We start from the raw sequence: 71,064 nt of genomic DNA, 5'->3' as shown, positions 1-71,064 counted from the left end.
TCCCCCTAGGTTGTAGCCACTCCGGGGCAGGGACAACATCTTTTTCACCCATCTCTGCAGTCACAGGGCTAGGGGCATAGTGGGAGCTCAGTGGAAGCTGAATGAAGGACATCGCCCCTCAGAGCCTGGCTGGAGGGATGCAAACATTGCTGACTGCTGGCAAACAGCTTCCTTTCCAGGGTGCACCACTGGCTCCGGGGAGCCTGGCCAAGAGCAGAGGTTACAGAGCCTGTACCCACTGAAGCATCAATTCACATCTGTGCTAGCCAACTTCTCAGTCACCACACTGGGACAGGATGACTCTGCCTCCCAGCAAAACACAGGTCCCACCAGGCCCCAGGTACGGTGCCCCTCCTCTGGGTCAGGTCTGCATCAGGCTCTGGCTCCCCAGGGCTCTCGGCTGTGACAGCCCACAGGCAGGGTCCCTGCCTGCCCATCGAAGGGTTAGTGATAGCAGCACAGCACGAGTAGCCCCTCTGGTCTTTCTGTTTGTGGTCCAGACCATGGCAAATCCGTGCTCATCTGCTTGGATGGGGTGGGGTGGGTTCTTGTTCCCCGTGCGGTGGAGGCAGAGCAATGGTTGGACTAGGGGTGGGCCTCTCATGTAGAGGCAGGGGACTGGATGGGATTTGGATTATTGTTGTTAGGTGCCGTCAAGTCGGCTCCGGCTCATAGTGACCTTATGTATAACAGGAGGAAACATTGCCCGGCCCTGCGCCATCCACACAATGGTTGCTATGTTTGAACCCGCTGTTGCAGCCGCTGTGTCAATCCATCTCATTGAGGGACTCCCTCTTTTTCGCTGACCCCTTACTTTACCAAGCATATTATCTTTCTCCAGCAATTTGTCTCTCCTGAAGACACATCCAAAGTCATCTCCAAAAAAAAAGATTACAGCCAAAGTAATCTCCAAAGACATATCCAAAGTAATGAGGAAGGTAGGGACATTTGGCAACCAGCTGGATCCAGGTGACCTTGGTTAGTTGAGGCAATGGGCCGTCTCCTAGACAACAACATGGGATCTTGAACTAGGATCAAGAAGCCAGAGTTCACATCCTGACTCTGCCATTTAATAGGGGTGTTGCAACCCTCAGAAGCCTCAGTTTCCTCATCACCTGTAAAATGGGATGGGAGAAGCAGCGTGAGAAATAAAGGAGAACACTTAGCACAAGGCCTGGCAAGTACAAAGCGTTCAGTTTAACATTAGCTGTTGTTGTTGTTGTTACGGATGTCCCGAGAACTAGATTGAGCAGGGGGCCTTCTGGGGATACTCACAGCTCTTCACAGCTCACACAGGCCTCAAGGCTTCTCCTCACTCTGCCTCACTGCATGCCCCCCACCTAGGCCACCTGGAAACAGCGCAGGCCTAGAAACAAGACGGGCCTGTGTTCAAATCCCACAGCAGTGACCTGGTTAGTCACCTCCCCTCTCCTGACTCAGTCCCTCTATCTGTAGAACGGGATGATAGGGAACTTAGCAATGGGACGGTGTGAGGCCTTCACTGGTGTAGTGTGTATTGAGTGAGCCCAGCACAGGGTTGGCTGAGGGATTGAGGGGGGCGGTGGGAAAGGCTATTTCCTTCCTCCTGATCCCCTAAGCTCTCTCGGCAGGGGTGACTGCAAATTCCTCTCTCTCCAGTCAGCAGAGATAAGGTTGGAATTCTTCAAAAGGAATTTTGCTAGGACATTAAGAGGCAACAAAGGCCTTTTTTTTTTTTTAAATCTGGAAAGTGTAGGGGGCACGGAATCGGGGCCCTGGGTTCCCTGGAGAGAAATCATAGCCCGCAGCCTCACACAATGAACCCCAGCCCTATAGGTACCTACCTGGGCCTGGGGGTTCTGAAGCCCCCACCTGTGGCCCTCAGGGGCCTGGGCCTGGTCTTAGATAAGCAAGGCCCTTCCCTCTCAGACCCGTGGGATTCTTCTCTGGCTCTTGAGCCTCCCTGCTGTCCCTGCTCCAGGGCCACAAGAAGCCCGTCCCTCACATGGCTCCCTGGAGGCTCTAGGTCAGCTGTTGGAGAAGCCAAGAGCCTTCCCTGTGAGTCCTCTCCAGAGAGGCCTCTGCCCTGGGCAGGTTCCCCTGCTGAGTTTCAGGCTAGCTACCTCTGTCCTTCCCCTATCCCAATCCCCAGGTCCACAGGCTGCCCAGCTCCCAGACCACTTGTCCACCTCCTCGTCTCCAGCTCCTGCTTCTTGTCCCGACTTGCCCACCCTCAACCCTGTCCTGCACCCCCTTCCCACCATTTCCAATCTGACATCTGGGTGAAGGGCAGAGAGCCCCAGATGGAGAGAGAGTCCCGCCCTCACCACGTCTCTGGCCAGTCTGACTCGCAGGGACGGCCCTGACCTAGGAAGCCCCTGATCATGTGCACTTGAGGGGCTTGGGGCCATCCTGTGGGCTCTCTAGGATCAGGAACTCACTGAGCACTGACTTGGTTCAGGTTCCTGGGCATGACTGTTCCCGGATTGCAGAGGAATAAACTGGGCTCAGAGTGGCCTTCCCAGCAATAATGCTGAGGTCAAGCTTTTACAGGAAAAGTGGTGAGGGGAGTAGGAGTCCTGATTCCACAATCTTTGACTCTACTACATCGCAGTCCCTGCAAGCACAGGCCATACAATGACAGGTGACAATAATAACAATGAGCGCCGATTGTTTGCCAGGGGTAGTGCTGGGTGCTTTTCATTCCTTATGTCATTTACAATCCTGAGAAGTAGGTGCTAGTATTACCTTCATACTACAGATGGGAAGTTAAGTAACCTGCCCAGGAACACACAGCTGCTAAGTGGCAGAGCTGGACACTCATGTCCTTTTGACTTTCCCCAAGATACCTGAACAGTCCTCTTGGGTCCTTGTGCCAGAGCCCATCAAGGTTCCAAGAGTTCACAGGGGCTGCAGCAGTTCTCCCCAAATTCTGACCTGGCTCCAAAAGGCCCCCGACCTAGGGCAGGCTGTTTCCTTGTCCATGGTATGGGTCCTACTGGCAGTGTCAGGCCCCTAGACGCACAAAGCAGGGCCCCCATCCTACTGACCATGGTCTTGATCATGAATGGCTCCTCTGATCTTTTATGGCTCACCTTCTGCCTTGCCATCTGAGGGGCCTCCTGGCCTCAGATTTGCTGCTGCTCCAGCTCCTGAGCCTGTCCTCACCCCCACCATTTGGACCTGATTTTTGACTGGCCCTCTTGGCTCCAGCCTTGTATGCCCCGCTTGACCATGATCCCAGCCCATCCTGGGCTATGCTGTGTTACCTGCTTCACAGTAAGAGCTGTCATATATTGAGCCCCCGCTCTGCCAGCTCAGGGCTCAGAGCCAAGCACACCATGAGGCATCAGGGAGCCATGGTCAAGAGCACCAGCTGGGGCCAGCAGACCTGGGTTTGTGCCCCTGCCCTGAAATGGACCAAAATATGCTTGGGCAAGTTAAATAACCTCTGAGCCTCAGGTATTTCATCTGTAAAATGGGGAAACAGCAGTGCCCACTTCATAAATTGATGATAGCATTATTTACCAAGCTTGCTCCTGAACACAGTAGCCCTTCTCCCTCTCTCCTACCCCTTTCCTGGCGTCTCAGCCTATGCAGAAAGACATATAGCAAGCCTCCCATCCTTCCCTGGACCAGTGAATACTCCCAGAGATAAAAAAGGAGGCCAAGAACATTAGACTAGGATACTAGGAGCAAGAACTCTATGTGGAGCTGCCAAGAGTCTGACATGGAAGAGGTCAACCAAAGCCAAGCCATACCAACAGCCAGATAGAAGCACCAGGTTGCTGAGTGGCTGTTTGGCTCCCTTCAACCAGCAAGTTACCTTTTCTTCTCTTGACCTCATCAGTAAAATAGGTATAATAACGCAGCCCTGTTCACTCATTAATTATTCATTGAACAAACATTAACATTTACCGTGTACAGATGACTCGGCTACCTGCTAGGGATAAAAAGTCAAACGAAATGGTCTCTGCCCATCTCAGAGGTTACAGAATAGGGGAGAGATAAACAAGTAAATAAGCAGCTAGAATGCTGTGTCACATGCACTCTTGGAGGTAAGAACAGGATGCCTGGTGTAAGAGGAGAAATGAGGGGCACCTTAACCAGACTATGAGTCTAGAAGTGCTTCTCAGTGATTTATCCATTTTGCAAATATTTATTGACTACCTGTTTGTGCCAGACACCCAGAAAAGATGTTCCTGGCACTCAGAAAAGATGACCTTGATATGAGCTTTGCAGGACTGGTAACATTACTAGAATAATGGTATCAGGACAAGTGCAAAACCAAAGAGGAACGAATAACATGAAGCTTTTGTAGAATCACCAAAAGCTGATGGTTCAAATCCATGAGAGGAAGACCTGGTGATCTGCTCCCGTAAAGATTACAGCCTAGAAAACTCTATGGGGCAGTTCTACTCTGTCACATGGGGTCACTATGAGTTGAAAATCAACTTGACGGAACCTAACAACATTTGTAGAATCACTAATGTAACCCGATTAAATCCTAGGGCCCTACATGGCCCAGTCTAGGCAAGAAATCACCATTAAAGAAACACAAATCAGACTCCTGACACCTTAAAGAATAATCTAGTCTTATGCTATAGGTTTTCTTAACAACCAAAGTATAGAGACCACGAGGTTTGTCCTTAATGTGTTTATCAGGAGGAGAGGAGAGGGGGCTTAGAAATTGGACTTTTTCTTGGGGGTTCTGCTAACTACACAGAAAGTATGCCAAAATTCTCTCTAAATGTCTTTCCCTCTTCCCAAAGTTTTAGGATGCCTTTAAAAATCTCTCCCATTCTCATTGCACCTGGTTCCTCATTGCCATGCTCTTCTCTGACTCCCAGTGTCCTTTACATCACCATCTATCAAGCTGACTGGTGCATCAAACATACCAGGATCACTAGATCTAGCCCCACTAACTTATGTTGATCTAAAGAACAGCCAGGGCCACACTTTTCTCATCAACTCTGTGAGCGTCATTAACCATGAAATCTCTGGAACAACTTAGAATGAATAGAAGTCCAACATTTTTTAAAATATTTAACCACAAACCACTTCTTCTTCTGAGCCTCAAAACTTCATTTTACCATCCTCCAGGAGCCCCAGTGGTAAAGTGGTTAAGAGCTCAAGTTACTAACCAAAAGGCTGACAGTTCGAATCCACCAGTCACTCCTTGGAAACCCTATGGGACAGCTCTACTCTGTCCTATAGGGTCTCTATGAGTTGGGATCGACTCGACAGCACACAACAACAACAGTAGACAATTTACCATAGAAGTGTTTCCAGAGCGATCATGAAAACAGAACAGTTCTCTCCATCTCACTGTTGTGTGGTTGTATATTCAAAATACATACTGCCTAGACACTGTCCATCCTGATACATACTTATTCAAGGGGGCAGGGCAATAGCCCACATAAGCATTTGGAGTGTGAACCCTATTATCTCTCATCTCTAACCTCTAAAGCTCTTCTGTTCTTTCTGTGGAATGTTGACTCATTGAATTCCACAGGCACTGTTCTAGGCACTGCAAGTACAGTAATGTACAAAACAGACTAAAAGCCTTACCCACATCAAGTTTACATTCTTGGCAGAGAAACATAAAATAAACAAAATAAATAGTATGTCTGATGGTATAATTGCTATAGAGAAAATAGAGTAGAGGGATAGAAACTACTGGGGGTAACAATTTTAAATAAAGTGGTCAAGAAGAACTCATTGAGAAGATAACATTGGAGCAAAGACGGGAAGGAGGTGAAGGAACAAGCTAAATGACTATCTAGGAGGAAGAACATTCCAGACACGGAGAATAGCACGTGCAAATACTCTGAGGTAGGAGCATGCCTGACATGTTTAAGGAACAGCAAAGAAACCGATGCAACTAGAGTGGAGTGTACAAGATAGAGAGTAACAGCAGAGGAGAGCAGAGAAGTAGTAGGGGTAATGATGGGTGCAGGACCCTGTAAACCAGTTATTGTAAGGGTTTTGGCTAGTTCTAAACTTGACTCAAAGTCCGTTTGAGGAATAATATTCCTGTAAATTGCTCAGTCTTCTAGTAGAAACTGGTTTGCGCTGCTTGTTTGAAACCCTACATAATTACAAACTTTCTTCAGCTCTGATAAGAAAACCTATAGCATGACTAGATTATTCTTCAGGGTGTCAAGTCATTTACTCTAAACATGACTCAAAAGCCGTTCCAGGAATGCCATTCCTGTAAATTACTCAATCTTCTGGCAGAAACTGTTTCGTGGCACTTATTCCAAAGCCTACATGATCCCATGGTATAAGCCAAGACCCAGTGGATCTAGTTTCAAATTGTGGAGCAGAGCATCAGCCTTAAACAATCCAACCGGGTCAGGCATTGACCCTGTCATGATCCAGACAGACTCTGGTTTCTTAAGGCACTAAGTATCTGTGGAGGTTGCGATAATAATCAAATTTCCGTTTGTAGCTTCTTGTGGGATGTATTAGGATAGGATAGGCTGACATAACAAAAGAGCCAACAATAATTCAGTGGCTTAAAGAATACAGAATATCTCATGTAACAGCTCCAAGGTGAGCATTTCAGGCTGGTGGTAGGCTCTGCTCTACAGGGTCATTTGGGGACCCAAGCTGACATCTGCCCCAAAGATCTGCCACCTTCAACACATGGCTTCCAGAGTTGCTCTAGCTGTCACCATTCCAGCCAACAGGAAGACAGAAAACATGTAGGTCCAGGCCAGGGATTCCCTCTTTAAAAAATGAGGTAGAAGTAGGGGAAGTACATCTCTTCCACCACTCGCATGGCATTGTCAGGAACCACATGGCCCCACCCAGCTACAGGGTCACCTGGGAAATGTGTTATTACTGTAGAAGAAAGGGGCAAATGAATTTAGGTGGACAAGGGGTCTTTACTTTAGATTTTCTTAAGGGGAACTTCATACTGCATACCACAAAGTACCAGAAGTCTCCTCCAGACATCCACTGGCATTCTCCTCTTCATCCCTCCCACCCCTCCTTTGCCCTGTTCTCTCCCCCTGTCCCCTACACACAGCATGCAGGCTCCCATTCCAGCCAGAAGGGGCCACCAGGCTTGTTGGCCATGCTGGACCACTCTGAAACCACTGAAGGACCTGGAGTTTTCATCCATCCCCATCCTCTCTCACGTCCAGCAGAGGAAAGTGGCAAGAGTTCCCAGGGATATGTGGTTCTTCCCCACTGTTTTTCTCCCAAACATTCTTGTGAGGCATTTCTAGTGAATCAAATTCTCCACTTCATTACACAAGTAATTCAGGGTGGTTGGAGCCAAGGGTGTTTGTTAAGGATTAGCAGGAGATTAGGCCAGACAGGTAGACAGGGGCCAGAGCATGCATTAACAGAGTTTTATCGTTATCCAAAGGACAAGAGGAAGCCAGTGAGGGCTTTAGAGAAGAAAGGAACTTGATTCAAGAGGTGTTTTAGGAAGCTATTTATGTTGTCATGAAAAAATGGACAGAAGAGGATGAGACTGAAGGCTGAGATACCAGTCAGAAGGTTGTTGCAGTGATCCTTTTGGGGCCACAGTTTCCTCATCTGTAAAATGAGGATGATAGCAGCACTTACATCATAGGGTTGCTGTGAAGATTAAAGAAGTTAAGGCATGGAAAGAGCTTAGAACAGTGCCTGGTACGTAGTAAAAATGGGGGAAAAATCTGTCACTATAGAGTCAATTCTGACTCATGGCAACCCCATGTGTTACGGAATAGAAATGCTCCATAGGATTTTCTTAACAGAAGCAGAAAACAGACTTTTCTTTCATAGCACCGCTGGGTGGGTTCAAACTGCCAACCTTTAGGTTAGTAGACAAACACAAACCGTTTGCACCACCCAGAGGCCTTGGTACATAGCAAGGCCTCAGTGAATATAGGCTGTTAGTGCTGATTCAAATGCAAAATGATGGGGCCTTCACTGGGGCAGTAGTAGCAGAAATAGAGACAAGAGCCCAGATTAAAGAGAAATATGAAAAAGTTAGAAATTGGAGGGTTAGGTGAACCTGGAGCGGGAGAAAGAGGGAGGAGTCGGAGAGAATTGCCAATCACAGAGACGGGACCTCGTGGGAAGTGGAGAGATAAGTCCCGTTAAGCCTGACATGCCATCTGATATCATCGAGGTGGAGTTTTCCAGAAGGCAGTTGAATATACTGGTCTTGAGGCCAAAAGAGAGGTTGGGCTGGAGATATGGATTTGAAATAGTCATCATAACATAGTAATTAAGCCACAGGAACAGGTGGAATTGCCTGGTTAGAGTGGATAAATAGTGGAGGATCTGGGAAGAGCCCTTCAGAAACTTGAGTGGATGGACAGAGAGAAACAGCCCATGGGGAAAAAGAGCAGTGGCCAAGAGTTGGGGGGAAACCAGGTGGAGGGAAAGGGCAGCTGCACCAATGGCTGCTGAGTGGTCAAGCCAGGTCGGGATATGAAGGTTCCATTGAATTCACTGGTGAGCAGAGTTCCAGTGGTGAAGTGGTGGGAGAAGCCAGAATGGGTGAATTGAGAAGCAAACGGGAGATGAGGACATGGTGATAGCAAGCATAGCTACTCTTTCAAGAGATTGGGTTTGGAAGGAAGAGAGAAATTGAGCAAAAGTGGAAGGGAAATCCAGATTTTAAGATAGATTTGATTACATGCCAATGCTGGGGCGTAGGGGGAGAGCAGGGGAAGGCAAGAGAGAGTGATAGACTGAAAATCATGGCAACCTCATGTGTTACACAGTAAAACTGCTCTGTAGGGTCTTCTTGGCTGTAATCTTAATGGAAGCAGATCCCCAGGGCTTTCTTCCACGGAGCTGCTGGGTGAACTCAAGTCACCAACATTTAGGTTAGTGTTGTGGTCAGGTGCCTTGGAGTCAGGTCTGACTCATAACGACCCAGTCCCGTGCTATCCTCACATCGTTGTTATGCTTGAGCTTATTGTTGCAGCCACTGTGTCAATCAATCTCGTTGAGGGTCTTCTTCTTTTTTACTAACCCCCTGCTTTACCAAGCATGATGTCCTTCTCCAGGGACTGACCCCTCCTGATAACGTGTCCAAAGTATGTGTGACATGTAGTCTCACCATCCTTGCTTCTAAGGAGCACTCTGGCTGTGCTTCCAAGACAGATGTGTTCATTCTTTTGGTAGTCGGTGGTGTATTAAATGTTCTTCGCCAATGCCATAATTCAAAGGTGTCAATTCTTCTTCGGTCTTCCTTATTCATTGTCCAGCTTTCACACGCTTATGAGGCAATTGAAAGCACCAAGGCTTGGGTCAGGGGCATCTTAGTCTTCAAGGTGACATCCTTGCTTCTTAACACTGTACAGAGGTCTTTTCCAGCAGATTTGCCCGATGCAATGTGTCATTTGATTTCTTTTTTTTTTCTTTTTTATTTATTGTTTTAAGTGAAAGTTTACGATTCAAGTCAGTCAGTCTCTCATACAAAAACTTATATACACCTTTCTATGTAACCCTAGCTGCTCTCCCCCTAATATGACAGCACACTCCTCCTCTCCACCCTGTATTCCCCGTGTCCATTCAACCAGCTCCTGTCCCCCTCTGCCTTCTCATCTCGCCTCCAAACAGGAGCTGCCCACATAGTCTCATGTTTCTACCTGAACCAAGAAGCTCACTTCTCACCAGCGTCATTTCCTGTCTTATAGTCTAGTCCAATCCCTGTCTGAAGAGTTGGCTTCGGGAATGGGCTAACAGAGGGTCTGGGGCCATTTGATTTCTTTTTTTTTTTTTTTGTCTTTAAAGAATAGAAATTTATTTTCTCACAGTTGTGAAGGCTGGAAGTCCAAATTCAGGACACTGGCAGAGCTACGTTCTCTGTCTGTGGGCTCTAGGGGTAGATCCTTCCTTGTCTCTGTCAGCTTCTGGTAGCCCCAGGCGTTTCTTGGTGTTCTTTGGCTTGTAGGTGGATCCTCACGTGCTGTCTTCCCCCTGTGTGTGATTTCCCTCCGTGTCTGTTCTTCCCTTTTATGAGACAGTGCTCAGAAAGGATAAGGGCTAGGATCCACCTGACTTCGGTATGGCTTAATGGATAATATCTTCAAAGACCGTAGTTCGCCAAACAAGGTCACATTCACAGGTACAGGGGTTAGGACTTCAACGTGTCTTTTTAGAGGACGCAATTTAATTCATAGCACTATACCACTTTGGTTTATCCTTTCATCAGTTGATGAATATTTGAATTGTTTCTACTTTGGGGCTATTGTGAATGATGCTGCTATTAACATGCACATGGAAGTTTTTATGTGAGCATATGTTTTCAATTCTCTTAGGTATATAACTAGGAGTGGAATTGCTGGGTCATAGGGAAAATTTATGTGTAACTTTTGCACAACTGCCAAATTGTTTTCCGTAGTGGCTGCACTATTTTACATTTCCACCAACGTGAGGGTTCCAATTTCTCTATAACCTTGCCAACTTTTTGTTCTTTTTTTTTTTAATTGTGCTTTAAGTGAACGTTTACAAATCAAGTCAGTCTCTGACACAAAAACTTACATATACCTTGCTACATACTCCCAATTGTTCTCACCCTAATCGTTTGATTTCTTGACTGCTGCTTCCATGGCTGTTGATTGTGGATCCAAGTAAAATGAAATCCTTGACAACTTCAATCTTTTCTCCTTTTTTCATGATGTTGCTTATTAGTTCAGTTGTGAGAATTTTTGTTTTCTTTATGTTGGGGTGTAATCCATACTGAAGGCTATGGTCTTTGATCTTCATCAATAAGTGTTTCAAGTCCTCTTCACTTTCAACAAGCAAGGTTGTGTCATCTGCATAATGCAGGTTGTTAATGAGTCTTCTTCCAGTCCTAAGGCTGCATTCTTCTTCATATAGTCCAGATTCTTGGATTATTTGCTCAGCATACAGGTTGAATAAGTATGGTAAAAGAATACAACCCTCGTGTACACCTTTCCTTACTTTAAACCACTCAGTATCCTCTTGTTGTATTTGAACGACTGCCTTTTGATCTATGTACAGGTTCCTCATGAGCACGATTAAGTGTTTTGGAATTTCTATTCTTCCCAATGCTATCCATAATTCGTTACGACCCACACAGTCGAATGCCTTTGCATAGTCAATAAAACACAGGTAAACATCTTTCTGGTATTTTCTGCTTTCAGTCAGAATCCATCTGACAGCAGCAATGATATCCCTCATTCCACATCCTCTTCTAAATCATTCTTGAATTTCTCGAAGTTTCCTTTCGATGTCCTGCTGTAACCACTTTTGAATGATCTTCAGCAAAATTTTAATGGCATGTGATATTAATGATACTTTTCAAAAATTTCTGCATTCTGTTGAATCACCTTTCTTTGGAAAAGGCATAAATATGAATCTCTTCCAGTCCACTGGTCAGGTAGTTATCTTCCAAATTTCTTGGCATAGATAAGTGAGCACTTCCAGTGCTGTGTCTGTTTATCATACTATGGAGGCTTGAGTGTTGCTGTGATGCTGGAAGCTATGTCACCAGCATTCAAATACTAGCAGGGTCACCTACGGTGGACAGGTTTCAGCTGAGCTTCCAGACTAAGATAGACTAGGAAGAAGGGCCTGGTGGTCTACTTCTGAAAAGAAATTGCCAGCAAAAACCTTATTTTTGTTAGTAGTTGAGCTCAAACCATTTGTACCACCTCAGAACTTTTGGGGCAGGGTTGGCAGGAATAAAATAACATCCCCGTGGAGGAGAAAGAGTGAGGTCAAGGGTGCAGGTGGAGTGTCCAGCCTTGGACACATGAAGGGAGGAAAGGAGGCAAGAAGGAAGTTTCAGGGACACAGGCAAGCTTGGCATTGTTGAGGGAGGAGGTTGAAGACAAACATGAACGTGGTTTCATAAGCCACAGACAGGCCACACATGCTTGAGGGATGCTATCATTACAAGCAAGGGCCAGGACCCAGAGAGCCACAGGCAGACACAGGAACCCCTACCGGGCTGAAGGGGAAATGGCTCTTGGGAAGCAGGAGGCCAGGCTTAGGGATGCCAAGGGAGGGTGCCAGGAGAGTGAGTGAACATATGGGGAGACAGGGGTGAGCCGGTTGGTTTGGACTGAGCAGGCTGGCCCCACCTTTCTCTTGTGCAGTGGGACTTGGTGTGTGACTCCTACAAAATGAAGGAGTTGGCCCAGTCTATCTTCATGGCGGGTGTGCTGATTGGCGGGATCGTGCTTGGAAACCTGTCCGACAGGTGAGACAGTGGGGCATCACAGGAGGAGGTACAACCCAGGGAGATAACTGTGCCCTACTCAGCTCCACCCAAATGCCCTCAGAAGCAAAGCTCTGGGGAGGCTGGAGGCATGGTCCTCTCTGGGTGGCCTTGGGCAAGTCCTATTCATTCTCCGGGCCACAGCCTTCTCTCTCCCCCAAGGCCCTTATACCTCAAATCTTCCATCCTCTCCACGCCCAGTGGGAAGCCCGGGCTTTTCTGGCATCAGGTTGTGACCATGGAGCAGTTCTACTCTGTAACACATGGGGTTGCCATGATTTTCCGTCTCTCTCACTCTCACTTGCCTCCTCCCCACCAACACTGGCATGTACTCAAATCTCTCTATCCTTAAAACCTGGCTTTCCCTTCCACTTTTGCTCTATTTCTCCCTTCCCTTCAAAGCCAATCTCTTGAAAGAGTAGCTACACTTGCTATCACCATGTCCTCATCTCCCGTTTGCTTCTCAATTCACCCATTCTGGCTTCTCTCACCACTTCACCACTGGAACTCTGCTCACCAAAGCCACCAATAAGTTTTTCCAGTGAATTCAATGGAACTTCTTATCCTGACCTGGCTTGACCACTTAGCAGCCATTGGTACAGCTGCCCTCTCCCTTCACCTGGCTTCCCTCCAACTCTTGGCCACTGCTCTTTTTCCCCATGGGCTGTTTTTCCCTGCCCATCCACTCAAGTTTCTGAAGGGCTCTTCGCAGCTCCTCCACTCTTTATCCACTCTCGCCAGGCAATTCCACCTGTTCCTGTGGCTTAATTACTATGTTATGATGAATATTTCAAATCCATATCTCCAGCTCAACCTCTCTTTTGGCCTCAAGACCAGTGTATTCAACTGCCTTCTGGAAAACTCCACCTGGATGATATGAGACAGCATCTCAGACTCAACGACAGACTGCTTAGAGATGGTGCTCCTTTGACCCCTGCTCAGGCTGCCAAGCTGGGGGTGGAGGCAGAGAGATCACTCATTAACTCAAACCTCTAATTGCAAACTTGTTGAAAAATAGCAATTACCAGCAAGGCTGTGTCTGGGGATGAAGCTATGCGCCCCTCCTGGCCCTTCGGGAGGTGGGGCATACAGCCCTTTGCCCCAGGACCTGCAGAGTCACTCGCCTTGGCAGCCACTCTGGGGCTAACATTGCCCCTACATCTCCTTGGTGCTGCAGGTTTGGCCGCAAGACTATCCTGTCCGGAAGTTACCTGCTGCTGGCGGCCAGTGGCTGCTGTACAGCCTTCAGCCCCACCTTCCTCAGCTACTTGGTCTTCCGCTTCCTGACTGGCTCCAGCATGTCAGGCATTTCCCTGAGCACAGTGATCCTGAGTGAGCAGCATGGAGGGCAGAGGAGGGGATTAGGCAGCACCAGTCAGGAGCTGAGAGACAGGGGTTCTAGGCCTTGCCCAACCACAGGCTTCCTGAGACTTTGGTCAAGGTGCTGGGCCTCTCAGCGCCTCAGAGCCTCCTCTGAACATAACAACAAGCATATGCATTGGTGGCGTTAGTTGCCATGGAGTCCATTCCAACTTATGGTGACCCCATGAGTGCAGACTAGAACTGCTCCATAGAGTTTTCATGGCTGTGGCCTTTCAGAAGCAGATCTCTAGGCCCATCTTCCAAGGCGCATCTGAATGGGTTCAAACCACAAACCTTTCAGCTAGTAGCCAAGCACTTAACTGTTTGTGCCACACGGGGACTCCTTCTAAGCATATGAATAGCAGCTATCAATACTGAGGACCTGCTGTGGTGAGCCTGGTACTCTAAGCACCTGATCTCACTCAGTCTACACACACGAGCAGGTGATACCATGATTCCCATTTTATAGATGAAGAAATTGAGGCACAACAAAGCGAAGTCACTTGCCACTGGGGAGGCAGTGGTCAAGTGCATGGGCTTGGGAGTCAGCCAGATCTAGCTTGGAATCCTACCTCCTTAAGCCTCAGTAGCAGCATCTGTAAAATGGGAATGATGAACTCTTAAAGGTGAAGGTCAGGTTGTGTAGCCATTGGGAAGCAGGAGGGAAATGCCTGGGGCCCAGCAGGATCCTAATCCGGTCCTTGGGCTCCTCCCTGCAGATGTCGAGTGGGTGCCCACCCGGGTACGGGCCATCCTGTCGACGGCAGTTGGCTACTGCTACACCACTGGCCAGTTTATTCTTCCCGGCCTGGCCTACGTCATCCCCCAGTGGCGCTGGCTACAGTTAACAGTGTCTCTTCCCTTCTTCATCGTCTTCCTGTGGTCCTGGTATGTGGCCTCCTCCTCTCTACCCACTTCCTTAGGCCCACTGGGGCCAAACAGCGGAAGCCCATGCCTCACCAGGGTGGCCAGCTCTGTCTATCCCTAGGCACCCTTGCCCTAGGGTCAGGGAAGGGCATTCCAGGGAGGAGGACTTGCGGAATCAAAGGGAGGCAGCACGTGGGAGCAGGTACCCAGGGGTCACTGAGGGGCTGCCTGAAGCTGAAGAAGGGAAGTACGTTGAGATGGACAGGATGGAGCTCAGAAAGCTGGGAAGGACACGGCTTCATGCGGTGGGAGATGGGAAGCCATAAAGTGCCTGCGGTGGTGTTGAGAGGCCTGACCAAAATTTCATCTGTGAAGTAATAGTCTAGAAGGACAGATCCAAGTGGGGTAGACCCAAGATGCGGGGCTAGGGCGAGAAACAGAAGAGAGGTGACTAGGCAAGCAGGAGGAGCCTGGGGACAAGTCTGAAAGACATTTGAAGGAAGAACTCACAGAATTTGGCAACTTCTAAATTTGAAGTGGGAAGGAAAGAAAGTCCCAAGAGGCAACCCAGCCTGGGGACCTGGGAGAACTGAGGTACCAGAAGGGGCAGAGAGCTCGCTGGAGGTAGAAGGTGAATTCCGTTATCCACGTGTCAAACCTGAGCACACGTGGAGGAGAGGAGATGAGTAGAATGTAATCGAAGCCAAAAGACAGGAAATCACAGACGAGCTAAGGGAAAGAAATGAAGTCTTAGCGCAGCCTTTTTTGAGCACTTACTGCATATGCGCAAGGCCCTGTTCATCAACTACATTGTCTCAGATCCTCGTGACATCTCTGTGTGAAGGGGCCATTATTATCCCCATTTTATAGATAAGAAAACTGAGACTCAGAGAAGTGAACAAGTCCCAAAGGTTACACAAGAAGGAGCAGAACTGTGGTGGGACCTCGGCTTGGAAATGAGAATAGAAGCTCTTAGATATTGTTGTTAGTTGTCATAGAGTCAATTCCAACTCGTGGTGACCTCATGTGTGCAGAGTAGAACTGCAGCTATCAGTACTGAGGACTTACTGTGGGCCTGGCACTCCACTAAACACTTGATTTCATTCAGTCCACACACACAAGCAGGTGATATCGTGATCCCCATAGGGTTTTCAAGACTGTAACCTTCCAGAAGCAGATCACCAGGCCTGTCTTCCTAGGCACGTCTGGGTGGGTTGGAACAGCCAACCTTTTAGCTAGTAGTGAAGCACTCAACCATTTGCGCCATCCAGGGAATAAGAACAGAAGGTCTTAGAGGGAACGGGCAATCTGAGGATAAGCGAGGAAGAGAGATGTGCAGAGGGCCCAGTGTGGAGTCAGAGAGCTGGCGGAGGGGGAAAATGTCCACAGCCCAGGGGGGAGCAGAGAAGGAACAGTCAGAGAGCCCAGAGTGAAAATACAGGCTGGGGATCAGCTGTATTGGCAAGAGCTCAGGCCCCTTCACTGTGTGGCTTCAGGCAAGTCTTAGGCACTTTGAGCCTTGAGATTTTTAGAGGTAAAATGGAGGTAATAATGCCAGTTACCAGAGCTTTGTGTGCCTGGCACATAAGGAACTCACTAGTTGGAAACTACTGCTGCAATTATTCTCAGGGGAAGAGCAGGGAGTCCAGACCCTGGGTGTCGGTTTGGGACAGAGTCACTGATATTTTTACTGATAGCAGCTCAGAAGACTGTCAAGGCAGAAACAGAGACCACAAGGCTAGGAGGTTGGGTAGCAATAGGCCCAGGAAGTTACCACAAGCAGCTGAGGGCAGTGGTCTGAGGCCAGGTAACCAACATCCACTCTCCCAGGGGCCTGCCTGGAGCCAGGTCCTGGGTGCCTACGGGGCTGGGGGGGAGGGAGGGCTGGAGCTGACCCCACTTTGGCCCAAACCTCTCCAATACCATTCCTTTCTCCCCACACCTCCACCTCTTTCATTCGTGTTTGCCTAGCGACCCTTGGGGACTGCTCAGGGGGAGCAACCCCTACAGAAGAGCCCATGGGAAGGAGGGGATGGGGCGGCTGCACCCTAGCGAATCCCAAGACAGCTTGACACACCCTGTGCTGTGCTCCCTGCCCCCTCCCCAGCAGAGTTTGTCCTTTGCAGGGAGAATGAAGGGTCCTCAAACCCATTCCCTGGGCCACAGCCCTCACCTTAGCCCCAGGCCCCTTTCCCAAGCTGCCCCGGGACCACAGCCCTGCCCCTTCTTCAACAGAGAGGCTGGGTCACAGCCCAAGGAAGGCTGGGGGAGGTGGACGACGTGCAGAAACCTCCAGCCATCCAGCCTCGGACATGCCATCCCCTCCCCAGGCCCCACCTGCTTTGGCCTAGGGCCCGGGGCTCCTAGGGCTAAGGAAGATATCCAAAGATAACAAGTGACTCATGTAGGGAGCAGAGGGAGAGCTCTCTGGAAAGGGAAGAAGAGAATGCTGGAATTTGTGCTGGCTGCAGGCAGCCCAGGTGCAAATTTTGGCCAAGTTTAAATTCCATGAAATCTGCAGTAAGGCAGTTCGGGTTTCTGGGCCTCCGACCCCTTGGCTTTGGCTGTTGATGCTCTCCCAGCCTCTCAAAGGGGGTTCTGGGGTGGGGGAAACATTGCAACTTGATTCTGGGCCCTCAGGTGGATAGCAGAGTCTGTACGCTGGATGGTTCTGTCCGGAAAGTCCTCAAAGGCCCTGAAGATACTACGATGGGTTGCTGCCTTCAATGGCAAGAAGGAGGAGGGAGAAAAGCTCACCTTGGAGGTAGGGGCCATGAGGGATTGTGGTCTAGAGGTTGGGATCCCTGAGCTCTGCTCTTGGGCAGTCTCCTCTGCTTGCTACCATTTTCTCCCAAGCCTGCATCATATCTGATCCCCTAAGTAAGCACTTCTGGGGGTCCCAGGCCTGCACCTCCTGCTCTTCTGCTTCCTGCACACCAGCTGGTCACTAATGTCACCCTCTCCTCTTCTTCCCCAAGGAGCTCAAACTCAACCTGCAGAAGGAGATCGCCTTGGCCAAGGTCAAGTACAGCATAGTTGATCTGATCCGGACGTCCACCTTGCGCCTCCTGTTGATTTGTCTTTCCCTGGCCTGGTAACCCACCACCTCTCCCTTCCTATACCCCAGCACCTCCACCAAGGCAAGGGTGATGAAGAAGTCCTCCGGCAGGCTCACCTGAGAGCATGGCCAAGGGCATCTGCAAGTGGAGTCAAGTACCTCTGCCCGTGGGCCACCCAGCCCAACCCCAGTCCCCAAATCGGCTACATCTCTGCCCCACACCCAGACCCAGCTACCAGGGTCTGCTTGCCTCTGGAGTCATGCCCACCCCAACCACAGGGCAAAAGCTCCAAACCCCTTCACCGGTTCACATCCCAGCCGTGGTTGTTTCTGGATGCTGAGCCTCTCTGTCACTGCCCACACTGGTCCAGCTCTGCCCTTTGGGACCCTACAAGAGCAAGGCTGCCCTCAGGGCTTCAGACTTGAAAATGGAAACTGTGTTTCTCTTGAGTCTTCTCTTCTGTCCTCTTTTGTGACCTGATGCTGAGGTCCTTCTTCATCCTGGCCATCCCCCTATGAATAGGATCTAATTTGTGGTCCAGGAACCCTTCAAAAGAAATCCAAAATTCTAAGAGGGGGAGGGGAGGCATCTGGCCCATGCAAACAGCTTAATTTCACCTCCCCCACACAGACATTAAGCTCCTCATCGGGCAACTCCTACACAACCAAATAAAGAGAGATCATTTACCACAGTTTGCGCTCAACTACTAACCTAAAGGTTGGCGATTCAAACCTACCCAGAGGCTCCATGGAAGAAAGGCCTGTGATCTGCTTCCGTAAAGATTACAGCAAAGAAAACCCTGTGGAGCAGTTCCACTCTGTAACACACGGAGTCGCCATGAGTCAGAACTGCCTCAATAGCAACGGATTTGGTTTTTTGGTTTGGTGTCCAAGATTCCTTCCAGTCCTGCTATACTCTGGGGTCCACTGTACGGCCCCTGTGCCAGCACACCCCAGATCCAGGCCCATCTCTGACATAACCGACTAATCACTTTCCCACAGAGCCCTTACCAATTGGTTGTAGTCGGCACAAAAAAAATGAAACTCCACATCATCCTGGTGACCCCGTGGCCAGTATGGGGAGAAGCCCCAGCCTGGCTGAGATGCTGACCTGTCCCTCTCTGCTTCTCAGGTTTTCCACCGGTTTTGCCTACTACAGTTTGGCCATGGGTGTGGAAGATTTTGGGGTCAACATCTACCTTCTCCAAATCATCTTTGCGGGAGCCGACGTCCCAGCTAAGTTTATCACCATCCTCTCCATGAGCTACCTGGGCCGGCGCATCACTCAGGCTGCTTCTCTGCTCCTGGCAGGAGGGTCCATCTTGGTTCTCACCTTTGTGCCCTCAGGTGAGAAGCTGGGCTACCCGAGAGCCCTCGGAAGTGAATGGACCACGCAGGCCAACCTATCCATGGGCATCACAGGCTGCCACAGGTTGTGGCTCTGCCTCTAATTAACCATGTTATCTTGAGCCAGTCCTCGGGCTCTCTAGGTCTCTGGGTCTAGAAAATAACTCAGTTGGGCTAGATGATATTGAAGCTCCTTTCCGGATCTGACTTGGACTGGGCAATGTATGGTGATGTCTGGACAGTGGGAGGGATTGTTTTGGGATTGGGCATGTCTGTGTATCATCACTGTGGAGAACAAGTGGGGATGGGGAGACAACTGAGCCCAGTGCTCAAGAAAGACCCCACAACTTACTCCATCAAAACACTGGAAAAGCCGCTTGTCTTTTATATAGATGATTGTTTGTTGCCACACCTACCTCTTTCTAAAGGAATTTAAGATATCTTAAGGCAAGAGCGTATACATCAAAATATAAACGGGAATAAGGAATCAGAGCCAGGGAAAAACACAAACACAGCAGGACACAAGCAAGCAAACCATTAGAAATAGCAGAGGAGCTATTACTCAGCTCTAAGTTTGGATCTGAGCTTCCTGGCAACAAAAGCATAAAGGGAGACAAGGTCAGTTACAGAACTCTAGTTATCAAAGCCAAACTTTTCCTAGTACTGAAACTTTTCAGAAATCACTCCTGAGAGACTCAATATGGGGGTAAAGTTGACCTGATGTCCTTGGCACTTCAGTACCATCACTTGTCTGCCCTCCTCCCTTCCTGAGCTGTGTGACAAGGATCATCTAGGCTGGTGCATAGGGCAAGGCCTGGTCCAGAGCAGATTGATTGGGAAAGTTTGCTATGTGATGAGAACACTCAAGTGCTCCCAAGCTCCAAGGCCCGTGCGTTTTCTTCCCTCTGCAGACCTGCAGACCTTGAGGACAGTGCTTGCCGTGTTTGGGAAGGGGTGCCTGTCCAGTTCCTTCAGCTGCCTCTTCCTCTATACAAGTGAGCTGTACCCCACCGTTATCCGGTAGGTGTTGGGGCTGGGCCCAGCCAGCCAGGGTCAGTGGGGCTATGGCTTCCTCCTGCCCCTGCCCAGGGGTACCAGAGCCATCCTTCAAGAACCCCACATCCAGGCTGCCAATCCCTGCTCTGAACCCTCCCAGGCAAACAGGTTTGGGCTTAAGCAACCTGTGGGCTCGCGTGGGCAGCATGATGGCCCCAGTGGTGAAGATCCTGGCCGAGGTGCAGCCCTTCATCCCCAATGTCATCTACGGGGGCATGGCCCTCCTAGGAGGCAGTGCCGCTCTCCTCCTGCCTGAGACCCTCAATCGGCACTTGCCAGAGACCCTCGAAGACATGGACAACTGGTCAGCCCCTGCCTCTGGCCCCCACCAGTGCTCCTCCTTGGGAAAGCAGGGCTGGGCCCTGGGCTTTGCCTAAGTCCTCACTATCCCCAGGTTCCAGCAGGCAAAGGAGCCAGAGCAGGATCCAGAAGCGGAAAAGGCCTCCCAGAGGATCCCTCTGCAGCCCCATGACCGAGGCCTGGTCCCCAACTGAGGGCAATGGAACCCCTTTCCCTGCCCTCCAGAGACTGGTCCCTGCCAAGGCCCTGCCTGCCTCTGGGCTCCTCAGACACCCTGGGGTCCTAAAGACAAAATTTTCTGAGAGTCAGGGAAAGGGGTCTCCAATCCTACCTACCACCATCAGAGCCCCAGCCCTGGCCAGTTCAAGTGTTCTTCTCCAGGCCTTCCCACACCCACCCTGCCCTCAACCTCCCTACAGCCTAGACCCTGCCGTTCTTCTCCCCAGCCCTTCCCCACTGTCCCAGCCCTCTCACTCTGAGGGCTCCTGGGCCCCCTGGCTCAGGCCTGGGCACCCAGGAAAAGAGAGCTTCCCCTTCCAGGCCCCCACCCCGTCCTCCAAATCAGCCTTCAGGGACAGGAGGTTTCAATAAACAGTGATGAAGAACTCAGCCATGCTGCCCGAAGGGCGGGGTGGAGAAGGGGACAGACCACTGTGTGGATGTGTGTGGATATGTGTGTGTGTGTGTGTGTGTACAAACAGGTACGGGCACAGGTATAGGCAAGCTGGGCTGATGCGAACGTGTGTGTGCATGTGTGTGAGCACCAGGCCTGTGCTGGGAAACACCACGTGTGTGTGTACATAACCCAGTGTGCGTGTGAGCAGATGTTGGAACACGCCCAGGGTGGCTCCTCCAGTCCTGACCCATCTCCCGTGCTCACCTCAGATCTCTGATCCATGCCTCACCTCAGGCCCAGCAGACAGCTCTGTCTCTTCTTTAACTGAGAAAATGACAGCCATACTTGGAAACTGATGATGTCAGCGCCATGTTCCCTGGCTTCTCTTCCCTTATGGGTCCTAGCCCATTTCTACTCTCCTGGTTCCTTCCCATCTTAACAAAAACCAAAAACAAACGCCCTCCCTGGGCTCCATATCTCCCTCCAGGGCCACAGTCTCTTTCTCCCCTTCACAGCCAAACTTCACGAAGGAGCTATGGACATCCCCTGCGTCCAAGCTCATCTATCTGTCATGGCACCGTTCCCACTGAAACCGCTCTCGCACTTTGCACATGGCCAGTACTTGATTTCTCCCCACCCCATACCCACTGTACTTGGCTCATTCTAACTCATCCTCATAGCCTTGATTTGGATCATTTCCACCAAAAAGCCTTGTGACTCCGCAACCCCGTACTGACTGGACCAGGGGACACTCCTGACCCAAATCAGGTTAAACAGATGTTCTCTCCTGGGCTGAGACTTGAGACATGGAGGTTGAGAGTCCAGGCTAGGTGTCCTGAGTATCACACTGAATTGTGGTTGCAGGTTTATCTGTCTCCCCTGTCTCAGTGTGAGTTCCCCCAGAAGCAGATCCTGAGACAAGGATTTGACTGCTAGGAGTTTATTTGGCAAGAGGTCCCAGAAAACATGAGTGGGAAGGACAGTGGGGCAGCAAAAGCCAGGTGGGGAAAGAATGAGCAGGGCAGAAGGGTCCCCCACCCAGCCCACCTGTCACCCAGCGATATGGGAAACTGCTCAAAATGATAATTTCTGATCATTTCTGACGCAGAGCTCCCTCCTTGCAAATATTTCATAGTCTGGGGTGGCACCCATAACCAGCCCTGCACTGCACTGCCCACTGAGATCTGGCCTTCGCCCTAGGGGTTACCAAGCCCACTTGCTATGGAGATTCTTCCTTGGAATCTAGGGTCAACTGACAATGGGGCCGGTAATGCCTCCCCTTTGCTCGACTGGGTCTCACCCTGGAGGGAGAACTGAACTAGGGAGGAACCACTGCCCTCCCTCTCCCATTCTCATCTTTCAAGAATGCAGGGTGGTTCCCAGATGTCTTGGCCATGACTATTTCCGTGCTGTTTCAGGGTGTTTACTGCAGAGACAGGCCCCTGGGTGGTACAATGGTTTGCACACGACTACTAACCTGAAGGCTGATGGTTCGAACTGACCCAGTGGTGTCACAGAAGAAAGGCCTGGCGATCTGCTTCTGTAAAGATTACAGCCAAGAAAACCCTATGGAGTGCAGTTCTGCTCTGCAACACATGGGGTCATCATGAGTCGAAATCAACTTAATGAAAATTGGCTTTTTTGTTTCTGGTTTTCTTGCAAAGACACACAGAAAAAGAAGGGAAGATACCAGGAAAGACCTTCCCCAGTCACACGATCAGGACTTATGGTGACTGTAATGCTGGTCAGGAAGTACTGGCTCCTCAGATGACCCATTCCTCTTGCTACCCCCAAACTCCCATTCTGAATCTCATCTTCTCTCCATCTCTGCTTATTCCTCTGTAGCTCCAGCTTCTCCTGCTTCCCCTACTCCCTTGTCTGTTGCCAGCAGGGCCTCCAGCTGCCTCAGTGAATTGCCATCCAATATGAAGCACCTTTCTTAGGAGGCAGAGTCCCCAAGCCAGGGACTTTTAAATGACCGTCTTTGGATAAATGTCTAATTTCTGCACCATCCATCAGCCAGAGTGGCCAGGCCACAAGACACAAGGCGCATAATGTGGCTCCTTCCTCAGAATGTAGCTGTGGGCTTGGCAGGTGCCTGGAATCTGCTGGACTCTTCTCCGAGTCAATCATTTCACACCCACATGTACGACATGTGATCTGAGCAAGAGTGTGTTCTTTGATCTGTAAATTATTTATTTGAAAAGTCCCATAAAATAATCAAAAGCAGAAGCACACGTAGTTGCACACTTTCAATTCCATTTATTTAACGGAATAAATCTGTACAAAATCAGGACTGGTCCCAAAAAGTCTAGGGCATAGGACAGCTATTAGTACAGTGGAAAGAAGAAGGGAGTCAAGAGAGCTGAGTTCTAGATCTGCTTGCTGTGAGATCATGAGCAAATGCCTTGACTACTTGAGGCCTCATTTTCCTTATCTGCACAATGAGTTTTCACTAGGGCGATGGCATTCAACTCTGAAGCCATGTGGTTCTGTGACTCCCGGCCAATGAGGAAGTCCCCATATTCAACCCCTTCTCACTGAGCCTGACCAGAACATAATTCCACCTTCTAATCAGCACAGGGGAGTCCAACTCTGAGTATCTAGTGACCCAGGAGATCCCTAAGGGATAGTTTCCAGCTCCACAAACCAATTGCCATGGAAGCATTTCTACCCAAAAATCCTCCAAGAGCTGGGAGGCTGGTGGGGAATCCCCTTGCCAGCCAGATGATCCCAGGAGCCAACTACAACTTAGTCCCTGAAGTCTTTTTCTGGACTCAGCCTGACCTGGAGCTGGTCAGGCACTAGAGAGGGAGTTCTTCTCCAAGGCAGGGTTGGGCACAAGACTCAGAGAGGGAGGGTGCTTGCAGGGGGCCATCATCTCCCCGACTGCCCTCAGCATTCCACCCATTCCCCATGAGGGCACCAAGTCCTGGCAGGAGACTGGCCCCGCAGCTCCCAAGCTGTTTGTCCAGCTGTCCTTGCATCCCAGGCCATGGAGCTCCTATATACTTTGGCCTGGAGAATATCAAGCATCTGGACACACTCTGGGTCCCAGCCCGGAACCAACACTGGGCGGAAGGAGGGAAGCTGGGATGAGCCGCACCCCTCTCTGGGCCTCCTCTATCCTCTTCTACACATACAAGACCAGATGGTCTCCAGGGCCGTCTTAGCTAGGTGATCTACACCTCTAAAACAGCAGAGACGAGCCCCAGCTCTGAAGTTAGACAGAATAGATTTAAACCAGCAGATAGTCCAAGACTTCATGTATCCCAGGGCCTCGGTGAACAAGAAACACCCACCCGATTTAACACACAAAGATGTTGTTTATGTAAACTGCACCATGATAACAGGGCATCTTGACTTCTAATAAGAAGAGTCGGACGTTGAATTGCTTCCCCTCAACAGCAAGCCTTGCAGATTTCTACTCTGAACAGTGGAAAAATAAATGTCCCTTCTCCTCACGGCCATTTTCATCACCAGATTTGTATAGTGCCCGGGGTACCTCCTATAAAATTATCAAACCCCAGTCCTTCATTGTGTTCAACATATACCAATACACATGGAGGGACAGTCAACAGGGGCCAGCTTACAGAAAGAGACCCAAGAGGAAACACACCATCAAGGGCAAAGAAGAGTCTAGCATGGTAAGTCAGGCCCAACAATCAAGTTAGAGAATGGAAGAGGAGTGTTGGACTAGGTACAGGGAGACCGAGGTCCTGTCCTGGGTGAAAGTGTCTGGGTAGGCTTGGCCATGGAAAGAGCTGCTGGACTTTGGCACCCAGGCTACCCTGTTGTAATCAGGCAAAACAAGAAGGAGACATTCTCTCCCCCACCTTGCAAAACATTTTCCCCCGCTGAACTGAGAGCACGAGCATTCTTAGAAATATTTCGGTAGGAGTCATCTGCATGATGGGAATTCCCTTAACCAAGCAGGTATCGGAACCGATCATTATATAAAATAAATCTGAGGTAGGTATGTTCTAGGGTAGGATTTTTCCATCTCTGCTACTGATATCTTGGGACCAGATAATTCTCTGTTGGCGGGGGCTGTCCCATGCATTGTAGGAAGATTAGCAGCATCCTTAATCTCAACCCCTAGATGCCAGTAACAACCCCCACCCCAAGCTGTGACTGCCAAAAATATCTCCAGACATTGGCAAATGTCCCCTAGAGTGCCAAATCACTCCCCGTGGAGAAAAGCTGTTTTAAAGTAAGATGTGTTTAGACATATTTCCTCTATGAAATCCATCCGATGTAACAGTCTCACCTTTTTTCCAGAAATAAATAGTAAGAACAGCATGTATTCACTGAGCTATAGGACAAGAACCACTTTAAGCTGCTTACACGTATTGGCTCATTTAACCCTCCAATAACCCAGTGAAGTAGATGCCATTATTATCATCATCTTGCAAACGAGGACACTGAGGCACAGAGGCATTTGGAAATATGTTCGTGGTTACATAGCCAGTTAGTGTGGCTTGATCATTTGGATCCAAACAGGCTGACTCCAGAGTCCATGTTATATATAATATGCACTGTGTGAAAATGGGAAGCTGCAACCTGCACTCTCGGCATGCTCAATCCATGTTCCAACCAACCACATACCATGGAAACCCATCTAATCCAGAGCTCAACACTGCCCTGGACCAGACTCAGGAAACAAAGTGTTAGAGAAATTAAAGTGGTGGTCCTAGAGTTGGGCTAAAAATGAAATAAGTTCGTGCTCATTGCAAAAATAAAACAATGGACAGAGACAACATCACAATGGGAGAATTTTGGATAATCAAGAAGGTGAAAGCTGAGACACTGGGAGAATCAACCTACACCACACATGATGTTGACTTAGGTCCTGCTCCCTCAAGAACAGCCTCTGACCTCTGTCATTTCTTCCATATGAACAAAGCCATGATCCTATAAGATGTGAGTGAGCTGACCCCAGAAGACCAAAGACTAGGGTGGCCAAATTTAGCAAATAAAAATACAGGACACCCAGTTAAAGTTGAATTTCAGATCAATGGATAATTTTTTCAGTCCCTCAGTGGGCTCAAGCATAACAACGATTGTAAGGGTGACACAGGACCGGGCAGCGTTTCGTTCTGTTGTGCATAAAGTGGCTGAGTCAGAACCAATTCGATGGCACCTAACAACGACAACAACAACAATATTGCACGGGGAGGGGCAGCAGTGGTTCAGTGGTAGACTTCTTGCCTTCCATGGAGACCCAGGATGCATTCCCGGACAATGTACTTTATGCACACCCACCACCCATCTGTCGGTGGAGGCTTGCATGTTACTTTAGTGCTGAATAGGTTTCAGTGGAGCTTCCAAGCTAGGCTGGACTAGGAAGAAAGGCCTGGAGATCTACTTCTAAAAATCAGCCAGCAAAAACCCTGTGGATCACCACATACCAATTTTGGGAATGGTGCAGGATTGAGTTGTGCATGGGGTCGCCATAAGTCAGGAGGTGACTCAACAGCAGCTAACGACAACAATAAAATTGCATGGGACGTCCCATTGTCATCAAGTTGAATTCGATTCATAGCAACCCTACTTATAATTAAAAAAATTTTTATTGGTCTGAAATTCTAATTTAACTGGTACACAATGTTTTATCTGACAGCCCTACCCCAAAGAAAAACCGTTTGGATCCTGTCCACCAAAAAGGCCAGAAACCCCTCAAGAAGCCACCACAGTTCCCAAAGCCTGGTCTCCCCTTGAAAAAGAAGGAAAAAGGTCCCACTCTGCCCCTCCTGCCCCTAGATGTCCAGAAGGGCCCTCCCAGTCCATCCCCTCGGCCATCCCTGTTTTAGTCCCCCCTCTCCTGCCCTTTATACTCACTTGGAGAAATTCCATGACACAAGGATACTCGCAGGGTTAATCCTCCTGATACCAAGTCACACTTTAACTCCCTCCAGGCCAAGGATTAAAAACTGCCCATGCAGGGGTCAGGCTTATAGCAGACCCTGAAAGCTGAGCTCCCCCACCCCCAAGTGAGGAGAGGCTGCAAGGGAAAGGGAGGGCCAGAGCCAGGAACGAGGGAGGGGAGGAGGGGCAGCCTGGCCAGGCTGCTGTCCCCCCACAGAGCCAGCTCAGATCCTGCTCTGGGCGCAGCTCAGCTGCGGAGGCAACGGCAGCCCCTCTCCTCCTCTGAAGGACTGCAGGCAGACAGACACACAGACAGAGATCCTGGGACTGGAAGTCCTCGGCCCCCAGCCACTTGGCCAGGCCTGACCCCATGGCCTTCAATGACCTCCTACAGCAGGTGGGGGGCGTCGGCCGCTTCCAGCGGATTCAGGTCACCCTGGTGGTCCTCCCCCTGATCCTGTTGGCCTCCCACAACACGCTGCAGAACTTCACTGCCGCCATCCCCACCCACCACTGCCGCCAACCTGCCGACGCCAACCTCAGCAAGGATGGGGGGCTAGAGGCCTGGCTGCCCCGGGACGGGCAGGGGCAGCCTGAGTCCTGCCTTCGCTTCACCTCCCCACGGTGGGGACCACCCTCTGCCAATGGCACAGAGGCCAACATCACAGGGGCCACAGAGCCCTGCACCGATGGCTGGATCTACGACAACAGCACCTTCCCTTCCACCATCGTGACTGAGGTGAGGACCTGGGGCTCCCCCTCTGTGTGCCATGTGGGCTCTGCCTTCCCCTCAGACACACACACACACACACACACACAGTCTCAAGTTCTCCAGAGGCCAAGACAGGAAGATGGAGAACGAGGTTCAAAACGGGAGTCTATGTAGAAAAGGTGGATGTGGGAGTTGAAAAGTCAAAAAAATGCTCTCAGCTCCTGGAACACAGAGGGTGACGAAGAGGGTGACACAGCCTTCAGGGGGCCAGTCTGAAAGGAGAGGAAGTGGCTCCACTGCAGCCCAGGCTCTTCTCTGTCTGACACTTGCCCCCTCTCCCCACAGTGGGACCTCGTGTGCTCTAACAGGGCCTTACGTCAGCTGGCTCAGTCCTTGTACATGGTGGGGGTGCTGCTTGGAGCCATGGTGTTCGGGTACCTGGCAGACAGGTCAGTCCTGAGGAAGGCCAAGGGGCTGGGCTAGGGTTGGAGCTCCTCAGCTGGCACAAGGGGCCTAGGTGGGAGGCCAGCATTCCCATCTGGGGCTGGTTTGAGGACCTACAGCCCCGCCTCATAGTACAGAAACCTTCTATCGAGTTGATTCCAACTCAGGGCAACTCCATGTGTGTCAGAGGAGAACTGTACTCCGTAGGGTTCTCAATGGCTGATTTTTCAAAAGTAGGTCTCGGGGCCTCTCTCCTGACGTGCCTCTGGGTGGATTCGAACTGCCAATCTTTCGGGTAGAAGCCTAGTACTTAACCTTTTGCACCACCCAGGGACTCCAACAGGGATCTTCACGGGTCCTCAGAAGAATCCCATCCCTGGAATGACCAGGACAGGAGGGACCGTGGGTACCATCTGATCCTGCAGTTTTCCATCCTTTTTGCAACAACAAAAGCCCTCTTTGAAAGTTTAGTAAGTTTAACAGATTAAAGCTGAACTGCTCTGAAGGCAGCAAGAAGGGAGGTCCGGAATACTGCCGGCTCTGTCCTTGCTTGCCCCAACACACTCGCACACTCACTCGCACGCAGGAGCCCCTGAGGCACTTTGAGAATCCAAAGGGCTCCTTAGACCACAGTGTGAACACCTTGGCTCTGGCCCAGCCCAGGCACTCAGCAATGAGGAGAGGAAGCAACAGTGCAGGAGGCAGCAGGGGGTGGACAGAGAATGGGCTCTGTCATCAAATCCTGCCCCTGCCACTCACAAGCTTGTGGCTTTGGACAAGTCACTCCACCCCTCTTTCAAATGGAATAATAATCTGTTCCCAGTGCATGTGAAAGTGCCTAACACACCCCATGCACACAGCGGATGCTCAGCAAACACTGGTCTTCCCTCCTCCCTTCCACCACCTAGTCAGTGGCCAGGCAGGACAAGAACCCAGGGCTTCTGGTCCCCAGGCTGCATAGTTCATGCCTGGGGGAACTATCTGCTGGTGAAGGAGCTTTCTTGCCAGATACTTCAGCAATCACCAGGGCCTCAGCCAGGGCAAGCACTCCTCTCCCTGCCCAGCCTACCCCCCTCCCCACCCTCTTGTCAGTCCCTCAGGTCTTCTCTCCCCCCACAGGCTGGGCCGCCGGAAGATACTGATCTTAAACTACCTGCAGACAGCGGTGTCTGGGACCTGCGCGGCCTTCGCACCCAACTTCCCCATCTACTGCACTTTCCGGCTCCTCTCTGGCATGTCGCTGGCTAGCATAGCCCTCAACTGCATGACACTGAGTGAGGGATACCAGGGGGACAGCACGGGGGCCCTCCCCCTCCCCTCAGACCACCCAGCCCAGCAGCCCCTTCCCTGCCTCCTCTCCCAGCCCCACCCCTCCTGGATCCTTCCAGCCAACACAAGAGCTTTTCTCTCTGGCTCACACACCCCTGACCCCTCATTTAGACATGGGATTGCAAACTCTGTTGTTGGGTAACGCAAATGATTGACACAGGTGGGAGGGGCACTAGGGAGTGGTGAGGACTGTATCCACAGGGATACAGTGGGGCCACAGCCACACTGCTGCCCCAGTGAGGAGGCTCCATGACTCTCAGAGCTCCCTCCTCCCTTTTTAAATATAAAATCTCCCATTGTTTTTAATGTTTGTAATTAACTCTTGGAAACCCTGGTGGCATACTGGTTAAATGCTACAACTGCTAACCAAAGGGTCAGCAGTTTGAATCCACCAGGCGCTCCTTGGAAACTCTATGGGGCAGTTCTACTCTGTCCTATAGGGTCACTATGAGTCGGAATCGACTCAACGGCACTGGGTTTTTGGGTAATTAACTCTAATATAGGGCGAGCCAGCAGCACGCAGACCAAGCACCTTTCTGGACTGAGCGTGATCTGTCCATCGGCCGTCAGTGTGACCCTCTGACAGATCACTTCTCCTGTTTCTCAGACAAGGACCCAAGGCAGAAGAAGGGAAGGGATTTACGCAAGGCCATTCCTCAAGTTCAGAAAGGAGTCCAGGGGTTCCGGGTTCCCTAATGGAGTTAACTGGGACCGGCTAGAGTCAGGGCAGGACTCCTGGGGAATTCACCCCAAGTCCCTGACCCAGAGCCCCATCAAGGTCCCACAAGGACCTGAGCTGGGCCTCTTCGGACCACAGCAGAGAAGTGGTCCCACTCCCACCTCGACTCTCCGGGATGGAGAAAAGTCATCGCCTCCATCTGAGCTGCTCTGGCCACCGAAGCTGGACTCCAGCCTAGGCCAAGGAGGATCAGAGGGGCAGCTTCACTGAAGACAGACTCAGTGGTCAGAGATGCTTGGAAGAGAGGGTACTGTAGCCAGGACAGGCAGTTGGAAGGAGTGAAAAACATCAGAGTGTGAAGGGGCCAGTTCCTGGGGATTCTGAACCCACCTGTCCATCCCTACATTCACCAAAAGTCCCCCACTCCCCTACCTGACACCCAACCTGTGACCACACTCATGGCACTGTCTGTGGAGCCTGGGCATAGAGCAGGGTTTGGCTGGAGGGAGGGTCTTTGTCTGCCCCCGGGATCTTCACCCACCTGGCAGCCCTGTTACTTGCACCACCCTGCTCTAACCCTCTTTCTAGATGTGGAGTGGATGCCCATCCACACCCGGGCCTGTGTGGGCACGCTGACTGGCTATGTCTACAGCCTGGGCCAATTCCTCCTGGCTGGCGTGGCTTACGCCGTGCCCCACTGGCGCCATCTGCAGCTGCTGGTTTCCCTGCCTTTCTTCGTCTTCTTCATCTACTCCTGGTGCGTAGGACCCAGGGTGGGAGGCAGTGCCACAGGAGCCCAGAGGATCACAGGGACAGGACATCTCCTGGAGTGCATCATACACCCAAGCCCATAGAATCAGAGAAGGTCAAAGCCAGGAGGTCAAGGTCATACTCAGGCCAAAGCCTTAGTGTGGCAGATGGGAAAACAGAGAATTTTCCCCAGGGTGTCCTGTTCTTCAGCTTTCCCCAGTTTACCCCAGCTCTTCAGCCTGCCTGCCCTGTTCCCCCTACTGAGCACCCAAGCTGAGCTCCTGGATTGGGGAGTGAGTCCTCACCAAGCTGGGCACTCCATTGTGGTCCTAGAGAGGGGGAGTTGGCAAAGCCTCCGGGCTCCCAGACTTAAATAAAATCCCATTAGAGGCCCCTGGAAAGCTCCCCCTCCCATTCTTATCCCCAGCCCAGCAGACTGGAACCAAGGTCATGCCGATACCCACCCTCCTCCTGCTCCCAGGTTCTTCATCGAGTCTGCTCGCTGGTACTCCTCCTCTGGGAGACTAGACCTCACCCTGAGGGCCCTGCAGAGGGTGGCCCAGATCAATGGGAGGCAGGAAGAAGGAGCCAATCTAAACATGGAGGTGAGACCCCACCAGGGCTCCATCTTCCCCCACCCCCAATCCCTGAACACGGGACTCAGGAGGCTTCCCCGAACAGGGGTTGGGCTGGGAGAAGCCTCTGGAGGGGCCCAGGCCCTGAGCCCTGCCCATCCCGGCAGGTGCTCCAGGCCAGTCTGCAGAAGGAGCTGACCACAGGCAAAGGTCAGGCCTCGGCCCTGGAGCTGCTGCGCTGCCCTGCCCTTCGCCACCTCTTCCTCTGCCTCACCATGCTGTGGTAGGCCCAGACACACCAACTTATGGACAGAGAGAAAGACAGGCAGGCCAAGAGGCAAAAGGCCAGGGGTAAAGAGCTGATGCGGTGGGAGGAAGAGGCCAGACTAGAGGGAGAAGAAGTCAGCAGATCAGCTATGAGGGGGCAATAATCCCCCACCAGGGAGAGTCCTGAAGAATCAGAGCCCTCTAGCCTTGGCTCAGTCCCAGGCCTCAATAGGGACACCTATCCCTCCTTCTTCCCCCTTCAATAACCCTGTTCCAATATAGAAGCATCTTATCAGGAGTGGTGGTCCCCAGAGTCAACAAAATCATGTCCTGAAGGCAAAGACCAGTCTGGCTTGCAAAACATTTAGAGACTATACTGGCCTCAGGGTGCCTGCGAGAAACACAGACACAGGCAATAAGATGCTAAAGTCCATTTCCTAGAGTACTTTGAGCCACACTGATACAAGCCAAACACTTCCTTTCCCCTTGCCACATTCCCCAATACTCTTCTTATGTGCTACCCTCCCTCCCATCACTATAGCAATCCCCACCCCGTGACAGTTAAGACAAGCATGGTCGGAAGAAACAATCTTGCCAGTGAACTCTTTGCTTCCAATTTAGGGGAATTCACCCTCAGTTGTGGGTTCTATCCTGTGACTTAAGCTTCCTTTTGTGGGCTCTTGACATCTTAACAGGTACAACACTCATCCCAGGACCATGAACAAGCCCCAGGAAATTGGCCTCTCCCAACACCTTGGCCCTAGAGATATGGATTGACTCTCCACCTGCCCACCTCCCTCAGCCCAGCATCAATAGATAAGATAAAGACTTAAACTATGTAAATCCTACATAGCAACTAAGTACAAATTTCCTAATACACCAGGGACACTAGTTGTCAGAAGATTGCAAAATTTGGGATATGGGAGGACTACTTCAATTTTTAAGTTGGATACTACTAAAAGTCTGAAGAAATATTAACCAAGGAAGTTTCCAGCTCCTTAAGCAGGACACTCAGGGCAGCTCACCTCTATTCTGAATAAGCACCCCTCTTTAAGCCTGCCTAACAAACTCAGGCAGGCCATTTACTCCTCCCCACTAGGTTTGCCACTAGTTTCGCCTACTATGGGCTGGTCATGGACCTGCAGGGCTTTGGGGTCAGCATCTACCTAATCCAAGTGATCTTTGGCGCTGTGGACCTGCCTGCCAAGCTTGTGAGCTTCCTTGTCATCAACTCCCTGGGTCGCCGACCTGCCCAGATGGCCTCACTGCTGCTGGCAGGCATCTGCATTCTGGTCAATGGGGTGCTACCCCAGGGTGAGCACCCACGAGCACCTTGGCCCTCCCTCATCGTAGGCTCCATCCCCAGACATGGTCCAACTTCTCAAAAGGGAGGGGAAGCCAATTCCTCCCAGCCCCACTCCCAAGCTCCGTCTATCCCTGCTCCCTTCTCTCTAGACCAGACCATTGTTCGAACCTCCCTTGCTGTGCTGGGGAAGGGTTGCCTGGCTGCCTCCTTCACCTGCATCTTCCTCTATACTGGGGAGGTGTATCCCACAATGATGCGGTAAGTGGAGGCCCAGTGGGAGGTGGGGAAGATTGGTACCTTGGTGCAAGACATTCTCTGGCACACAGGTCAGACCCCAAAGCATAGTCTAGTGTGCCCCAACGCAAAGGCCCCTTCCCAACACCCATCAGAGCAAAACATATAGAAGGCACTTAATATACCCTTCCTGGGTAACACAGGTAGGGCCGCCCTCCAAGCTCTTGCCTGATCCTAGAAGAAGGTCTCCAAAGGAGCCACTAATAGGGTCAGGGTAGCAGGCCCAGATGACACACTTCAGAGGCAGTGAATCAAAGTCTCCCACTTGACCTTTACCAAATCTAAATTCCATCAAAAACCAAGTCATACATCTGAAACCAAAGGCCACAAACATGAAAATCATTTCCTATCATGGGAACCATACTTCTAAATGGTGGTACATAGTATTAAAAAGTGTTAAAAAGCACAGATGTCACCTTGAGGACTGAGGTGCACCTGACCCAAGCCATGGTATTTTCAACTGCCTCATATGCATGTGAAAGCTGGATAATGAATAAGAAAGACCGAAGAAGAATTGATGCCTTTGAATTATGGTGTTGGCGAAGAATATTGACTATACCATGGACTGCTAGAATAACAAACAAGTCTGTCTTTGAAGAAATACAACCAGAGCACCCCTTGGAAGTAAGGATGGTGAGATTTCATCTCATGTACTTTGTACATGTTATCAGGAGGGATCAGTCCCTGGAGAAAGACATCATGCTTGGTAAGGTGGAGGGCCAGCAAAAAAGAGGCACACCCTCAACGAGATGGACGGACACGGTGGCTGCCAACAATGGGCTCAAACATAGCAACGATTATGAGGGTGGTGCAGGCCCAGCAGTGTTTCATTCTGTTGTACACAGGGTCGCTAGGAGTCAGAACTGACTCGGCAACACCTAACAGCAACAACGACACATGAGTATGTCAGGAATATGGATGAACATAGCACTGCTTTTTGAAGTGCTAAGATGGGGGAGTGTAATTTCGCATTCTTGTTTTTGTTTTTGCCTTAAGAAACAAAAATCACACGTTAATTTTAAGAATGGGATGCAAAATACAAATGCGCTTTTTAGAGAAAACATTAGATATCAAAGAAATGTCAGGTTTCCCTAGGCTACTTGGATAAGAACCCTGGGGGGTCATGGTTACTATCCTATGCTCTTATGGGATTTCAGGGAAAGGATAATAGTAAAAAGCTCAATATGTGCCAGGTATTGTTTAAACTTTTTATAAATAGTAACTCATTTAATCCTCATAACAAGCCTATGGGGTAGGTACTATTATTATTCCCATTTTACAAATGAGAGGACCAAGGCACAGAGAGGTTAAGTGACTTGCTCAAGGTCACACAGCTAGTGAGTGGTAAAGTCAGGATTTGAACTTAAGCAGTTTGTCTCCTGAGCCAATGCTTTTAACTACTGCAGATTCCAAGTCCCTTCCCCTGGGGATTCTATTCCAATAGGTCTGTGTGGGGCTGAGGCAACTGTAACTCAAAAAACCCCAGGTGATATGAGAACCATTGGTCTAACTATCTCATTCAACTGTTAAGGAAACTGAGGTCCTGAGAGGGAAAGGGATTTGCCCAAGGTCACACAGTGAACTAAAGGCAGAAGAAAAATTCAATCCCAAATATCTCAATTCCATGGCCAGGACCCTTCCCAACTTCCTGTTTTAAACATTGCCCAGACAAAAGCCAAGTGGGTTTACCAAAGAAATGCGAAAGAGAGGGGGCAGCTGTAGGTGTTCTGGGGCTGGGCCTGAGCTGCCCTGGCTCCAGGTGTGGCCAGTACCTCAGCATTCATGCCAGAACTGTGGCCCCACAGGCAGACGGGCTTGGGCATGGGCAGCACTATGGCCCGAGTGGGCAGCATCGTGAGCCCGCTGATAAGCATGACCGCCGAGCTCTACCCCTCCATGCCTGTCTTTATCTACGGTGCCGTCCCCGTGGCTGCCAGCGCTGCCATCACCTTCCTGCCGGAGACCCTGGGCCAGCCACTGCCTGACACGGTGCTAGACGTGGAGAACAGGTAGGCTGCACCCTCCCTACCCAAGATCAGCCCTCAGAGCCACAAGGAAACCACAGCCTTTTGGTCTAGCCCCCTCTTGGGCAGATAAGAATGCTGAAGGCCAGAGAGGAACAGAGACTTACCCCAGGGCACCCCCCCAAGACTGGGGTGGCATTGAAACTCAAACTGGCTGAGCGTCTCCTACAATCTTTCCGGGGACTCCCAGCTCTGGGGAGCAGTAGATGTTTGGGGCAGAAAGTGGGTGGCTGGGCAAGCCACTCCCCCACTCCCAGCCTGCATGCCACTCACACCCAGGGTACCACCCCTCTGCCCCCAGGAGGAGAGGGACACCGAGGCGACAGCAGCAGGAGCAGCAGAAGCAGATGGTCCCACTCCAAGCCTCTGCACAAAAGAAGAACGGACTCTGAGGACTGAGAAGGGGCCTTACAGGAGCCTAAAGGGAGCAAGGGTCCTGCAGGCCCAAGGCATCCACACGAGGAGGGGGGAGGGAGGATGGCGGCCCAAGCATGGGGGCTGTGGTTCAGGGAAATACCTCCCCAAGGGTCCCCCTCCCCAAGTAGACCCCACCAAGACCACATCATTAAAAAGTCTGACTCTGTGCAGCGTCTCCCTCGGTCTCCTTTGTTTCCAATGCCATCACCACTCTGCATCAGCCAGTTTCTAGCCCAAGAGATCACGAAGTCCAGTCCCTGCCCTTCCCCCTCCAGGACTTTACCATCCCAAACAACTGGAAAAGATCCTTCCCCATCCCTTCTTTCCTCTCTCTCCCTCCCTTCTCCTCTAAGCTATTCAAATAAAACCAAAACCAAACTAGTTGCCATCAGGTTGGTCCCAACTCATGGCGACCCATTGTATGCCGGGTAGAACTGAGCTCCATAGGGTTTTCACTGGCTGTGACCTTTCGGAAGTACATCTCCAGGCCTTTCTTCTGAGGCATCCCTGGGTGAGTTCAAACCACCAACTTTTTGGTTAGTAGCCCATAGTTTTTAAAATTTTACTTAAATACCTTATGCCCTGCCCTTTCCCTGTTAGGCCAGAAATTGACAAGAGACTAAAGTGAAAGCAGACAATGGAAGGCTTTGTTTGAGGCTTCTTCCCTTCTGTGACAGCAGATGAGAGCCTCTGGCAGCAAAACCAAACAACCAAACCCACTGCCGTCAATTCAATCCCAACTCATAGTGACCCTATAGAACAGAGTAGAACTTTCCCATAGTTTCCAGTGAGTGTCTGGCAGATTCAAACTGCTGACCTTTTGATTAGCAGCTGTGGCACTTACCCACTATGCCACCAGGGATTCCAGCAAAGGAGGAGAAAAAGGACAACAGCTGTGACATCAGGATGCTGGCCTCTGCTCTGCTAGATCCCAGCAGAGTGTGGACTCAGGGGCTTGCCACTTCCAGCTCTGAGGCTGGAAGCTCAGCCCGATGCTGTTATTCGTTGCCATCGAGTTGATTCTGGCTCATGGCGACTCCCTGTGTGCAGAGTAGATCTGCTCCGTAGGGTTTTCAAGGCTGTGACCTTTCAGAAGCAGATCGCCAAGACTTTGTTCCGAGGCATCTCTGGGTAGGTCTGAACTGCCAGCCGTTTGACTAGTAGTCGAGCACTTGACGGTTTGGCCGCCCGGGGACTACAGTCTGATAGCTAATGTCATCTTTCCCGCTCTTCCTGAGCTTTCTTTGTTGCTTTACCTCCTGCTGTTTCTGGGCTGCTGGAAGGAAGAAAGGAGGAAATGAGGAGGGTAGAACCCAGCCAGAGAGAGCCACCACGGACTGCTGATTACATGCCAGATACTGTCCTAAGCCCTTCACATATGTTGTCATTAGCTACCATCAAGTCTGCCCAACTCATGGCACAATAGGATCAGATTGTTGTGATCCATAGGGTTTTATTGGAAGTCGACCACCAGTCCCTTCTTCTTAGTCTGTCTTAGATGCTCCATTGAAACCTCTCCAGCATCACAGCAACACGCAAGTCTACACTGACTGATGGCTGGTGGCTGCAATGAGGTGCATTGGCCGGGGATCAAGCCCAGATCTCCAGCATGGAAGATGAGAATTCTACCACTGAACCACCAACGCTCATCTAATTCTCCCACTAACCCTATGGAGGTAAGTAATATTACTATTCCCATTTTATAGATAAGGAAATTAAGGTGCAGAGGGGTTAAGTAAATTTTCCAATTGCATACAGCCGGCAAACTGTGGAGCCAGGAATGGAATCCAGATAGTCTGGCTCCAGAATGTGTGTGCTTGACCCCTCTATTGCCCGGGAGCTGCGAGGAACTGGGACTTTGGTCTCTTCTCCCCCAGGGCCCAGCTTCTTCTTGTCCTCCTCCTTCTAGGCTAAAAAGAAAGAGGGACAGGGGAGGAGGAAGGGGACCACGGGAGGAACTCTATGAAAGGAGGGATGGAAGGCAGATTACAGGTTACCATCAGGGAAGGAGCAGATGCCAGTCACCTGTGCTGGTGAGGAGCTCACCTCAGGAAGCCTGAGATGGCATGGGACCAGACAGCCCTACTAGCACCTATTGCTGGCAGGAATGAGGAGTCCCGTGTCCTGCAGTAAACGTGCTTGCTCAGCCAGGCTTGTCTGCCCATTGCCCTTTCCTCTGCAAGTGACCCTGCCCCTCAGCCCTTCATCCCCTGGGAAAAGTCCACATCCCTCAAGCTGCTCACACTGCCTTCCAGACGAGACCCTAAGGCTTAGGCTGAGTCAGGGCAACCAGGTGGAGGGAGGTGGACTAAAGGCCCCACTGAAAAAGCCGCAAGACCGTGGGAGAGTTCACAGCAACTCAGTTGTTCCCTAACTCCCAGGACAAATCTGGGAAAAGCTGAAATCACCATGCCCACACCGCCTCCTGGGACATATAGAGCCCTCATGTTCCCCAATGATACCGGCTCTCCCCCATGCATTCCAAGAATTTCCCAGCCATTGTAGGACCCACTAGATGCTTAAGAGCCACCAGCCCCACCCCTGCTTCAATTTCTCAGATAGCACTGTCCTCACGGCTGACATGGGGCACCTGGGATGGCATCTTCACCAGCCTGCAGCAGGGAGACAGGACTAGGATTGGGAGGTGGAGTAGGTAGATCTAGTCCTACTTATGGAGATCTGAGGGTCTTGAGGCCAGTCGCTTCCCCTAGTCTACCTCAGAGCCCTCCAACTCTGACGCACTCTGACTCCTCCTGGAGTGTTTTTGTGGGCTCTTCAGAGACTTCCCCAGTCTGGCTCAGGATGCTACAACCTGGCATGAGGAGGGGACCTCGGTTCGGGCTTCATGCTCACAGTAGGCTGGGCCTCCCCCACTGCCCTTAGTGCTCTCCCTTCTTCCCCAAAGAGAAGTCAGCTGTTCTGGCCTGGTGGGGAGACCTGAACTGCCAAACACTGGGTGGTTTCCTCTGACTGGTTCCTCTTCCCTTGCCCTTCAGACCCACTTGAGCAATTCACTGGCCTGATGGGTCTTGATAATTAAATAGCTCATTCTCAAGTCACACTTTAACTTGGTTCCTCACAAGAAGTTATAAGAACTCCTGCTGACGATCAGGAGGCCTAGGGGTAGAGCAGACCTAGGAACTGGTAAGCTGAGGAGACAAAGGCAGCGCTTGTCCCTCCATCGCACCAAAAGACAGGAAGCAGATCATAGGATCAGAGGCCCAGCCCCAGCTGCTGTTGCAAAGTCTGACCCCATGACCTTCAATGACCTCCTGCAGCAGGTGGGGGGTGTGGGCCGCTTCCAGCGGATCCAGGTCACTCTGACCGTCCTCCCCATGCTCCTGTTATTTTTGCAAGCTGCTCTGCAGAATTTCACTGCAGCCACCCCCACCCACCACTGCCGCCCACCTGCCGACGCCAACCTCAGCAAGGATGGGGGGCTGGAGGCCTGGCTGCCCCGGGACAGGCGGGGGCAGCCTGAGTCCTGCCTTCGCTTCACCTCCCCACAGTGGGGACCACTCTCTGCCAACGGCACAGAGGCCAACGTCACAGGGGCCACAGAGCCCTGCACCGATGGCTGGATCTACGACAACAGCACCTTCCCTTCCACCATCGTGACTGAGGTGAGGACCTGGGCTCCCTGCCCCCCTCCCACCCCTATGTCTCCATCTTATTATCCCCCCACACAGACACAGAAGGTCTGAATGTGGGAAGACCCTGGAACTATGAAGAGCTTTGCCCAAAATGCAAGTAAGAGAAAGACGGTTGGAGTTATGGGACTTCCTGGGAGCAGAGACATGGAAGTCCTTGCAGAAAGCTGCTGTCTGTCCCCAGCACCCACTAGACAGAGGGAGACACTGCCACAGGAGTTAATGTTCTTCATGGGTTCCTCAGGAAGTCAAAGAAGCCTGGGGACTGGAGAATTCCAAGGGGTGTTGGAGGTGGGAAAAAGGAGGCAGGAGGCATGGGGGGGGGAGGATGGGAAGGATTCTTGAGGGGCAGGGGAATGGGAGTGATTCCTGAACAGGAGGAGAGGAAGTGGGAGGGATTGCTGGGGGCGGGGGGAGGGATTCCTGAGGAGGAGGTCCTGGGCTCAAAGTCCCAGGTTTCTTGGCTTCATCTAGTAATCTCTTTCAAGCAGCTGGGGCCAAGAGATGGACAGCAGCCAAGGAGCTAAGATAGGAAAGAAAACAGGGCTAACAGGGCTGTGGGGGTCCTTTCATCTATAGTGATTTAACGCCCCCACCCCCAAACACACACACACCCAAATGTAGAGTCATCCTGGCCTGCTGAGTGGTTCATCAGGCCTCAGTCTGCACTTAGTAGCTGTCATATCGATTGTGCTCAACAGCTGTTCTAGTCAGTGGCTACAAGGAAGAGAAGCCCTCTAAATCAGCTCATGGGAAAAGGAGGCATGGCTGCAAGGATACAAATATCTTAGAAAATCCAGAGACAGAAAATAAAGTGTGCTCAGGCCTCACGTAACCTGGAACCAGGGATGGGAACACCAGAGGTATTCATCCTTGTACACCTACTTGGTTCCCCTCTCTCCTCCACCTGCTCCTTCTGTGTGCTCATCTTACAAGCCCACTGCCAACCAGAACTTTTCTCTGTATCTTAATTCAAATTCTTAGAAAGCTCTGATTGGCTGAGCTCAACACATTGATGAGCCTCCCTCCTCCCACTTGGCTCAGAGGGCCACACCTCATCTAATTAGCTGGTCTGGATGGGAGTATGGTGGAATTATGTGCCCATTAGAAGATGCCCTGAGAAAAGGCCATGGTCAGGCATAGCCCCAAACTCACCTAATGCAGCGTGTGTCTGAAACTGAAGCCATACGCCCACTAGACAGACTCAAGACACAGAAGAAGAAGGTGACTAAGTATCCTAGCCCTCCTCCCTCTGATGCACATAGGCACCTCCACCTATTGCTATCCCTTAAGTGCATAGTTTTGTGCATATGGGATTTTCTTCATTATTCTCCAGTCTTAACCCAAGCTCCGAGCTATCCTTGCCACCCACCTGAACTTGTTGTACGTGATCAGTCCTCCCTGTTCTGCTCCCCCATCTCTCTCCTTTTCCCCACTCTCTGCCTTTCAAGGACAAGATTCCAGGAACTATCAAACTACCTATGGCAGGTAGGTTGATCCAAAAGCTCCGGTTTCTTGCCATCCAGAGCAAAGTATCTAGGTGAGTGGGCACCTTGGATTTCCATCTAAATGGAAACTTGCTAGTAATCTCACCGTTTTTCGTTTTAATGACTACAAGGCCAGATGCACACAGTTAACCTATTCCCTAAGACAGTTACGGATACATTTGAATGGAGACGCCAGTATTAATCCAATGCTCTTCTAATAGGCCCTGTAGACGGGACCATAATCCACCTGCCACACACGGGGATGGGGCAGTAAAAGACCTCTTCTCGGGGTCAATAATGTTTCAAAGCCTGTGGTTGTGTCAGGAAAGCATCTCATTAGAATAACGGCAGCTTACAAGTATAACCCAACGTGAAGCTGGACCTTCTGGTTGGTGAAGCAAATGAAACGGCTCACAAGCCAACAGGGGCTACTTAAGCAAGAAGCTTAATCATAATGAAGACACTCCATCCCAGCCCACATGGCTGTATCTGGCAAGCACAGGAGCATAACACCTGAAAGAAACCAAATCCCATCCCGTCCCTTGGAAGGAATTCACAAATAGCCTAATATCCCAAAGGGACACTTCGGTACTCTGAATGCAAAGCAATAAAATAAATACAAAAAGAAAAAGATGCCGGCCATGAGTTACAATAAAAACTCTGCCTGAGATCTTCTTGTTGTTTTCTTGTGTATTAAAGTGTCTTGGGCAATAACCAGCAGCTCCTATCTGAGCCTATATTAGTCAGGACCCTGTTTGCAAGACATCGTAACTCCAATCAAGCTAATTTAAGTCAAAAGGTGTATACAAAAACTCCTATAACCAAACTACAAGACCGGGAGAGGCGAAGCTGTCTCTAAGGACAACGGGAGCCAAAACCGTGGGTGTCGTCATGAACCTTGCTGGCTCTCATCTCTGCTTTTCTTTGCATGTTCAGCACATCTACAGTGAACAAGAATTCCCCATAAGGAGGTTATGTGTCATTCTGGGATTACTCCTGATAACTTTATGGCCAGGGAGAATAAGGTTTCTGTCTCCCAACTCCAACTTTGAAACTTTCTAAGAAAGACTGATTGGTTGGCGGGGTCATGTGCTTGCCCCTTGGTCCAATGACTATAGGGCAGAGTGGCATATGTTATCATGAATGACCCAGCCTGAGCCACTTGTCCATTCCTGTACTGCAGACCAATAATAGCTACGATTTCATCTCTCTACTCCCTGGTTCCACAGCCATTTGTTTTCTTTTACTGCTTTTCTTTCCTTTGAGGCCAGACTCATAACATCCCTCATTTATTGTATCCCTTATCAAGTCAGCAGCACAAGACTGTCCTAGGCAGCAATTCTCTTAGTCTGCCTCAGATCCACCACTGTCTATTCCTAGACCTTGCTTCCTGTTAGTGATAAAGAAGCCCTGGTGGCACAAAAGTTAAGTGTTCGGCTGCTAAACAAAAGGTTAGCAGTTTGAACACACCCAGTGGCTCTGTGTGAGAAAGGCCTGGTGATCTGCTTCCGTAAAGATTGCAGTCAAGTACGACCAAATACCTCATGGGATCTGGTTCCTTGATTTAGAGGTTTAGGGTCATGATTTCATGGGACATCCCAGTTTATGGTCTAATAACATGTTTAGTGCTTCTGTTTTACCTCTTGGTTCCTTGGGCAGGGCCTGGGGTCTTAAAAGCTTGTAAGCAACCATCCAAGGCATGACAATTGGTCTGTATTTGCCTGGAGCAACAGAGGCAGAAGGAGAGTCAGGAATAGAAGGAGGAAATGGAATGTGTGGCTAATTGCCTTCATGGACAACCGCCTCCTTTATGCCATGAGACCAAAAGAACTGCAGGGTGCCCAGCTACCATCACTGCACATTTTGATCAAAGTTTCTATAGAAGAATCCTAATCACGAGGGGGGAAAAAATGCAGAACAGAATTTCAAATTCTCATGGGCTCCAGACTTTCTGGAGCCATGGAGGCTGGATGAACCCTTGAAACTACTGCCCTGAGGTAATCTTTAAACCTTAAAACAAAAATATCCCCTGAAGTCTTTTTAAAACAAAACAATAATTTAGCTTAACCAGTAAAAAAATGTCTGCATTGAACATTGTGCTCTTTTAAGATTTATCTATACAAGATCAAATTGACAACAACAATTTGAAAGATTAGACAGAAAACTTAGGGGGCAGTGAGTTTATGTTAATGGGGGAGGAACAACTCAGAAAAGGAGGCTGAGAATGTTGGCACAACTTGAATGTAATCAATGTCACTGAATTGTACATGTAGAAACTGTTGAATTGGTGCAGTTCTGCTGTGTATATTCTCAACAACAACACCAGAAATAAAGTAAATTATATTTGAAAAATTATTACAGCCAAGAAAACCCTATGAGGCAGTTCTATTCTATCACATGGGGCCGCTGTGAGTAGGAATCAACTCACTGGCACCCAACAACAACAGGAGCACAGAGAAATATTTCCTCCTCAGGGGTTTCAGATCCACATGAAGAGAACACAGATGGTGAAAGCCTGTACTAACCCTAGGGTGATACCAGCTCCATGCAACCATTGCTTTGGCAGATAACAAGCACTTTAGAACAGATCAGGGGCAGAGAGAGTCTGTCTGACTATTCAGTATCCATTGTGCAGTTTCTAATCTGGCTTCAGTTTCATTACTAGACTACGTACAGATTTGGTTTTATTTGCACTCCTTTGACTTCTTGCATCTTTCCTACATCCTCTTGCTTCTTATCCTTTCATTCCTCAGGTTCCTGTCCATAATATCCTTGACCCACTTACCACTGTATGTTCCATGTGCATTCTTCTCCTTCCTTCTCCTCTCCCTCTTTCTCAACTCCACGTCTACTCCAACTTTAGATGTCCTTACAAATCCTTTTTCTCTGAGTCACATTTCCAAATTCATAAAATTAAAAAAAAAAAAAACCTGATTAGCTTAGTCCAGCCCCAGGGTCACATGTCTTTTACAGAGCCAGTTGGTTGTGACCAGGGAGGGATAGGTTCATGGGGTAAAATAAGACTACAGGAACTCTGTCCTGGAGGGCGAGGGGTTAGTGCTCAGAGAAGAAAGAGTAGACTGGGATGCCCAAAATGTCTTTCACATGGTTTAAAATAACCAAGAGAAGGTGATGCAAGAGTGAGTAGCTGGGGGAGGGGAGGTACTCCTCATGTGCTGGACCCAATCCAGGACTGTCAGCCTCGCCAGAAGAGAGGGACTGGGGCTTCCCTGGGGCCACACCTAGCTCTCCTTAACCCCAGCTCTTCCTTCTTCACAGTGGGACCTGGTGTGCACACACAAGTCCTTGCCCCAGCTGAGTCAGTCCTTATACATAGCAGGGTTGCTGGTCGGAAGCTTGGTTTTTGGGACCTTGGCAGACAGGTCAGTGATGAACAAGGTTGGATCAAGGAACAAAGGCATGGGCACTCTAGGCTGGACATGGAGGGGAGGCTGGCATCCCTGGGGGTCCAGAGAGAGACACAGTCTGATCTATCCAAGCCTAACCATGTCTGGCAAGTCTGTAGGAATCATTCAATGGTCCAACAGCACCTTCCATGCCTCTTCTTATTTCAGTTACTCCTCACAATTGCCTTGTGAGGCCAGCATGAATGGTATTATTATGTGCGTTTCACCGAGGAGGAAACTGAGGTTCAAGGATGCTAAATAACTAGTCCAAACTGCCTAGAAGGAACCCAAGAAAGCTATCAGTCGTTAATTCTGAGGAGCAAAATTGGAAAGAGGGAGAGAATTTTTTTACTTTTCATTCTTCATTACTATATTGTTTAAATTCTTATAATCATTACTTTTATAATTTACATGTATTACTTTTATCATTTTAAAAAATAAATATCGAATGTCTACTTATTTAAAAAGTACAGTCACACAGCCAACGAGTGGCAAAAGCAGGACTGGAATCCATGTTTTCTGACTCCCTGAAGAAGTCTCTTTCCATCACTTCTGCGCTCTATGTGACGTGTGGATGTCATAGAAACAAACACAGACTTAAGAATCAATAAGAACTAGAAAAGGCTCAGATACATTTTTTACTGTATGTCTATGTACAAGTCACATAACCTCTCTTGGGCTTTGTTTTTCTATCTAAAAAATAGGGGTAATGATCATAACCCCATAGGGTTGTGGTGAGGGATGAATTAGAGACTGAGAGAATTGGGTCTAGCACAGTACCTAGAACTCAGTGTTTTTTGCCCTAACTTTGACCTTCTTCCAGGTCAAATCATGAGATGGGGAGCAGGGACAATTTTTCACAGAATAAAATTTTAAGTATTAGAAATGTGATAGACAGTCAAACATACACGAAATCAGCTTTAAACCACCCAATGCTGTCTAGTCAATTCTGACTCCTAGTAACCCTATAGAATAGAGTAGAACTGCCCCATAGAGTTTCCAAGGAGTGCCTGGTGGATTCAAACTGCTGACCTTTTGGTTAGCACCTATAGCTCTTAACCACTAGGCCACCAGAGTTTCCTAAAACCAAACTCATTGTTGTCAAGTCAATTCCGACTCGTATTTTTGCAAATCAGCTTTATCCTTCGTAAAGTATAAACCACAGTCTTATCTGTCCTATAAAGGCATAAACTTTGCAAAGGTTTCCCCAAAAAGAGAAATTAAAAATCACAACAAAAGACTGTCTCCTGAGAGAGGTTTGACAGGCATGATCATCAGCCAATAGCAGAAGAATCAATCTCAACCCAGGGTAGCAGTTCCCAAAATTCAGAAGGCTGTTAAAAATCAGGTTTCCAGCTTATCGTCTGGATAGTCAGCAAGCCTTGAGTGGGGCCCAGGCATGAATTGTCTTCAGAGTCCCCCTGTGATTCCAAGGGTTTGGGCCCTTCTAGACAGGTGTGAGGAGTCTCTGAGGGGTGCAAATGGCTAACACACTTGACTGTTAACCAAAAGGTTGGAAGTTCGAGTCCACCCAGAAATGCCTCAGAAGAAAGGCCTGGTGACCTACTTCTGAAAAAAAATCAACCATTGAGAACCCTATGGAGCACAGTTCTACTCCGACGCACATGGGGTCGCCATGAGTTGGAATCAACTCTACGGCAGATGATTTACCCAGGTGTTTTTTTTTTTCTTTACTAGAATCTGTCAGGACCCTGGACAGCGGCAACCCAACAAGCCTCCAAAGGCTCAGAGCCCCCAGATCCCAGCCCTCACCCTATTATTTCCCACTTACCATCTGAACACCTACCTCAAAGTCACATGTAGCCTCACAAGCATTTGTTAGATTGCCCAGGGCACCAGGGACCCTACAGCCAGGGACCTGGGGCAGGGGAGGAAGCAATGTGCTCTCTGGACTCAGGTTTCCCCTCCATCCACAGGCTGGGCCGCCGGAAAGTGCTGATCTGGGTCTACCTGCAGTTAGCGGTGTCAGGTTCCTGCGCTGCCTTCACACCCAACTTCCCAGCCTACTGTGCTTGCCGCTTCCTCTCGGGCATGGCTATGAATGGCATCACCTGCAACGCTGTAACACTGAGTGAGGAGGACCCTGGGAGGGTCAGGTTTATGCAGACTCCTGAATCACAGGGGTTCAGTGGACCCAGGGACCTGACAAATTCAGAGCTCAGCTTCTTTCCTTAGTATAAAGCTGAGTCCGCTTGTCCCAGCATACCCACCTGTCAAGTTCTCTCCTGGAGTGGGCAGTGCCCAGGACAAAAAGGACTTAAAATCATAGCATCTTTGGTGGCTTTGGCTATTTGGGGGCTAGACTTCATTTAGGGTTTAGGGATCATTAAGAAGAGAACAGACTTAATAGAGACTGGAGTGGGGTTGCTTGGAGAGGTCAGTCAAACTGTGAGCCTTTGATTCAACATTCATTTACTCAACAAAGTTTCAACACGCACTTACTTTGTGTGAGACACACCACTGTAGATACAGAAGTGAACAGAGGGACACTACCATGACCTCACAGGGTTAACAATCTACTGGAGATGGCTGCCAAGTAATTACAATTTGGTGTGCTAGAGTTTGGAATGGGGGGCATCTTGGGTGATGTAGAAGCCAAGAAATAGGGTGCTCGGTCATGACTTGGGGGGGCCAAAAAAGGACCCTGATATTAAGTTACATTCAAGCTCAGAGTTGAAAGACAGTGAAAAGCAGGAAAAGAGATGGATAACGTGCTGAAGCAGAGTTCTAGATAGAAAGAGTAGAATCTACAAGGCCCAGAGTCCAGAAAATGTGAACTACTGGAGCAAATGAAAGTGACGCAGAATGGCCTGAGTCTCACTCATCTCTATTCCTCTGGCCAAGCAAAGGCATGGCACACAGTTGCCAACCCTAAATGTTTGTTGAATTAAAATGAGTTGTTGAAAGTTCAGAGAGGTGGCTATAGGCAGGTCAAAAGAGGTTTGGGGGGAAGCCAGGAAATATGAATTTTGGGGTTGGGAACATCGAAGAAAGAGCACGTCTGGGAATTCAGAGCCTCCCAGCCCATTTCTTGCTCCACTGAAGCAACACACACACACACACACACACACACACACACGCACATGCTAAACCTAGCCCATGGTCAAACCATCCTTATATTACCTTCTGAGGAGCCTAGACTGAAAGAGCAGACTGAGCTTAAGAAAGAAGCTCTTCTGCTCCAATATAAGGTTCCTCATCCACGTGGAAGCGGCCACTGCCCACCACATACATACAAACCACACAAGTCCTAACTTCTACCTGAGCTCTGTTCCTTTCCCCCAGGTCTAGAGTGGCTTCCTATCCATGCCCGAGCAGGTCTGGGCCTCCTAATTGGATTCATCTTAAGCGTGAGCCAGTTCCTCCTGGCTGGTATGGCTTATGCCATGCCCCAGTGGCGCCTCCTGCAGCTGCTGGTCTCTGTGCCCTCCTTTGTCTTCTTCATCTACTCCAGGTGCATGGGACCTGAGGGTGGGTAGAGGGTTCACAATAAGTCACAGATAGGCATAGCGTCTCCTAGAGCACCTCCTACCTCGCCCCAGTATCAAAGCAGATCAAAGCAGAAAGAACCAATGCCCAATTTGATAGGTGAGGAAGACATGACCCAGGGGTAGGAGAGGTAGGACTGTTCCAGATCTCCCCAGAAAGCATTGGCAATCCCGGGACCAGAACCCAGAACTCCAAACTCCCAGCCCAGAATTCTCTCCACCCCTCCAAGGTACCTTGCTGCACTGGCCTGTGCTCTTCTCACAAGTCTCTGTTAACCTAGGCTGAAGTCCTGCCCACCCCCCATCTTCCCCCAACCCACAGGTTCTTCATTGAGTCTGCGCTCTGGTCCTCCTGCACGGGGAGACTGGACCTCACCCTGAAGTCCCTGAAGAGAGTGGCCAAGATCAATGGGAAGCAGGAAGAGGCAGCCAAGCTGAGTATGGAAGTGAGACCCCCCTCCAGTGACACCCCACCAGGCTTTGTCTGCCCCACCCTCACCCCACAACCAAGGACATCTGATGCTTCCCAAGGCAGGGATTGGGAGGAGGGGCCCAGAGGGGAGCCCAGGCCCTGAGCCCTGCCCATCCCAGCAGGTACTCCAGGCCAACCTGCAGGACGAGCTGACCATGAACCAAGCCCAGCCCTCAATGTTGCAGCTGCTGCGCCGCCCTGCCATTCGCCACCTTTCTCTCTGCCTCTTCCTACTGTGGTAAGTTCATCCAGTTCAGGCAGGAGATCAACAGACTGATAGAGAGATAAGCAGGCTATGAAACAGGGTAAGCTGGGAGGGTGAGAGGACGAGGAAGGTCAAATTAATCCTTCGTTCTTAGAAAACATTATTAGTTGAATATTCCTAGGGGTAGGAGTTACCTTACAACCCAATCAGCTTATCAAATCTTGCACCTATCAAAAGTAGGCCTCTTAAAACAAAAAATGGGAAGGAAGGGGGTCTATTGCTAAGTTATAAATATTTTCTCCTAGGTAATTTTAAAATGTAGTCTAATATCCAATAAATAGTATTCTATCTTTCAGAAAAGAAGGAGGATGTTCTTCTCTGCAATTGAAAAGTTTAAAAATAAACTCACAGGGGAGCAAATAGATGCAAGAGCCATTTTCCAGCTTCAATTGCTATGTAGATGTGGCATGGCTGTACCCTGAGTGTGTCATCTTCTCCCCTGCCCCAGGTCCACAAGCTCCTTCAGCTTCTATGGTGTAATCATGAGTCTTCAAGCTTTAGGAATGAATATCTACCTGATGCAGATACTCTTTGCAGCTGTCGACCTGCCACTGTATTTCCTGAGCTTTCTGTCTGCCAAATCACTGGGCCGCAGGCTTACCCAAATGGGCTTAATGCTGCTCTCAGGGATCTGCAGTCTGGCCTGTGCAATGGTACCCCTGGGTGAGCAATGCCCCCGTCCTTGCTCCTATTCTGGTTCTTGCTCAGACTCAGCTCCATTACTGGCCCAATCCAGCTACCTAGAAGCATGGAAAAGGCCTAAGGACCTTCTAAACCTTTCTCAGCACCCTTCCATCGCCTCTGTTCCCTTCCAGATCTGTTATTCCTTCGCATCACAATGGCCATGTTAGGAAAAGGCTGCATTTCTTCCTCCATGAACTACATTGCTATATACACAGGGGAGCTGTACCCCACAGTAATGCGGTAAGTGAGGCTTGGGGGAGGAGTCCTGTAACAAAACCATCAGACCCTAGAGCAGCCAGAAGACTTCCAGCCAAAAAGGGCTCGAAGGTCAATCAATTTTTTTTAAGATGAGAAAAAAGAACAAAAGCATACAGAAAGCAGGACGAATCAAAAACAAAAAGATGGGTTAAATATATCCAAATATACAAGTAACCACAGAAAATGTAATTGGATGAAATTTATCAATTAAAATCCAAAGATGTTCCAAGCGGATTTTTATTTTTTGCAGTTTACAAGACTTGTTTAAAATGTTAGTACATGAAAATGTCAGATATATAGAGATGGAAGAAGATATACTAGGAAAATATTAACCAGAAGAAAGATAAGTAGATATATTAACGTAAGTCAAAATAGATTTAAGTCATAAAAGTGTAATGGTTAAGAACATAGCTCTGGAGCCAAAATGCTTGGTCCAAATGCTCAGTTATCTTACCTGTAAAACAAGGATAATTATAATAATAGTAGCAGAAATAAATCGAAAGCAAAGATATAACATAGAGACTCAACAAAACAAAAAAATTGATCTCCATAAATATCCATAAAATAGACAAATCTCTGATTAAAATAATTGAGACAAAGGATAGAAAACACAAACAAATAATATTAGGTATAAAAAAGGGACAGGCCTATGGGTCTGGAGTGATTAGAAAGATACAAGAAATCTATGAACACATTTATGGTGATAAATGTAAATGTTTAGATGAAATTGACAAATACCTAAACAAAGATAAAAAAAAAATATGGTGATAAATGTAAATGTTTAGATGAAATTGACAAATACCTAAACAAAGATAATACAGAAAAACTAGTTCTAGAAGAAATTAAAAGCTTGATTAGTAAACTTTACAATTTCACCAAAAAGAAAACACTAGGCCCAGATAATACTACAAGGGAGTTCTATCATACTTTCAAGGAATAAGTCTTCCAGTCTTACATAAATTTTTCCATTAATGGGGAACTAGGCCAGCCCTCCCACTGCAAATAACAAAAGTACACATGTAAACTACGTATAAATGTATGGTGTTTAAAAGCACCAAAGAGCTGGAAAGACAGTAAGCAAAAATCAGGCCAACAATCTCAGGGAAAATGGGAACCTAGAGAGGAATGGAACCCTGGTAGCACAGTGGCTAAGAGCTATGGCTGCTAATCAAAAGGTTGGCAGTTCAAATCCACCAGCTGCTCCTTGGAAACCCTATGAGGCAGTCCTAAAGGTCACTATGAGTTGGAATCGACTCAACAGCAATGGGTTTGGGTTTTTGGTTGGAGGTAAACAGAGTACCTGAGCACCAAAGCAAAACCAAAATAACACCCATTGCCAATGAGTCCCACTCATAGTGACCCTAAAGGACACACTAGAACTGCCCCAAGGATTTCCAAGGAGCAACTGGTGGATTCGAACTGCCTACCTTTTAGTTAGCAGCCAAGCTCTTAACCACTGCACCACCAGAGCAAACACTATACTTAATGGGGAAATTTAGATGCATTCCCTTCAAGATTAGAATCAACTGTTTAACACAGTACTGTTCTAGCAACACTACAAGGGAAGAAAAAGAAATAAGAAATGTAAGAGTCAAACGGAAAGAGTTTTAAAAAATAAAAGGAAAGATTTTAAAACGTCATTATTTAAAGAGAATATGATCATCTGCCTAGATAAACCAACACAATCACTAAATAATTAAAATTAATAAGAGAGTTAAACGAGGATGCTGGATACACAATCACATTACCAAATTATCAGTAGCAATTAACCAACTAGAAAATAGTTTTAAAGATTAAATTACCAGTCAGAAAAGCACTGAAAGCTGGATTTTATTAGGGATTTAACAAAGGATACTGAAGAGTGACATGGAGAAACTTTTTTTAAAACTCTTTTTGATCATAAATATTATCTAAGTATTATCTAAGTAAATGGTCCTTGATCTTCATCAGTAAGTGCTTCAAATGACATGATGGCAACTGGTAATAAAAATAAAGGGGAATAAATAATTTCAGGGGGAAAAAGGAAGGTCTTGCAAGACAATTGATAACAGAGGGTCATGAACTAAGGAATATGATTAACTCAACCCTCTGCAGCTGAAAAAAAGAAAAGAAAAGAGAGACTGGGAGGCTACTTTAGATGAACGGGGTGATCAGATATGGCTCCCAGTCAAGATCAAAGGTGAACAGCTAATCTGAAGGCTTTATGGTGGAAATAAAGGGTCAGGGCACAAGATAAGAACTGATGCAGGCAGGGAGCAAATCAGGTATAGATTTACATGGAAGTAGGATTTTATTCTGGTACAATGGGACATCACTGGAGGATTTTAAGCAGGGAGTGAAACGATATGAGTTATGGTTTTAAAAGACTGCTTTGGCTTCTGCATGAAGAACAGGCTGGGGAGAGGGGCTCAAGGCCAAGAGTAGACACAGGAAGAACAGTCAGGAGGCTACTGCAGTCCCCCAGGCAGATGAGAGTGGCTCAGAGTTCAGTGGTAGGCAATGGTGGTGGAGACGGAAGGGAACTGACTCTGAATGTGTTTTGGAGGAAAACCTATCCAGATTTACATTTTGAGTGGGGGAAAACAAGGCAACAGGAGGTATCAAAGGTAATTCCTAGATACTTGGCTTGAGCACATGGGTGATTGGAAGTGCCGCTTATTGAAATGGGGAATGTCAAGGGGAGGAGCAGGCTTGGAGGTAGAAATGAAGAGTTCCTTGACCATATAAAATTTGGGGGCTGTTTTATACATTCAAATGAAGATGTAAAGTAGGAGGTTATACGTAGAGCCTGGAGCTCAGGAGACGGTTGGTGAGTTATTCACAGTCACATAGCAGGTTCAAATTGGGACTACAACTCATATTTCTTGGTTCTCAAGCCATTTGCTTCCCAGCTTTCCTTTTAGCCAAGTTAAGTACAAGTATTTGACCCTGTGGCAAGTGTGAAAAGAGGAGGCACAGGGTGGCAAACAGCATTAAGGCATTCACAGGGCCCATCAGCCTCACTAAAGTGTTCTTCCTCCCCACAGGCAGAGGGGTCTAAACATCATGACAACCTTGGCCAGCTTAGGAGGCACCCTGAGTCCGCTGGTGGCCATGACAGCCGAAGTCTACCCTTCCCTTCCTCTCTTTATCTACGGCGCAGCACCTGTGGCTGCCAGCAGCATCACTGTTCTCCTGCCAGAGACCATGGGCCAGCCACTGCCCAACACAGTGCAGGACGTCGAGAACAGGTGGGCTGCACCCTCCACTTCCTCCCTGTCCTCAGAGCTATAAGAAGCTCACGGCCACTTGGTCCAGCCCCCTTGACTATTAAGGTTAGATCCAGTGAAAAGCAAGGGCTTACCCAAAGTCATTCAGCCAGACCCCGGTGGAGCCAAGGCTAGAATCCAGGCCTCCTAACTCCTGGGCCAGGGCTCTGTTCCCACAAACAGGCTGCGTTCCCTGGAATCCTCCTTGAGACTCTTCATTCTTAGAAACAGTGGGTGGTTTGGACAGAAGGCGAAGCAAGTGAGCAAAAACATCTAAAAAGAAAACTAGTGAGTGGGCAGTGCCCAGGGAACCCCCCAGCTCTGCTTCTGAGCCCTGCTTCTCCTTCTCCATAGGTGGAAAGAAAAAGTGAGGCAGAAGCAGCAAAAGCAGCAAATGGTCCCACTCAGACCTCAGCACAAGAGAAGGACGGACTCTGAGGATTGAGAAGGGGCCTTGTAATGTCACAGGCTGATCTTTGGGGCCAGCTCCCCTGAGGGTGGAAGGAAGAAACCCCTGTATCTCCTAAATATCCACACCAAGAGAAGGAATGAAAAAACAGCAGCTAGAGTTGGGCAGGAGGGACCTCTCCTGGGCTTGTAGTTTCAGAGAAACACCTCCCCTAGGCCCCCACTTCCAGTCAGACTTGCCCACAACCACTTCATTAAAAATAACAATACACAGCCTCTCCCATTGTTCCCTCTGGCCCAAAAGCAGTGTCCACTCCACATTAGCCAGTCCTCGGTTCAAGAAGTCATGCAGTAATCCAAACAGCTACTGGGTTGGTGTCATCCTGTGAGGTAACTCATGGTGTCACTCCTCTCTGCTAATTCCCACAATATTGTAGCTAAAACACCAGAAAATTTGACAAAATCAGTGACTATAAAAATACCGGCAGCAACAAAAACAACAGCATGTGCTTGTAGGGGATACAGAAAAAAAATCACGTGATTCGAAGCAGCACGGTGATTGGTTAATAATGACAGCTCATACTGGAGTGCGTTAGAAGGTTCAAAGAGTAAATTAGCATAAAGTTTCATCCTTGTAGGTGTATTGATACACATAAGCTGAACTTACCAAAAAAATTTTTTGTTGTTATAACTAACTACAGAGTTATTTTTATTTAAAAAAAATAAATAAATTCTTGCTGAAACGCTGCGCAAAAATTTTAGAGACAGTCATTTTGGTGTCACCCCCTCTAAGAGAGTCACCTGACACAGCCTACACTCCCCACTCCCCCCCAAGTGACACCACCACTGTTAGAACTGAATAGTGAGTTTAGCAAGGTTTCAGGATATAAGATCAATATTTTTAAATTGTATTCTAATATTCTATCAATAAACAACCAGAAATTGAAATTTAAAAAGTAACACCATTTACAATAGCATCCAAAAATGCGAAACACTTAGAGATAAATCTGACAAAAGATCTTTTAAAGCCCTATACTCTGAAAACTACAAAACATTGTTGAGATAAATTAAACAAGATCTAAATAAGTGGAGACATATACCTTGTTTTATGGGTTGGGAAACTCAATATTGTTAAGATGTCAATTCTCCCAAACTGACCTATAGGTCCAATACAATGAAAATCAAAATCCCAGCAGGAATTTTTGTAGAAATTGACAAGGCGAGTCTAAAATTCCTAAGGAAATTCAAAGGACCTAGAATAGTCAAAATAACTCAGAAAAAGAAAATAATAGTTGGAGGGCTAACACTACCTTATTTCAAGTATTGGTATAAAGGGATAGTAACTGTCTTAGTCTCTCAGTGCTGCTATAACAGAAATAGCTCAAGTGGGTGGTCTTAATGAACAGAAATTTTATTTTCTCACGGTTAGAAGACTAGAAGCCTGAATTCAGGACACCGGTTCTAGGAGAAGCTTTTCTCTCTCTGTCATCACAGGGAGGGTCTTTGTCTCTTTTCAGGCTCTGTCCCTCAGTTCCTTGGTGATTTTCATGGGGCATCAGTCTTCCCCCGTTTGTCCTTTCTTGCTTCTATGCCTAACCTGCTCCTTTTATATCTCAAAAGTGATTGGCTTAAGACACGCCCTACACTGAGATGGCCTTATTAACATAACAAAGAAAACTCATTACTAAATGGGCTCTCATCCACATATACAGGGGCTAGGATTCCAACACATATTTTGGGAGACACAATTTCAATCCATAGCAGTAACCAAATCCGTACAGCATTGGTGCAAAGATAGACAAATAGATCAAATGAACATAATAGAGAGTAATATGGACAATTGATATTTTACCAAGATGTAAAGCCAATGCAGTGAGAAAAGGATAGCCTTTTCAACAAACAGTTCTGGAACAACCGGGTACCCATGTGTTAAAAAAAAAAAAAAAAAAGATCAACAACTTGAGTCCATACTTTATACCATATACAAAATGGATCACAGACCTAAATGTAAAACCTAAAATTATAGAACATCTAGATGAAAATATAGACAAAAATCTTTATGATGCAGGGTTAGTCAAAGATTCTTAGATACAACACCCAAAGCATAATCGAAAAGAACAAATTGATAAATTGGGCTTCCTAAAAATTAAACACTTCTATTTTTCAAAAAACACTGTTAAAAGAATGAAAAGGCAAGCCACAGGCTGGGAGAAAATCTTAACAAAGCATATATGTGATACAAGACTTCTATCCAGAATATATAAAGATCTGTCAAAAGTGAACAAAAGATAGTGACACTTGACCAAAGATATGCAGATGGCAAATAAGCACATGAAAAGATGCTCAACACCATTAGTCAGTCGTTACCCATTGCCATCGCCATCGAGTCAATTCCAACTCATAGCGGCCCTATAGGACAGAGTAGAACTGCCCCATATGGTTTCCAAGGAGCGCCTGGTGGATTCGAACCGCTGACCGTTTGGTTAGCAGCCGCAGCTCTTTAAACCACTATGCTACCAGGGCTTCCAGTCAGTCATTAGGATAATGCAAATTACATCCACAATGAGATACCACTACACACCTATTCCAAAAAAACCAAACCCGTTGCTGCTGAGTCAATTCCAACTCATAGCAACCCTATGGGGACAGAGTAGGACTGCCCCCATAGGGTTTCCAAGGAGCAGCTGGTGGATTTGAACTGCTGACCTTTTGGTTAGCAGTCAAGCTCTTAACCGCTATACCACCAGGGCTCCATACACCCATTAAACCAAAAAAAAACCAAACCCACTGCCGTTGAGTCGATTTCAACTCATAGCGACTCTATAGGACAGAGTAGAATTGCCCCATAGAGTTTCAAAGGAGCGCCTGGTGGATTTGAACTGCCGACCTCTTGGTTAGCAGCTATTAGAATGGTGAAAATTAAAAAGACTGACCGTATCAAAAGAAATTTTCCAGTTGCCATGGAGTTGATCACAACTCACGGCGACCTCATGCGTGTTAAAGTAGAAATGCGCTCCATAAGTTTCGATGGCTTATTTTTTCAGAAATATCTCCAGGCCTTTCTTCCCAAGCACCCCTGGGTGGACTAGAACTGCCAACCTTACCGTTTGCACCACCCTGGGTGCAATGGAACTACTCATCAATAAGATGGAATTAACTGATACATGCAACAACATGGATGAATCTCCAAACAATTATGCTGCGTGAAAGAAGCCAGACCACCACCACATCTTGCAAAAAAAAATACATATTATACGATTCCATTGCATAAAACTCTAGACAATGCAAGCTAGCCTACAGTGACAGCAGATCAGTGGTTGCTTGGGAATGAGGGGGGATGGGGAGAGATGGCGGGGAGGGATTATAAAAAGGCATGAGGAAACAACTTTGGAGGTGATGAACACATTCAATGTCTTGACTGTGGTGACAGTTCCATGAGTGTTTACATACATAAAAACTTCTCAGATTGTATACTTTAAATATGCACAACTTACTGTACATCAATCACACCCTGGTGAAGCTCCTTTTTTTTAAAGGTACTTTCTACTTAAACCATTATTTCATTACATACAGAACACTTTAATACTAAGAAAAGAAGAAGGAAAAGGAAGGACATGATCTCATAATAACAGAAAATTCTCTTAAAATAAACTTAGATGTTTGAAAACTTAAAAAATATTAAGAAGTCACACAATCTGGCCCTCTGCCTCCAATAAGAGCTTTATAAACCATCCCAGGCAACCGGTCTTGGAGGAGGAAAATAAAAAGACAACAGTTTTTGAATATTAACTAAGCACAAGCAGACATGTCAGTTCTTTGGTTCAATAGCTTATAAGGTAAGTACTATTAACCTCAGACTGAGGAAGGTTAAGAGACACACCTAAGGTCACGCAGCTAAGAAGTAGTGGAGGCTACACTTTAACCCAGGCAGTTGGTTCAACAGCAGAATTCATGCACGCACACGCACACACACACATCATGCTCCCCACCTTCCTCTCCTTTTTTCTCTGCTCTCTTCAAGTCTTTCTTTTGGTTATTACAGTGAAAAACTTTATGCCTCTTGCTCCACCCACCTGCACCCCATATTCAGTCTTTCCTGGAAGCGCTGTTGTGTGCTATCAAATAGATTTTCGATTCCTAGTAACCCATAGGGTTTTCTAGACTGTAATCTTTACAGGAGAAGCCCTGGTGGTACAGTGGTTAAGCACTCGGCTGCTAACCAAAAGATTGGCTGTTCAAACCTACCAGCTACTCTGCGGGAAAAGATGTGGCAGTCTGCTTCCGTAAAGATTACAGCCTTGGAAACCCTGTGGGGCAGTTCTACACTGTCCCATAGGGTCACTGAGGCAACATCAACTTGAGGGCAATGGGCTGGGTTGGGAATCTGTATGGGAGCAGATTGCCAGGCCTTTCTCCCAGGGAGCCACTGGGTGGGTTCAAACCACCAGCCTTTCAGTTAGCGGCTAAGCACTTAACAATTGTGACTCGAGGGCTCTTTCCTAGAAGGGGCTAAAATGAAGGCAGCCAATCAAGAGACTTTGTTTGAGGCTCCTCCCCATCATGAGGTGCAGGGATTGGACTAGAAGGAGAGGAGGAGGGGCAGATGCATGCATCTGGAAACAAAGGAGAAATGAAGAAGAGGGAGGAAGAATGCTGAAGTGATAGACAATATCCCTCCGCTCCTGGCCAAGTTCTGGCTGCAGGAGCCATAATCCACCTCATACCTGAGCTCTTGTCCAGGAAGTTCAGCCTGGAACAGTGAGGCCACTTGAAAGAGGGATGGAGGATGGCTACGTTCTGCAGTCCAGAACATTCCTGGACCCTGTACCAGTCTGGACCTCACTTCAGAAAGGGCTGGGAGTAGAGAAGATAAAAAGCACTGATGGTAGCTGCTGAGAGGTGGCAACACGTGAGTGTAAGCTGTGGCTGCCCAGCCAGGAAAGCTAACAGCTCATCTGCCCACCCAAGGCCTGCTCAAGCCCATTTCTGAGCTAATGGGGCTCTCTCCTAGGCCAGGAAGCCTGGCTTCACCTCATCCAGAGCCATTGCCCGAGCCCCAAGGAGGGGAGGTATGATGGTTAAGATTGTGTGTCAACTTGGCTGGGCCATGATTCTCAGTGTTTTGGCAGTCATATAATGTTGCAATCACTTCCCTGTTGAGATTTGATATGTGATCATCCCCATGATCGAATCTGCTGTGAGTAGCCAATCAGTTGAAAGGAAGTTTCCTTGGACATGTGGCCTGCATCGAATATAACTGAACATTCTGGCAAGGCTCGGGGGCTTTTTGCTCGAGCTGGCTCCTGTTCATCTGTCCACTGGTTCTTAGGACTTGAGCTAGCAGCTTGCCCACTGTCTTGCCTGCCAATCTTGGGGTTCATTGATCTTCACAGCCTGTGAGCAAGTGCCTTCCTCTCTGACCTGCCAGTCTTGGGTTCACCAGCACCTGCAGCTACATGAATCAGGAGGAGCTTCTATCCTGACCCACGAACTAGGGACATTCCAGCCTCTACAACCTCGTGAGCCATTTCCTTGATGTAAACCCCTATATGTACATATATATTTATACACTTTACTGGTTTTGCTTCTCTAGAGAACCCAGCCTAACACAGGCAGGAAAAGGCTAATATGACAGGCACGTAGCCCTGCAGGGGCAAGGGGCAAACGTGTCACCAAAGACTCAATGCCAACCCTGATGTTCCAACCCAGGCACTCTCTTAGCCCTTAGGTATCTCCAAAGATCTTTAAAACTGCCACCCGTCCTGCCCTTCTCTTGCTCCTCTTTGGTCCATGCTGTTCCTTCTACCTCACATCCCCTTCTCCCCCTGGCAAACTCCCACCTCTCCTTCGAGATTCACCTCAAATATCTTCTCGTGTCCTAAGACCCAGATGGGGTTAATGTTGCCAAGAATAAACAATTCAGGACACCAGTAACAGACTGTTATACAGGTTTAATAAACAACTTTAAAGTTAGGCAGCACATTATTACCAAGTAAATCAGTGCTCTGATTAATTAAGATTTTCACAGAACTTATGTAACCTGACCCTATGAAAGCCAGTAAATTTCCATTAGTCCTTAAACTAGCCCAAGCTGGATTTGGCCCACTCTGCATGCCCAGAAGGGCCAGCTGTGACCACTAATTGAATTCAACAGATTATGCAGCAACAGGTAGAATGAATCAGAAGAGAAATCAACATCCAGGTCCTATTCTAAAGCAAGAGGTCCCACAAGAACCACATCACCTCCTGTTTCCTGGCAGCCTTCTAAAATTTTCCCTCCCCAGTATGCCTGTGCAGCCGCCATCTTCCTGCCCAAATCATATATAAGCCCTGCTTCCTCACAGCTCAGGGAGCCAGATCTGAGGAACTTCCTCCCGGCTCATTGCTGTGTGCATTGCAATAAAGTTACTTTCTCTTTCTCAAAGACTGGTGTCCAGATAATTGGCAAGTCTGAGCGTGCCATACAAGGACCCACCTTCTAGGGTTCGGGAACACTTATATATAATTTTATTGGGAACTTTAAACAAAAAAATTTTGATTGGTTAACAACTATGTGAGAATACATAAATCTGATAAAAGATTTGTGCACCAATCGCTACCCCCAAAAATGAAGAAATTGAAGATTTTTATCAACTTCTGTAGTCTGAAATTGATCAAACATGTAATCAAGATGCATTGATAATTACTGGGGGTTAGAATGCCAAAGATAGAAACAAAGAAGAAGGATCAGTGGTTGGAAAATATGGCCTTGGCGAAAGAAATAACACCAAAGATCACAAGATAGAATCTGCAAGACCAACAACTTCTACATTGCAAATACCTTTTTTCAACAACATAAACGGCAACTATATACGTGGACCTCACCAGATGAAATACACAGGAATCAAATCGACTTCATCTGTGGAAAGAGACAATGGAAAAGTTCAATATCATCAGTCTGAACAAGGCCAGGGGCCGACTGTAGAACAGACTAACTGTTCATATGCAAGTTCAAGTTGAAGCTAAAGAAAATTAGAACAAGTCTACCAGAGCCAAAGTACAACCTTGAGTATATCCCACGTGATTTAGAGATCATCTCAAGGATAGATTTGACAGGTTGAATACTAATGACCGAAGACCAGACGAGTAGTGGAATGACATCAAGGACCTCATACATGAAGCAAGCAAGAGGTCATTGAAAAGACAGGAAAGAAAGAACAGACAAAAATGGATGTTACATATCCCTCATGAATGTAGATGCAAAAATCCTCAACAAAATTCTAGCCAATAGAATTCAACAACATACCAAAAAAATAATTCGCCATGACCAAGTGGGATTCATACCGGGTATGCAGGGATGTTTCAACATTAGAAAAACAATTAATGTAATCCACCACATAAATAAAACAAAAAACAAGAATCACGTGATTTTATCAATTGATGCAGAAAAGGCATTTGACAAAGTTCAACACTCATTCATGATAAAAACTCTCAGCAAAATAGGAATAGAAGGAAAATTTCTCAACATAATAAAGGGCATTTATACAAAGCCAACAGCCAATATCACCCTAAATGGAGAGAGCCTGAAAACATTCCCACTGAGATCGGGAACCAGACAAGGATGCCCTTTATCACCATTCTTATTCAACACTGTGCTGGAAGTCCTAGCCAGAGCAATTAGGCTAGATAAAGAAATAAAAGGCATCCAGATTGCCAACGAAGAAGTAAAAGTATCTCTATTTGTAGATGACATGATCTTATACACAGAAAACCCTAAGGAATCCTCCAGAAAACTACTGAAACTAACAGAAGAGTTCAGCAGAGTATCGGGATACAAGATAAACATACAAAAATCAGATGGATTCCTCTACACCAACAAAAAGAACATCGAAGAGGAAATCACCAAATCAATGCCATTTACAGTAGCCACCAAGAAGATAAAATACTTAGGAACAAATCTTATCAGAGATGTAAAAGACTTATACAAAGAAAAGTACAGTACACTTCTGCAAGAAACCAAAAGAGACATAAGTGGAAGAACATACCTTGCTCGTGGATAGGAAGGCTTAACATTATAAAAATGTCTATTCTACCAAAAGCGATCTATACATTTAATGGAATTCCGATCCAAATCCCAAGGACATTCTTCAATGAGATGGAGAAACAAATCACCAATTTCATATGGAAGGGAAAGAGGCCCCAGATAAAGAAGGTATTACTGAAAAAGAAGAACAAAGTGGGAGGCCTTACTTTACCTGATTTTAGAACCTATTATACCGCCACAGTAGTCAAAACAGCCTGATACTGGTACAACAACAGATACATGGACCAATGGAACAGAATTGAGAATCCAGACATAAATCCATCCACATATGAGCAGTTGATATTTGACAAAGGCCCCAAAACACTTAAATGGGGAAAACGCAGTCTTTTTAACAAATGGTGCTGGCATAACTGGATATCCATCTGCAAAAAAATGAAACAAGACCCATCCCTCACTCCATGCACAAAAACTAACTCAAAATGGATCAAGGACCTAAATATAAAATCGAAAACAATAAAGATCACGGAAGAAAAAATAGGGACAACGTTAGGAGCCCTAATACATGGCATAAACAGTATAGAAAACATTATAAAGAATGTAGAAGAAAAACCAGGTAACTGGGAGCTCCTAAAAATCAAACACTTTTGCTCATCCAAAGACTTCACAAAAAGAGTAAAAAGATTACCTACAGACTGGGAAAAAGTTTTTAGCTATGACATTTCTGATCAGCGCCTGATCTCTAAAATCTACATGATACTGCAAAAACTCAACTGCAAAAAGACAAATAACCCAATTAAAAAATGGGCAAAAGATATGAATAGACACTTCACTAAAGAAGACATTTAGGTAGCTAACAGATATATGAGGAAATGTTCACGATCATTAGCCATTAGAGAAATACAGATCAAAACTACAATGAGATTTCATCTCACCCCAACAAGGCTGGCATTAATCCAAAAAACACAAAATAATAAATGTTGGAGAGGCTGTGGAGAGACTGAAACACTTATACACTGCTGGTGGGAATGTCAAATGGTACGACCACTTTGGAAATCGATTTGGCGCTTCCTTAAAAAGTTAGAAATAGAACTACCATACGATCCAGCAATCCTACTCCTTGGAATATATCCTAGAGAAATAAGAGCCTTTACACGAACAGATATATGCACACCCATGTTAATTGCAGCACTGTCTGCAATAGCAAAAAGATGGAAGCAACCAAGGTGCCCATCAACGGATGAATGGATAAATAAATTATGGCATATTCACACAATGGAATACTAAGTATCGATAAAGAACAGTGAGGAATCTGTGAAACATTTCATAACATGGAGGAGCCTGGAAGACATTATGCTGAGTGAAATTAATCAGTTGCAAAAGGACAAATATTGTATAAGACCACTATTATAAGAACTTGAGAAATAGTTTCAACTGAGAAGAGAACATTCTTTTGTGGTTACTAGAAGGGGGAGGGAGGAGTGGTGGGAGAGGGGTATTTCACTAACTAGACAGTAGATAAGAACTACTTTCGGTGAAGGGAAAGACAGCACACAATACAGGAGAAGTCTGCACAATTGGACTAAACCAAAAGCAAAGAAGTTTCCTGAATAAACTGAATGCTTTGAAGGCCAACGTAGCAGGGGCAGGGGTCTGGGGACCATGGTTTCAGGGGACATCTAAGTCAATTGGCATAATAAAATCTATTAAGAAAACATTCTGCATCCCACTTTGAAGAGTGGCGTCTGGGGTCTTAAATGCTAGCAAGCAGCCATCTAAGATGCATCAATTGGTCCCAACCCACCTGGATCAAAGGAGAATGAAGAACACCAAGGACACAAGGTGATTAGGAGCCCAAGAGACAGAAAAGGCCACATGAACCAGCGACTACATCATCCTGATATCAGAAGAACTAGATGGTGCCCGGCTACAACCGATGACTGCCCTGACAGGGAACACATCAGAGAACCCCTGAGGGAGCAGGAGAGCAGTGGGATGCAGACCTCAAATTCTCATAAGACCAGACTTAGTGGTCTGACTGAGACTGGAAGGGCCCCGGTGGTCATGGCCCCCAGACCTTCTGTTGGCCCAGGACAGGAAACATTCCCAAAGCCAACTCTTCAGACGGGGATTGGACTGGACAATGGTTTGGAGAGGGATGCTGGTGAAGAGTGAGCTTCTTGGATCAGGTGGACACTTGAGACTATGTTGGCATCACCTCCCTGGAGGGGAGCTGAGAGGGCAGAGGGGGTTAGAAGCTGTCAAAATGGACGCGAAAAGAGAGAGTGGAGGGAGAGAGCGGCTGTCTCATTAGGGGGAGAGTAATTGGGAGTATGTAGCAAGGTGTCTATAAGTTTTTGTGTGAGAGAGTGACTTGATCTGTGAACTTTCACTTAAAGCACAATAAAAATTATTTTTTTTAAAAATTGATGTTACAGAGACTCTGAAACTTGCCCTCAAACGTTGAGCAGCTAAAGCAAAAGGAAGAAATGATGAAGTAAGAAGAATAGAACAGAAGATTTCAAAGGGTGGTTCAAGAAGGCAAAGTAAAGTATTATAATGACATGTGCAAAGACCTGGAGACAGAAAACCAAAGGGGAAGAACACGCTCAGCATTTCTCAAGTTGAAAGAACTGAAGAAAAAATTCAAGGCTCGAGTTTCAATATTGAAGGATTCTATGGGGAAAATATTAAACAACACAAGAGCCATCAAAAGAAGATGGAAGGAATACACAGAGTCATTATACCAAAAAGAATTAGTCGACATTCAACCATTTCAAGAGGTAGCATATGATCAGGAACAGATGGTACTGAAGGAAGAAGTCCAAGCTGCACTGAAGGCATTGGCAAAAAATAAGGATCCAGGAATTGACAGGATATCAACAGAGATGTTTCAACAAACGGACGCTCTTGAATGTAGAGTAGCTAAAGCAAAAGGAAGAAATGATGAAGTAAAAGGGCTGAACGGAAAATTTCAAAGCCTGGCTCAAGAAGACAAAGTAAAGTTTATAATGAAATGTGCAAAGACCTGGAGTTAGAAAACAAAGGGAAGAACATGCCCTGCATTTCTCAAATAGAAAGAACTGAAGAAAAAATTCAAGCCTCCACTTGCAAGAGTGAAGGATTCTATGGGGAAAATATAAAACGACGCAGGAAGCATCGAAAGAAGATGGGAGGAATACACAGAGTCACTGTACCAAAAAGAATTGGTCAACATTCAACCATTGCAGGAGGGAGCATATAAGCAAGAATCGATGTGCTGAAGGAAGAGATCCAAGCTGCACTGAAGGCATTGGTGAAAAATAAGGCTCCAGGAATTGATGGAATACCAATTGAGATGCTTCAACAAATGGATGCAGCGCTGGAGGTGCTCACTTGTCTATGCCAAGAAATTTGGAAGACAGCTACCTGGCCAACCAACTGGAAGAGAACCATATTTGTACCCATTCCAGAGGAAGGAGATCTCACAGAATTCGGAAATTATCACACGATATCATTAATACCACATTCAAGTAAAATTCAAAAGTGGTTGCAGCAGTACATCAACAGAGAACTGCCAGAAATTCAAACTGGATTCAGAAGAGGACGTGGAACAAGGGGATATCATTGCTGATGTCAGATGGATCTTGGCTGAAAGCAGAGAATACCAGAAAGATGTTTACCTGTGTTTTACTGGCTATGCAAAGGCATTCGACTGTGTGGATCATAACAAATTATGGGTAACATTTCGAAGAATGGGAATTCCACAACACTTAATTGTGCTCATGAAAAACCTATACATAGACCAAGGGGATACCGCGTGGTTTAAAGTCAGGAAAGGTTTGTGTCAGGGTTGTATCCTTTCACCATACTTATTCAATCTGTATGCTGAGCAAATAACCTAAGAATGTGGACTATATGAAGAAGAATGAGGCATCAGAATTGCAGGAAGACTCATTAACAACCTGTGATATGCGGATGACACAACCTTGCTTGCTGAAAGTGAAGAGGACTTGAAGTGCTTACTGATGAAGATCAAAGACCACAGCCTTCAGTATGGATTACACCTCAACATAAAGAAAACAAAAATCTTCACAACTGGACCAGTAAGCAACATCATGATAAATGGAGAAAATATTGAACTTGTCAAGGATTTTTTTTTTACTTGGATCCACAATCAACACCCATGGAAGCAACAGTCAAGAAATCAAAGGACACATTGTACTGGGCAAATCTGCTGCAAAAGACCTCTTTAGAGTGTCAAAAAGTAAAGATACCACTTTAAAGACTAAAGCACCCAAGCCATAGTGTTTTCAATTACAAACGATTGATGCCTTTGAACTATGCTGTTGGTGAAGAATATTGATTACACTATGGATGCCAGAAGAAAGGACAAAACTGTTCTGAAGAAGTACAACCAGAATGCTTCTTAGAAGCAAGGATGGTGAGACTTCATCTCACACTCTTTAAACATGTTATCAGGAGGGACCATCCCTGGAGAAGGACATCATGCTTGGTAAAGCAGAAGGTCAGTGAAAGAGAGGAAGACCGTCAACTAGATGGATTGACACACTGGCTGCAACAACGGGGTGAACCATAACGACGACTGTGAGGATGGCATAGGACCGGGCCGTGTTTCGTTCTGTTGTACATAGGGTCAGTATGAGTCAGAATCGACTCGACGGCACCTAACGACAACAACATAAGAGAGCGGTATGTGCTCAAACATATCAAAGCTTAAATAGAAGCCTTACTAAGACAATTACAACATCAGTGAGCCATGGTTACAAGACTTCTGGAGTCTTGGAAATAGGACACGTTCATTAACCTTCAATTGTTTTCTGAAAGAGTAAGTTTCTAGTGTTTCAGGTAGCCTGGTCACCTAGATACAATTATGTGAAACAAGACAAGCTGCTTCTAAAGATTAGTAAAGGAATAACTATAAGCTTTAAAATATATATTTATGACTTTACAGCACATAGGTTTCTAACTTTTAATAAGATGACCTTTAGTGTTGTGGGTAAGAGAACTCTGTTTTCATAAAGCAAAACTTATAATTTTATTTCACAATGTCTATCTCCTGAGTAGTCCCATAATCCTTGCCCTCAACAACAGCACACGGCAATTCATCCAGTCCTAAAATTAATTGGTTGTTCATGTATCTCCCTGAGACGTTGTTATATATCCCCCTTGCCTTGCCTCAGTTTCCCCAGAGGGAACCACAAAATCAGGCATACACAAGCCTGAATAAAGGTGAGGTGAAGAAACATGGCTGGAGTGGGCCTAGACCATCCCAGGCAGGAAAGGGTTTGGGGGTGCAGCACCTGAGTGAAACTCCCCACCGCCCCCCCCCCCCACTTCCTTCCCTGCAGTGGCACCTGGTGGTTGAGTTCTGGGTCCTGTTGCAGGCCGCTCAGCCCATCTACAGGCCGGGGAGCTGCCAGGAGGAGACATGCTCTTAGAAGCCTCCCTCCAGTATCATCAGGTACCACCCCACCCGCAGGTGCCCGCCAGAACTCCTCTACAGGGCAGGGCCAGAGCCTCAGGCATTTCCCCTGGCCCTAGTACCGCGAGTCTTCTTTCCAGCCTGTCTCTCCAAGCTCTGACTTGGTCCATTAGGCTCTGGCCAGGTCTGGCCAACTGCAGCCTTGGCAATCCAGCTTTCGCCCCAGTCGCAGTCCCGTTCCTGTGCTTGGCTCCTCGGGCGAGCTCCAGTTACCTCACCCCTGTCCCCTATCCTTGGCCCCGGTCTCTGTTTCTAGCTCAGCCCTGCTCCCGCCTCTTAGCCTTGACCCCACCCCGATTCTTCCAATTCGGCCTTCAAAGCTATTGCGCGTCTCTGACCCTCACCCCGCCACCCGGCCTTGGCATTCCCCCTGAGATCCTGTCCCCAGGTTCCATCTCAAGGCCCCATTTAGCTGGGGCCAGCTCAGCTGGGAACGCGGGAACCGGCACAGCCTTCTGAGAACCCTCAGCTTCTCCACCTGCTGCACCCTCCGCTTCTCTATCCAGTGGCTGGTTGAGGACGTCCTCACCCAAGTGACCCGGATGAGTGCCCCTTTCCCCACACAACCCGCCTCCCTTGCTCTGCCCCTTTCTGGTCTTGAACCGCCTCCCAACCCAACCTGCGCCACCACCACCATGCTCAGGGCTTCTGTACTTTAGCTCACCATTCTCCTGAGTTCCTGCAGGGCAAGACTCACTGCCCCCATTTTACGCACCAGGAACGTCCTGTCTAGCCCTTGCCACTCCCCGCGGCCGGCCCTCTGCACCTCGTTTTCTCCCGGGACCATTGGAGTGGTCTCCCTGTCTAGCCCCCCACCCCCATGATCCCAGTGAGATCTGGAATCAATCGCCTGCAGTCCAAGACCGAATGAGTGAGGACTCCACTTGAACTCACCTTTCCTGCCTCACCCTAATCCCAGCCTTGCCCAATCCTGTCTTTATTTAAAGTTTGATGTCGATTTTCTGCATTAATTTTGATTTTTTTTTAAATAATGTGTTAGAATATTATTTATCTGAAGGGACACAGGGAACCCAGGGTGGAAGGGGAAAGGGGGAAAATGCTGACACATTGCAGGAATTGCTACCAATGTCAGGAAACAATTTGTGTATAAATTTTTGGATGAGAAACTAATTTGCACTGTAAAGTTTTACCTAAAGCACAATAAAATTAAATATATATATATATATTATTTATCCAGATTACTGGGGTTTGGGGTGCCCCCTTAAGTCTTGCACCTGAGACAGGTGCCTCACTCTTCTCACCTAGTTCCAACCTTGCCCTGCACACACACTTTCCTTGGCTGCCCAGTGCTTATGATCTAGCCCCTGCAAAGGTGCCTGAGCTCCTTGTGTGCCTATTGTCCCAGCCTCCTCCCTTTCTATAGTCTCTGTCATTATCTTTATCTTCTAGAAGCGTGAAGCTTTGTTTACTATTACCTGGGCAAAGATAACAGTAGTGCAAAGACCATGAGGCAGGAAAGTATTTGGCGTGTTCTAGGAGCAGCAAAGCCAGTGTGGCTGGAACAGAGTAGCCAGGAGCCAGTGGTAGGAAATGAAGTCGAAGAAGAAGCAGAGACAGACCACCCAGGACCTCAAAAGCATTGATAAGTACTCAACCTTTACTCTGAGAAAAAGAGGAAGTGGTTGGAACATTTTGACTTAGGTTTCAAAAGGAACCATCTATAGAAAAAAAAAAAAAAAAAAAGGGCCACATAAACCAGAGACTCCATCAGCCTGAGACTGGAAGAACTAGATGGTGCCCAGCTACATGAAAGACTGCCTTGACAGAGAATCCCTGATGGTGCAGGAGAAAAGTGGGACACAGAACTCAAATTCTAGTAAAAAGGCCAGACTTAATGGTCTGACTGAGACTGGAGGGACCCCAGAGGACATGGCCCCTGGACTTTCTGTTAGCCCAAAACTACAACCATTCCCAAAGCCAACTCTTCAGACAAAGATTAGACCGGACTATAAGACATAAAATGATACTGATGAGGAATGTGCTTCTTAGCTCAAGTAGACACATGAGACTATGTGGGCAGCTTCTGTCCGGAGGCAAGATGAGAAGGCAGAGGGGGACAGGGGCTGGTTGAATGAAGACCGGAAATACAGGATAGAGGGCAGGGGTATGCTGTCATATTATAGGGAAAGTAACTAGGGTCCCATAAAAATGTGTGTATAACAGAAGGTCAGCTCAACTGTACTGGACCAAAAGCAAAGACGTTTCCGGGATAAACTGAATGCTTCAAAGGTCAGCAGAGCAAGGGCGGGGGTTTGGGGACTATGGCTTAAGGGGACTTCTAACTCAATTGGCAAAATAATTCTATTATGAAAACATTCTGCATCCCACTTTGAAATGTGGCATCTGGGGTCTTAAATGCTAACAAGCGGCCATCTAAGATGCGTCAGTTGGTCTCAACCCACCTGGATCAAAGGACAATGAAGAACACCAGGGTCACACGATAACTATGAGCCCAAGAGACAGAAAGGGCCACATGAACCAGAGACTTACATCATCCTGAGACCAGAAGAACTAGATGGTGCCCGGTGACAACCGATGACTGCCCTGACAGGGAGCAAAACAGAGAACCCCTGAGGGAGCTGGAGATCAGTGGGATGCAGATCCCAAACTCTCATAAAAAGACCAGACTTAATGGTCTTACTGAGACTAGAGGAATCCCGGCGGTCATGGTCCCCAAACCTTCTGTTGGCCCAGGACAGGAACCATTCCCGAAGACAACTCATCAGACATGGAAGGGACTGGACAATGGGTTGGAGAGAGATGCTGACGAAGAGTGAGCTACTTGTATCAGGTGGACACTTGAGACTGTGTTGGAATCTCCTGTCTGGAGGGGAGATAGGAGGTTAGAGAGGATTAGAAACTGGCAAAATTGTCACGAAAGGAGAGACTGGAAGGAGGGAGCGGGCTGACTCATTAGAGGGAGAATAAGTGGGAGTATGGAGTAAGGTGTATATAAGCTTATATGTGACAGACTGACTTGATTTGTAAACATTCACTTGAAGCTCAATAAAAATTATTTTAAAAAAAGAGTAAATCTGCCATAAACATTCAATAAATAAATAAAATAAAAAATGTGTGTATAAGTTTTTGTATGAGAAACTGACTTGAATTTTAAACTTTCACTTAAAGCACAATTTTTAAAAAAAGAGAGAAAAAAAAAAGGAGCCGTCTGGCTGAGAACACAGTCTAGATGGGTCTGGACAGAAGCAGGGAGACCAGTGACAAGGCAGTAAGCCAGAGGAGAGATGACAGTGGCCAAGACCACAGCACTTGCACTCTGGACATAAACAGGATTTTCTAGAGAATTAGACTTGGAATGTGAAAGAAACAACAACATCGAGGGTGACTCCAAAGTTTTTGGCCTGAGCTACTGGAAGGAAGGACAGGGTTGCCATCTACTGACACGGGCAGGGCTGCAGGTAGACCAGTTTTGGGGGTTGGGATGAGTCATGTCTGAGATGATTCTAGACACCCAAATGGATCTGTCAGACGGCAGTAATGACAGTGATAACAATAATCCTAGCTCCAACCCTAGTGCTCACTCCAAGCCAGGCATTCTGCTATTGCTTTGCATGCATTAGCTCATTTAATCCTCATAATAACCCTATGACGTAGGCGCTGTTATTATCTCCATTTTGCAGAAGAGGAAATGTTGGCTATAACAGTCTGGTATTCAAGAGGCTGGAGATATAAATTTGGGTGTCATCGTGTATGGGTGGGATAAGTTCACCTGCGGAATGGGTGTCAAGGTCCAAGGACTGAGCTGGGACACTCCAAAATTTAGAGGGTGGGAAGATGGGGAACATAAGCAAAGGAGATTGAAAAGGAGCAGCCAGGGAGGGAGGAAGACAACCAAGAGGGTTTATCTCCAAAGGTTAAGTATAGGAAATATTTCTAGAAGGAGAAAATGATGAAGAAAAACCACTTTGGAAACTTCAAATTGAGATCACAAAATGAGGAAACGATTTTGGCTCAGGCATTGGCCGCTGAATTGTTATGTGGCCTTTGGCAAGTCATGGAGCCTCAGCTTCCCTGTCTGTAAAATGGCTCAATAGGGATCTCCTAGCCTCTGATCCTCAGCCCCATTCCAGGACTACTTGCTGAGTCAGCCTCACCACCCCCGAACCTTCCCCTGACTCCTCCTCGCTCCTGCCCATACTCCTATCCCCACCTCCCATTACTTACCTCACTAGAATGTTTCAGTTCATAATCTGTATTTTTGCATTCAAGGGGTTCCCTTGAGCGGAAGCAGGCTTGGAGTGGGGGGAGGGAGGCTACTATAAATATTTGACCTCACCTCCTGGGGTTCACCCCTTACCCTGCCAATCTGCTTAATTGATCTTCTCTGGCCCAGGCCTCTGGCTCTAGCCCAAAAATCAAGTAGGTTGCAGCTGCAGCTGGGGGAGGGAAGGAGCTGCTGGTTAAACTTCTAGAACTCAGAATCTCAGAAATTGCTTTGGAGAGGAAGGCTGGGTGGGAACCATGAGTCAAGGGTAGGACTAGGGCTTAGAGCTGAGGGTTAGGGTGCAAGGGCCTGGAGCTGGGGGCCAGGGGAGTGCAGGGAATTGCCTAAAACTATCCTATGTCGGAGCCACAGGGGTTCTAGATAAGCTAGTCCAGAGCGACCCCAGGGTGGTCCTCAGATGCCAGCCCAGTGAGCTGCTCCATGTAAGAAGATTCCATGGTGAAAGAAGT

At 47.8% G+C, this 71,064-nt stretch overlaps 3 protein-coding genes across 4 annotated transcripts in view; all 3 read left to right on the top strand.

Moving 5' to 3' along the window:
• SLC22A8 (solute carrier family 22 member 8) overlaps positions 1-20,394 on the top strand; it is a 24,042-nt gene extending 3,648 nt beyond the window's left edge. The window contains exons 2-10 of the mRNA XM_049889929.1: positions 12,063-12,166; positions 13,362-13,516; positions 14,266-14,434; positions 17,054-17,177; positions 17,392-17,507; positions 18,604-18,818; positions 19,730-19,838; positions 19,975-20,178; positions 20,269-20,394. Of these exons, the coding sequence (XP_049745886.1) occupies positions 12,063-12,166; positions 13,362-13,516; positions 14,266-14,434; positions 17,054-17,177; positions 17,392-17,507; positions 18,604-18,818; positions 19,730-19,838; positions 19,975-20,178; positions 20,269-20,368 (1,296 nt within the window). The 3' untranslated portion in view covers positions 20,369-20,394. The remainder of the gene's footprint in view (positions 1-12,062; positions 12,167-13,361; positions 13,517-14,265; positions 14,435-17,053; positions 17,178-17,391; positions 17,508-18,603; positions 18,819-19,729; positions 19,839-19,974; positions 20,179-20,268) is intronic.
• Positions 20,395-27,028: 6,634 nt separating this feature from the next.
• Positions 27,029-35,430, top strand: LOC126078996 (solute carrier family 22 member 6). Of its 2 annotated transcripts, none has more exons than XM_049889865.1 (10): positions 27,029-27,397; positions 27,716-27,819; positions 28,934-29,088; positions 30,411-30,579; positions 31,054-31,177; positions 31,315-31,430; positions 32,514-32,728; positions 32,870-32,978; positions 34,952-35,023; positions 35,343-35,430. In XM_049889865.1, the coding sequence occupies exons 1-10, from the start codon at positions 27,029-27,031 to the stop codon at positions 35,428-35,430; spliced, it is 1,521 nt and encodes a 506-aa protein (XP_049745822.1). The 2 variants fall into 2 exon arrangements, with proteins under 2 accessions (XP_049745822.1, XP_049745821.1); XM_049889864.1 differs by having other exon boundaries at positions 34,820-35,023.
• A 3,279-nt stretch (positions 35,431-38,709) lies between these two features.
• Positions 38,710-52,873, top strand: LOC126078995 (solute carrier family 22 member 6-like). The gene is given in 11 exon segments (XM_049889863.1): positions 38,710-39,078; positions 43,872-43,975; positions 45,937-46,091; positions 47,306-47,474; positions 47,831-47,954; positions 48,103-48,218; positions 48,694-48,908; positions 49,061-49,169; positions 52,214-52,417; positions 52,790-52,836; positions 52,839-52,873. Coding segments are annotated over 11 exon segments (1,647 nt in total).
• The last annotated feature ends 18,191 nt before the right edge of the window (positions 52,874-71,064 follow it).

This window comes from Elephas maximus, chromosome 7 (genome assembly GCF_024166365.1).
Source record: "Elephas maximus indicus isolate mEleMax1 chromosome 7, mEleMax1 primary haplotype, whole genome shotgun sequence".
Lineage (NCBI taxonomy): Eukaryota > Metazoa > Chordata > Mammalia > Proboscidea > Elephantidae > Elephas > Elephas maximus.
This window is presented reverse-complemented; position numbering and strand designations above follow the sequence as displayed.

Excerpts from the sequence above, each read along its gene's own strand:
- LOC126078996 (XM_049889864.1), top strand. The coding sequence starts at position 27,029 with ATGGCCTTCAATGACCTCCTACAGCAGGTGGGGGGCGTCGGCCGCTTC. Across the intron at positions 30,580-31,053 it reads GTCTTCTTCATCTACTCCTG|GTTCTTCATCGAGTCTGCTC; the intron begins GTGCGTAGGACC and ends TCCTGCTCCCAG. Across the intron at positions 35,024-35,342 it reads GTGCTAGACGTGGAGAACAG|GAGAGGGACACCGAGGCGAC; the intron begins GTAGGCTGCACC and ends TGCCCCCAGGAG.